Here is a 72,089-nt window from a genome sequence, read left to right on the forward strand (position 1 = left end):
CCCCCCCCCCCCCCGCTTCTTCCCAGGCTCAGCTTCGCTCCCGCATTCTCTACGTCCTCCCCCTGCATGGCACAGTGGGATGGGGAGTGAGGGTCACGGGCAGTCCATCACGCGTTGTTTCAGCCACTCCTTCCTTCCTCCTCAGGGGCAGGACTCCTCACACTCTTCCCCTGCTCCAGCATGAAGGTTCCTCTCACTGGAGACAGTCCTTCACAAACTTCTCCAACATGAGTCCTTCCCACGGGCTGCAGCTCTTCACAAACTGCCCCAGCGTGGGTCCCTTCCATGGGATCCAGACCTTCAGGAACAGACTGCTCCAGCATGGATCCCCCACGGGGTCACAAGCTCTGACAGCACACCTGCTCCAGCGTGGGCTCCTCTCTCCACGGGTCCACAGGTCCTGCCAGGAGCCTGCTCCAGTGTGGGCTCCCCATGGGGTCACCGCTTCCTTCAGGCATCCACCTGCTCTGGCATGAGGTCCCTTCCACGGGCTGCAGGTGGATATCTGCTCCACCGTGGACTTCCATGGGCTGCAGAGGGACAGCCTGCCTCGCCACTGTCTTCATCACGAGCTGCAGGGGACAACTCCTTGCTCTGGCGTCTCAAGTACCTTCTCCTCCTTCCTCTATCACTGATCTTGGTGCCCCCTCCCCCGCCCTGTGCTGCCACAACCTTGCCACACAAACCCATAACACCTGGGTACAAGAATACTACGGGAAAGTGTGTCAAAAGCCTCACTAAAATCAATGCAAATTACATCCACCGCTCTTGCCTTCGCCACAAATCCAGCCATTTTGTCACAGAAACCCATCAAGCAGATCAGGTGTGATTTACTGTCTCATACATCTGTGTTGGTTTTCCTCATAATGTGCCTGGAAATGTGCTCCAAAAGGACTTGTTCTGTGCTTTTCTCAGGGACTGCAGTGAGGCCAACTGTTCTTTAGTTCCCTAGCTCACTCTTTTGACTTTTTTTGCAGATGGGTGCAGCGTTCACCTTTGTCCAGTTGTCAGAGATCTTCCTCAGTCTCCACAACGTCTCAAAAATTATAGAGAGCAACCTAGCAAGGGTGTCAGCCTGAACTCTCATCAAACTTGGATGCAGCCTGTCAGTCCCATGGACTTGTATAGGTTGGATTCACTCAAGTAGTCCCTAACCAAGTCCTGCACTGATGGTTGTTCACCTTGAACCCTTTCAATACGGTCAGAGGTCTGGGACACCTTTTTTTGTGAAGACTGAAGCAAAATAAGGCATTGAGCACTTCAGCTCTTTAGGTGTCCACTATCGATACATCACCTGCCCTGTTCAGCAAGAGGCTCATGTATTTCTTGTTCAGCCTGTTACTACTAATGTAGAAGCCCTTCATGTCGTCCTCCCTGTCCTTGCAAACCTCGGTTCCAGATGTGCTTCAGGTTTCTTGACACCATCCCTTTGTGCCTGGGAAATGTCTCTAAATCCCTTCTCTGTTGTCTGGCCATGCTTCCACCTCCTCTATGCTTCCTTTTTGAACTGGTGCTCTACAATGAGTCCTGTGCTTTACCAAGCTGGTCTCCTGGTCTACTTATTTTCATGAATTTTGGGATGACCTGTTCCTGTGGTTGGAGAATGCTATCCTTACAGTCATGTCAGCTTTCATGAGGTCCTTTGCCCTCCAGAGCAACCCGCATGGGATCTCAGCTACCTGTTCCCTGACTAAGCTGAATTCTGCTCACCTGAAGTCCAAGCTTTGTGTTCTTCTGCTCTCCTTTCTCACTCCCATCAGGATCTTCACTATTTCCTGGTCATTACAGCTAAGGCTGCCATTATCACATTCTCAACGAGTTCTTCCTTGTTAGAGAACAGCAGATCCAGCTATGCATCACTCCTGGTTGGTGAGTCCAGTTACCTGAGTGAAGGAATTATCTCTTGACACCATTCAGAAATCGGGCTGCTTGTGTCTAGCTGAGTTTCCCTCCCAGCAGATGTTAGGTAGGCTAAAGTCCCCTGTGAGAACTAGGGTCTGTGCTTCAGAGACTTCCTCAAACTGTTTAAAGATTTCATATGCTTCCTCACCCTGGTCTGTGATGCATCCCCACCACAGTCACACCAGCTGCCTTCTCTTCTGGTCCCATTCCACAAGCTCTCAACCAAGCTGTTGTTGGTTCTGTAGAGGAACTCCATAAAGGAGGGCTATGAAGATGATTAAAGGGCTGGAACACCTCTCCTATGAGGACAGGCTGAGTGAGTTGGGGCTGTTCAGCCTGGAGAAGAGAAGGCTCTGGGGTGACCTTCCAGCAGCCTTCCAGTACCTGAAGGGGGCCTGCAGGAAGGGTGGAGGGACTTTTCACAAGGGTTTGTAGTGATAGGACAAGGGGAAAGGCTCTAAACTAGAAGAGGGCAGATTTAGATTAGATATTAGGAAGAAATTCTTCACCATGAGGGTGGTGAGGCATTGGAACAGGTTGCCCAGAGAAGCTGTGGCTGCCCCTTCCCTGGCAGTGTTCCAGGCCAGGTTGGATGGAGCTCTGAGCAACCTGGTCTAGTGGAAGATGTCCCTGCTCATGGCAGGGGGGTTGGAACCAGACAATCTTACCATTCTATGATTCTATGATTCTATGAAATCCAAACTGCTCCTTCACGTAGACAACAAGCACTCTCTTCATCTTCCCTGCCTCCTTCCTGAGCTTCTATCAGTCTATCACAACTCTCCCCACTCGGGCAAACTGTCCCACTATGTGTGTTATACCAATGGTGTTCTAGTGTGGTGGCTGCGTGCAGAGCTCTAGTCCCTCCTGCTTGTTTCCCAGATTGACTGTCTTTGTGTAATTATACTTGAGGCGTGTGTCCCTTTGCCCTGCTTTATCCTTTATGTTTTATTTCATCCCACACAGTGTAGCCTCTGCTTTTGACATTACACACTGCTACCTCACTTAACTGGGTCATCATCACCACCTTCCTCCCCGTCCTTCCTAGTTCAGCTCTCCTTACCATATAGGTCAGCCTATTGGCAAAGATGATTTTGCTCCACTTTGTCAGGTGGATCCCACCTCTTCCTAGCAGGTGTCAATCCTCCGAGTGGGTCGTAAATGCCCAATTTCTGTTGACACCAGGTGTCCAGCCAGGTGTTGACCCACTGGAGCTATCTGTTCCTCCCCAAGCTATTCCCTTCACTCATGGAGACCAGGTATTGCGACCATAATGGCTTAGGCTCTGCCCACCTATAAACATAGGTATGTTAATACACACTGTTCATTTAAATTCAATGATTCCAAACCCCTGGACAGAATTTAGCTACACAACTCCCATTCTGCTCATAGGATTCGTGTGGTTGTACTTTGACAGAGTTGAAAATACACACACATAGAGCAGAACACATGGACCCAAGTATGAGGACATCTGAGAACGCCACTGTTTGTAGTTATACTGCAAATCCTCTAGGACAGATACCTCAGCTCTCAGTGGTCTTCAAAGCCAAGTAGGACTTTTTTGTACACAGTAAAAATAAACAGTCTTCTAGAAAGAACTGCTGAAAAAGGCCCTGGAAAACTCTGGACGCAGAATCTCTCTGATCCTTGTAAGTGTTACTGGCAAACTTGTTTCTGTGGTGGTTTTCTCTTAAAAAGGTCCAGCAACATTTTCTTCTTGCCATGGAGTAGCATGTCCATTCTAATGAGTTCCTGCTTTTAAGTAGTTGCCTGTTACCTAGTGGTTTTCATATACCACTGGCACAACTAAAGAAGAACATTTACTGCACAGCTCCAGACAAAATGAGAGGATGGAAAAGTGCTGAACCACGGTCCTCTCTGCTCCCTGTGCTGTCCAAACTCTCTCTCTCCTCTCTGCCCTTCCTACCTCTGCTCCTTTATTTCCCATCTTGAGCCTTTTTTCCCCCATAACTTCCTGTAGAAAAAATACTCTGCTGCCTGTAGGAGATCACATGGCCTGTGCTGCTGGTAGCCCTGCAGTAGCCCTGGAAGGGCAATGGTAGTTTCTTTGGGCCCAACATAATGCAAGCAGGGACAACTTGCCTTGGAAACACAAAACACAGCAGACAATCCCTGAAGATCTCCCCTCTGCCAAAGCTGCACTCTCTAACCAACTGGCTAGGAAAAAAGGACATAGCACTCTTGCTGCAGTTCTGTGGCAGCACGTCCATTATAGATGTCACAGAATTATAGAACAGCCCAGGTTGGATGGGACCTCGAAAGATCATCTAGTCCAATGTTTTGTGGGAAAGGGAGCCCACTTGAGACTGTCTAGCACCCCTTCCAATCGCATCTTGAAAACCTCCATCAATGGGGAAACTACCACATCCCTGGGGAGGTTGTTCCAGTGAATGATTGTTCCTACTGTAAAAAATTTCTTCCTTATGACGAGATAAAACCTCTCCCAGTGCAACTTATGCCTGTTGCCCCTGGCCTTCTCCATGTGACTCCTCACGAAAAGAGAGCCTCATTTCTCTTCGTAGCTGCACTTAACTACTGGAACACTGTGGTGAGATCCCCCCCTGAGCTCTCTTCTCCAGGGAGAAAAGACATAACTCCTTCAGTCTCTCCTCATAGGGCAGCTTTTACAGCCCTTTGATCACCTTGGTGGCCCTCCTTTGGACACCCTCTAGTCTGTCCATGTCTTTCTTGAATTGTGGGGGCCGGAACTGGACACAGTTTCTCCAGGTGCATCCTGACAAACGCTGAGTAGAGTGAGATGATCATGTTTATCCCTGCCAGATTTCCCCACGACATTCAAACTTCTTTCCCCACTTCAGTCTCACTCCAGTTCTGCCACTGCTCCATCCGCTTAGAGCTGGAGCAGATGCTTATGCCTGTGCTGGGTGCAGAGCACTTGCAAAGGTTAAAATCCTGTCCTGCCTGGGAGGGGTGTGCACAGGGAATCTCTCCTTGTCTTCACAGATCTCACGAGTTGCCCAAATAACCTGTCATTCAATGTTATCCTGGGGGCAACTATCCTACTAAAACCCCATGAATGTGTTTTTTGCTAGGTTTATGGTACAACCAGAACCGAGGATGGCCAGAAGTTACAATTTGTGCTTACTAAGGACAAAATCGTACCAAAGCAGCACAAAAACTGCAGGGGCTTTTGTCTGTGGGAACAAATGGCAGCATTAAATCCTCCACAAAACTTCTATTCCGCAGAGCCCAGCCTAAACCAACAACTTATGCCCTGGCTGTCAAGAAAGCCAATGGAATCCTGGGGTGCATCAAGAAGAGTGTGGCCAGCAGGACGAGGGAGGTTCTCCTTCCCCTCTACACTGCCCTAGTGAGACCCCATCTGGAGTACTGTGTCCAGTTCTGGGCTCCCCAGTTCAAGAAAGATGAAGAGCTACTGGAGGGAGTCCAGCGGAGGGCTACAAGGATGATGAGGGGACTGGAACATCTCCCCTACGAGGAGAGGCTGAGGGAGCTGGGTTTGTTCAGCCTGAAGAAGAGAAGGCTGCGAGGGGACCTTAGAAATGCTTATAAATATCTGAAGGGTGGGTGTCAGGAGGATGGGGCCAAGCTCTTTTCAGTGGTGCCCAGTGACAGGACAAGGGGCAATGGGCACAAACTGAAGCACGGGAAGTTCCGTCTGAACATGAGGAAGAACTTCTTCCCTCTGAGGGTGACGGAGCACTGGAACAGGCTGCCCAGGGAGGTTGTGGAGTCTCCTTCTCTGGAGATATTCAAGACCCACCTGGACAAGGTCCTGTGCAGCCTGCTGTAGGTGACCCTGCTTCGGCAGGAGGGTTGGACTAGATGACTCACAGAGGTCCCTTCCAGCCCCTACTATTCCGTGATTCTGTGATTCTGTATCTAGAGAAAAACTTCCCTCCACCAAGATATGCAGGTCTGGGTCGGGGACTAGTTACTCTGCAGCAGGTTGTCTGCCTCACACGGTGTTACAAACCAAGTGGTAATCTCACATTGCTTTTCCTGAAATCGGAGAAAATCAGCATCTCTGTGTAGCTCTGGTCTCCAAAGAGGTATTCCTGCCTGCGGTAGGCACACGGGAATTCAAAGAAGTTCAGGTTGAGTTCACTGGATTCAGTTTTAAATGTATTTTTATTTAAACTGTAATCCTGCGAGCTAGTAACTGTCACAACTTACTGGGATGAGGTAGGCGGACATAATTCACAGTTTATAGATGGAAGGCTGAGGGACAGAGAGCTGAAGTACACTCGGATATACTCTTTCAGTTGAGCCTTAACAGCTTAAACAGTTATGACCCTCTGGCTGTTGGTTGCTGTTTTAATTCACACTGAAAGGCTGAGTGTGCCTCGCACAATAAGTCACAGCATCGCAGCCAAAGGGGCAGGGGGCAGTTAACAGCTGAGAAACAATAACTGGAAATTCAGGGGCTAAAACTCCTTAAAATCGGTCATGAGAGTACATCTGGAAAGGGGGGGAGAGGCCCAGATCAACTTACTGACCTTCATTGCTTGCAGATAAAGCAGATGGCCTAGTCCAATTCCTCAGCGCTTTCTTGTGAGATGATGGGATTGTTTCATACATCAGAGAGTGGACTGCAAAATTATTACGAACAAACTTTGCCCTTTCAAACATAGAACAGTAATTTGGGGGCAGGGAGTAACAGGGCAAAATTTCCATGACTGTTTTAGTGGGCTGTAAGAGAAAACTCTATGGCAACACTGCAGAATACAATCCGTAGGGTGGACAAAGGACGTTTCCTCTCCCAACAGAACAGGGGCAAAAATTAAGTTTATCACGTATCTATAAAATGAGGAGAGGAAAGAGAGAGAGAAACGATACTTAATGGAAAGCTAAAGAGACCTTGGGAGCCTGACTTAACCTGTCTAGCCTGGAGGCTAAATTCAATTCCTCAAAGACAGGACTGCCTCCAGTTCTTCAGGGCTCTACGATCATACTGAAGACAGTCATCCACAAATTTTGTGTGCAGGCACACAGTGTCTAGGCTCCCCTCACCGCGCGTCAGAAAAAGCCCCAGCTCCAGTGGACGATTTTTCCAGGAATACGAAAGTCACCTTTTCAGGATGCTCTCTATTAATAACAGAGAAGCTGTGTAGAGGTGCTTAGAGACCTAACTTCCAAGTGGTTAAAATGAGGTGGAATGAGTCCTTAATGACACCCTTCAAGGAAGCTTCAGTTATCCCTAGCTACCAATCTCTGCAACCATTCTGCTCAGCTTCTCCAATGTAGGACTGACTACAAGATCAGAAACTATATCAGATTTTTTTTACTTTCACGCCTACTAAATCAACTTTGAACTGTTTATGAAGAACCTCTAGCAATGCCAGCGGCACAGGGAATTCAAAAGGAAGCAGCTGGTGGTTCCATTCACAACCAGGTCCAGCTTCACTCATTCATAGCGTCGCAGAAAGCTTTGATTTTGGCTGATTTCACAAACGCGGGTGCCTGTTCTGGAACAGTTTGCTTGGTTGGCCTGAGGTCAAGGGGAAGTGGGGCGGTACCAACTTAGCACCTTTTGAAAACGACCTTTTGGAAAAGATTCAGGCCTTCAGAGTGCAGAGACAAAGGGTGAACATAACAATAAATGCACCCCCGAATCAGAAGCCAGATTTTACACCACACCTTTTCACTTTTCTATTAGCTTCCCTTTTGTAAAATTGATGAGCCTCACAGGGACGTAGTTTTACCTGTGACAACACTGCTTGCTTTGCAACTATCTCAGGGTACTAAATGCATTTTATAGGAGAGCTTTGGAAAAAATAGGGCAATTTGCAATGTGACAGACCCTAAGAGACGTAACAGTTGTGCACACAGAGGGTATTAGACAGCTAGGCTTAGACACCTGGGCTAGGTCAGTTCTTTAAAAACATAAAGCAATGTCTGTTTTCCGCAGTCTTTGCATTACTTTGCAAATTGACTTTATTGAACTATGCAGTGTAAATGCTACTTCATATTTAAATAGAAACTGCCTTAGTGCTACGTCCTCAGCACTGGTAATTCTGCTTCTACAGGTAACGGCTGGGGAGTGACGGGTTTGTGAAATGGTACAAATCTTACTGCTTTTCTTGCTTGGTTCTCATTAATACCAATACATCAACTTGATCATCAAATAAAAAACCCAACCACCTTCTCTTTGCCCCTTGTTCTCTAGATTTTACATATGGATTGGCAAGAACTCTCCTAGCAGCATCGAAACCTCATGCCAGCACTCAGCACAGCATCATGGTGATACCAGTATAACATTTTGGCAGAGGAACAGCTTTTCCCTTGTGTTTGATTAACTGCCTGCTACACAAAACACTGAGAACTGTCTACCAGTTCTGTGTAAGTCTGTGACAGAGCACCTATATACTACATACACGATGGCAAAGAACACAAAATATGTAGAAAATGACATGAATATCACGTCATTCTCTTCACGTCGACTCTCATCCCACCATCGCTCAGAGACTCACCACCATGTTCACGAAAATCAAAGTGGCCAGACTACTTAGGCCAACTACTACATGTACACAGAAACGGGCTTTCACTAGAACATCTGTACAGTAAGGTCCTCAAGGATTAGCCTAATTGCTTCACTGAATCTGTCTTAATGAACTTTCAGATTCATATCTATCTCAGGATTCATTCTTTCCTTCAACTCAGTCCAAGGATTACTGACTAGCTTCTGGAGGCTAGCAGTACTAGCAGTCTGACTGCACTGCATTTTTGTTTGCACTTCTCTATGAAATTAATTAAGTAATAACCAACAAACTATTCCAAAGGTATTTATTTCTTTCTTGCACATGAATTAAAAAAAATTCTTATAAAAAATGGAACAACACTTTACTGAAATTTATAATCTTATTCATACATTGAGCACTTTTTTTAATCTAAGATAGAAAAATAGAAATTTCATCTTGGACCCATATAATATTCTTGCAGTACTGCCTAGAAAACTATGTTAAAATAAATATTTTTACCTTGAAAAGGGACAGTGCACATTGCTTAACCAGACAAGTGTAAAAGTAACAAAAAGAGTTCAGTGCAGATTTCTAAAATAAGCATTCAGATTACATTTCCTTTCATACATATTTCTAAGTGGTTAACAGTTCAGGATTTTCATATTCTGAAACAGAGTTGATCAGAATCAGTTGAAAAGAAAGTTGAATAAGCTATTGTCTCTTTGTCTTGGAATTTAGTTTTCAGCAATGTCCTAACAAACTCTTCCTGGAGCTCTCGTTTGACTTCACGTTAGGCAGAATTTGCCAGAGCAGACGCAAAATATTTTTTTACTTCTTACCTAGAATGCTTCAAATATATTCAAGCTTTACAGAACATTTTGGCCATTTGCTGTAGGTGTCTAGGAACTGGGGTCATAGTGAAAATTTACAGAGGTACACATTCATTATGTTCAAAATCCTGTCAATTATTACTGCTAAAAATCTTTGTAGTAAAGAGTTAGATATTAACGGTAGTTTGATAAACAGGTATTTAAGTTAAAAACATCAGGCTGCATCTGACACAGATCATGTCAGGATCTCATTAACATCCATTTTCTGCATGTTTTAAGTAGACTCAGGCTGACGTTTTGGTTGAAGTTCACAGAAAATGTCTCTGACATGACTAAAAAAAATTATAAATGATTAGGTCTATTTTTTTTTCACGTAGAGGATTACATAGGTTTTGATTTAGTTCTCAACACAAAATGCACATGTGACTTCATACATGTTTCTAAGGTTTCAATCCCTTAGAAAAAAAAGAAGTAAAATAAAAATACAACTTCTTCATCTGCCCTTCTGAACACAGATCCTACCTCAAGCTTTAGCACTTCAAGAGTTAGAATGTCCACACAACCAGAGTTAGGTGACATCTCCTGGATAAAAGGTCAGGGTTGGACAAAACCATTTAAATCAATCTCAGTGAAATAATTTCCAAAAATGTAAATGTCCTAAAAATAGAGTTAACTTTTTTTCATTTTGGATGATTCTAAGTCTGAACATTGGACTTCTAGTCCAAAAAAGGCCATCTTGCTGAATTTGGCTAGATTTTGAAAAACAAAGGATGAAATTGCATACAACGTATTTTGCTATGCAGCTTCTAAAACTTGTAATTATGGCCACTAAAATCATTTACTCTGTTAAAAAACGAGTACAAAAAAAGAAAATTCATACAAAATCAGGTAATTATTTAAGACTTGCTCAAGGATGCTGTTGGTCTGACCTTGCAAAATACTTAGGCAGGTGCTTAATTTTAAGCATGTGAGTCATCGTGCCAAGAGTGATTTTATGGTGAACACTAATGCACAAATATTAGTTAGACTGGCTCTTCCACTTCAAGATAAGCATGGACATAAGTGCTTTGCTGGATATGGATCAGGATGCTCAGCACCTAACAGGACTTCAGGCGCCGATCCAGCAAAGCACTTATCCACACGAACAACGCTGCTGACTTTGAGATCACTGCTCATGTGCTTAACATTAGGCATGCTCGTAAGTGCTTTCCTGGAAGGGCCCGATAGACCAATAGTGTATAAGCTATAAAATTTGAAGCAATGTATGTTTAACACACCGCACATTTAACAATGTTAATCTGCTGAGATTTGCTTTTTCTTGGAACAGGGCATGTCTAACTTCAAGCCTTAATTTTCAGAAAGTGCGTAAAAAAAGCCTTTAAGAGCTGCTTTGAGATTATGGCAAGTTAAAATAATATTAGCGAGTCTCCTTATGCTCCTTTCATTTCTTCTTCGCACGTCTTTGTGGAGGCATCTAAAAAGGAAAGAGAAAACCCTAGTCATAAACATTAGCCTATTCAAACAAGCATTCATGCATATAGTTTTCTTCTAAAAACCACCAAGCCAGACAGAACTGAACACCTGAAAATAAGCATCACTGAACTCTTCTAAATTTCAGATCTGAATGCAAATTCTGCCAGCTATGCCACCTTTTTCACTGAAAATATTAAAAATAACCAACTGTGACTTCTACAAACAGAACTAAGTTTATTACTTAAGACTGAAAATGATGTGCAAGTCCAACCCTTACATATCCCCAGGTTAGTGCTGGTATTTCCACAAGAAGTTTTCCATGCCCACTGATGTCAATCCATTTGCAAGGTGAAGTCTAAAGAAGTGGAAATGTAAGAGCTGCTTATTCCCAAAACAACAACTATAAAAGCATGACAACTCATCAGATATTTACAGGAACATGTAGAGATGGCATGTTAAAGCCAAAAAGAAACAAAGACAGACCACATTTCTGTAACAGTGCTGGCATATTGTTTCATACTAAGCTAACCAAGGAAAAAATAGCAAAGCAGCACTTCATAATGACCTACTGCTACCGCTGGCCAGCCATAGTAACTATATTTAAAACCTCGTTGTGGTAGGAAATATTGTTTTATGTATTTGGCACCACAAGCTCTTCATAACTTCTTACAGCTACATGTTGAGGAAGTTTCAAAGTTACTAAATGTATTTCATTCTTTCCTAAAGGGAAAAGAGTTTTTGTTTTCATGTGAAAGCTCTAATGGCTTTTGGAAATGGCTTATTTTTTTTTGTCATGCACAAATTCTTGCTCAACCAAAAGCACAGTCCCTAATAAAATTACTATTATTGTAAGTTACGGCATAGCTGACAGCTGAAGTCGAGATGTGACACACTAAAGCACAACGCATGTATGCACAGAGGAAGAACTCTAGACTTAGTCCTTGAGTGCAGAGCAGATGTGAAAGTCATGTACAGAGAAAGAAAAGAAAACCGGTACCCCAGATCAGAAGTCAGTCATCTCTACCAGAATTGTCCTCCTTCTGTCCTAAATTCTGCCCAGAGAAACTGGGCGTTCTTCTTAGAAGAAAGATTCTTGAACTGTTCAGTCGATGAAAAGACACATTTCCAAAATTTATTTCACAAAACTTGGGAACTATTAAAAACCAAACCCCTAAAACTAGCAATATAAATATCCAGAAGAAGAGATTCTACCATGTATCTGTCCTACCTCATAGTTCTGGGTTCTAATGTAACTCTCTCCCACTCTTGGTTTTTCACTCTAACGTCCATCCCCTGCTTGTCTGCCTTCTCAACATCTGTGCTTGGAACTGGCTTTCCATTGAGAGTTACACAATTCCTTTCCTCTCATTTACCAAAATCCCCCCTAAAATGTTGCTTACTGCACAAAACTTCACCATTAACATGACAGTATGTGCCTGTTCTTTTTCTTTCTTTCTTTCTTTCTTTTTAAACATTATACTTTTTTAAATATTATCGTGCACTTCGAGCGATGGTTTTCAAAAGTTGTCATCACTGGTGCATCCCTTCTCCTACTGATATGAAGTTGGGGGGTTCCTTTGGCTGTCAAATAAACTGCTGGGCTAGGCTGAGTATTTTTCAAAATCTAACCCTTCCGGTTCGTGACTGCAATTGCTCATTCCGGGCTCATCACATGCCAGGTCTTTCCAATCATAGCAAGGACCCACTGGATAAACCAACACGTGCTGCTACAGGCCTGGTCTTCACTTACAGCCTAGGCAAGCAAGGTACGAAGAAAGCAAGGTGGCAATTCTAAAGGTGGCACACAGAGAAATTGTCACACACTAACACCTACTATTAATTTTTTAACTTGTCTGATAATTAATGTCAGAAAAGGAAACTTTGCAGATAGGACTGGTAAATTCCACTAAAGACAGCTGAACAACACTGCAGTGTGGTATAACAGGAATTTCTCTATGACTCCACGTAGCAATTCCTGTGGTTTTTTGTGTCCCCTACTGCTCCCCACCCCTTACATTGTTTCCAAAAGTTGACATTCATAACTGGAATTTTATTAAAGCACCAAATGGCTTTGGATAATGATTCTAGCTGAAAAATCAATAAAGTTTCTGCATCTGAATCACACACTTCTCAACCTACGTTCAAACACTAGCAATAGAGTGTGATTTTCAGAGATAAGGAAAACTTACAGTAGTGATTGCTTAGAATGCCTGAAAAGCATTTTTTCCTAAGGAACTTCATTTTGGTTCTAGATAATCCACACCAGATAAACATTTTTAGAACTGGGAGTATTAACTGTACACTATAAGGAGGCCATTCACATTTGTCAAATAAATCTCTCTTGTAATCAGATAATAGTTCCATAGATTTCCAAATACTTTCCTCTGTCTGGAATTCCAACCACACTGACTTTCCCATTTACAAACTCTGCCCAAAACTTTACAAAAAAACCACTGGTTTTAAAGGCATACAAACACTACCAACAACTGAAAAACTGCACACAACACATGGCAAGGCTCCTCACTCTTTTCTGGTTGGAAGAGAAAGCCAGAGCTCTTTAGCCTAACAGACACCATTGTAACCCATGGGTTGTAAATGGCAGCCAGGCAGTCTGAAGTGGAAAAATGGCGCAGTTACCAACATTGAAGAAACACCTAGTTTCTCTGAAACTCCGTTATCAAGGGATACAGGCAGATTCTCTACTGAGCTGAAGTAGCGAAGAATGATGTATTTTAAGAGTGTCTTTCTAAAACACACACTGTAGTTGATCCACAGTGATGGCTCAGTGCAGCAAGTGGTGGATGAAGCTATGAGTTAGCGTCGTGCAGAACTGGCTAGACCTATTTTCCTGGTTTTGGTTGGGATAGTTCGTTTTCATAGAATCATAGAAAGTTTTGGGTTGGAAGGGACCCCTAGAGGTCATCTAGTCCAAACCCCCCGCAGCGAGCAGGGACACCACTAACTAGATCAGGTTGCTCAGAGCCCTGTCCAACCTGGTCTTGAAAGTTTTCCTCCCAGTAGCTGCCGTGTTTTGGATTTAGTATGAGAAGAATGGTGGTAACACTGATGTTTTCAGTTGTTGCTAAGAAATGAAGGACTTTTTCCAGTGTCCCATGTTCGGCTGATGAGCAGGTGTGCAGGGGCTGGGAGGGAGCAGAGCCAGGCAGCCTGAGCTGGCCGATGGAAACATTCCATACCATAGATGGCATGCTCAGTCTATAAATTAGGGTTGGCCAGGTGGCAGGATCTGTTTTCGGTGAGTTTGATCCCTTTTCCACGAGTTCAGTGAGTTCGCGAGCTCTGGGAGATCTGTGGGTTCCGTGATCACTGCTCAGGGACTGGCTGCGCAATTGGTCATCAGGCAGTGGGAAAAACTGTATTGTGTATCACTTGCTTTGCACATTCTTGATGATGATGATGATTCTTATTCCTTTCTTTGTTGTCTTATTTGTCTTTATCTCAACCCACAAGTTTCACTTTTTGTCCATTCTCTGCCACTGCCAGGGGGAGCAGCGAGTGAGCGGCTGCGTGGTCCTAGGTGTCAGCTGCCGGGTTAAAGCACACCACCTGTACAAATGACCCAGTGACTCCATCTCTTTTTCAATCCTGTGAATCAGGGAAGTTGCAACATAGCAGACAGCTATCCCTCTGAATATACAGGAATACTCTCAGATGAGGAAAGAATACACCCAAGAGGGAGCAGCGCGTTTGAAGTAGCAGTCCTACCTTGCACAACACTTCATGCAACTAAACCTTATCCAAGACATTCATATTTAAGCTTTTGAATTACGCATCCAGCTCCAAACAGGCTTCTTCAAAAGCCCCAGTTTTGCCTTTAAATAAATCTTTCCCTAATCATTTTTGTAAGGACTTATTGACTTTGGAAATGAACATAAAAATACCCCTATATTGCTACGTGTTAAGAGATTTACCACATAAGCCCAAGGTGATGTTGCAATTCTTTAAGGATTAAAATTTATACACAGGAAAATACCAAAACCCCTTAAGATATGTCCTGAAGCCTAATCTAACTCTTCAAACATACAGCAAACACAACAAGCACAAATTTGTTACTCAAAGCACTTTATTGCATTACATACATGTTGACATTAATTGCAATTTGTTTCTAGCATATTCAAAATAACCAAAATCCCAATACAGACACTATCTGTGCCTCAATAAATTGCCACCAAAGGCAATGCTTACATCAGCACTTAGATTTGGGTCAACATAAAAATCTAACAATGCCATCCTACTCTGGTGTTATGCTGGGTAAAAATCTCCAGAAAGTGTCAAAAAATAACGCTCCTTATGAACAAAAAAATTCTCCTTAAAAACTCAAAGGAGGGCATGTTTCCAGCCCAGAATGGAGTGCAACGGAGAAAACTCTGTGGTGGCCATGACTGAGCTTGCTCTAGAACAAGACGCAGTACAGTATGGTACTGGGCTAAACCTTGCTTTTCAGCTCTCAGGACCATGCTAATGCAGCTAGGCTGTCTCCCTGACCCAGGCTGGAACATCTGCATGGCACTGCCTTGTCCTGCTGAGGCATAATATCTCTGTCCTACACTAGCTCACAGATTTCCTCATCACACTCCACCATGTAACTCTGACATGCCCTGCATATACTATACTAAACAAAAAACCCCAGGAGACATCTTTAGCTTAACATAAAAATAACCACTGTATAAAAGTCTTTCAAGAACAAGTCTATTTGGATGTTTTAGGTTTGGAGCTGAAGAAAGTAGAAATGGATTTCATTCCGCTCTTATCAACTTTGGCCAGAGCCTTCTGTGCTGCAGACATCTTGCTATTTGCCTGTTAATGGGACGATATATAGAAAAAGTTAAGCACCATCTCCACAGGAGGGGAGTATAAACTACAAACGCCTAAATACAGAATTCAAGCAAGAAGTTGAATTGCTTTTTTAGTATACAGCAGTAAATATAACGTTATGCAGCCTTTAAACTGTAGGAGAAAAACCTTACTAAACAAATTTGAGATTATTCAGACAGAAAAATACTTGTCATGAATTACTTAAACTCAAAGACAGATAATCAATTACAAGGACAAGGAGGTGAACCATCTTTCCCTTCTGCAGAATGAGATATCCCAACTCAAACGTTTACTTTGGGATGATCTCTAAGTGTACATTAAGAGGAATAATGCGTGCAATATAACAGATGCATACTGTACCCTCTGACTCAATCTCATGATTATGCTGTCAGCAGGCTGAATTACAGCCTTGCATTACAAATGATGAATAATTCACACTGATTTATTATCAAAGACTCTATGCACAGTGAAATAAAGGGAAAAGAGATGGAAGAACTAAGGATGAAGAAGGTAACTAACATTTGCAAAGCAGTTCGAGGCCACTGGGACAACTTCCCAGACTTTGACACCTAAAACACATTTTATGAGCCACATTTTATAGCGCTGACCTCTTTTTTTTTTCTTACATTTTAAAATGTTATGTTTTAAATAGCTCTTTTCCCTATTAAGAAAACTTTGCACTGAACTTTTCTTTACGATACTCCTCAGCCTGCAGGACTTCACAGTTACAATACTTGGGATCAGCTAGAAGGTTATGGATAGGATGGAGATATGCAACAACAGTATGATTGTGTTACTATACAAACAAAAACACTGCCAAAGTATTTAAAAAAGAGTAGTATACTGTACAGAGTCCAAGAGCTATCTTTTCCTTCCCAGATTCTCTCATCAATGTGCTTCATTATTTCAGAAGTAAATCATATTTAATGTTAAAACGAATTATCTCTCCTCAATCTCTTTCTATCTTTATGCTCAGTTCAAAAGCTATAGGTACATAATGGGGGAAGGGGGGAAATACGCATATTTAAAACTATTTATCACCTTCACGTAGGGGGCAATCCTCTTCTTTCTTCAAAACTAGCATGTGCCCCGAGTACAAAAAGTTCTGGGGGTTTTGGGGGCAGGAAGAAATAGATCTGTCACCAGCTGCTTCTCTTTGCAAAAGGATAAAGAGTAGTCAGCATTAGTCTGCAGGTCACAAGACCAGCATAGAGGGCCCTTTTGGTTCCCAGTGGACTGAAGAAAGATTAATTTTCTTTCAATGTTCAGAGGAACAAGCCCGTGCAAGCCTCAAAACTTTGGCACACACAGACAGAATCTATTTCTTTTCACATCTCTGTTGCTCTCCTAGGGATAGTACAGTGGCAGGCACCACTGGACTCGATTTGAATTGGCCTCCAAACTTGCGTTGGAGCTGGCAATCAGCAAGATCTGTGTTGATTTAACTTCATTAAGTTGACATAAGTCAGTGCACAAGCAATATTTCCAGGTAAAAATAGCGCCTGTCTTAGCATCCCTTAAGGAATGCTGCCATCTTTGTTTCTTTTTCAGATAACTGAAATTTAACAGTTGCTATCACTAAGCCATAGGATTTCTCATCCAAGTATCTCAAAGAGCTTTGCAAACATTAGCCGAGTACCTTAATACGTGTCAAAGTCTGTGAGGTTCACTGATAAAATACAGTCAAACAATAACAGCAGAGAAGAGTTCAGAACTGGACATTAAGACTATCAAAGTCAAACTACACTTGAATGAAAAGTTCAAGGAGATATAACTACAGTACAGACATCTGCCATTTTGTACTTGTTTATCTGATGTGTTTTGGAGGAGAAAAATAGGCCCTCTGCGCTGATGTTGGATATTACTCTATGCTTTAGCAAAACATGCATGAATGCAAGGCTTGCTTACCTTTTTGGTTTTCAGATTGCTGCTGTTAAACTTAGTATAGTCTTCTTCTGCTTCCACAGGGACATCAGATAATTTCCTTTTCTGAAATGTTAGAGTGAGGAAGTTGCTCTGTCAACCACTTTTATGATTTACACACATGGAAGTTTAAAGTTTTGGCTTTATAACATAACTGTAGCACCAAAATAGGAATGGCAATCAACTGAAGAATCTGCAGTAACAGTGGAAGATCTCTCTTTGTAATTGTCTTCTTTACACGTGAATATATAATCATCTCTACAGTATTCAGAAGAGATCATTCAGTGCCATGGGAAGCATTTTCTTCTTCCTAGCCTTCTCAAGAAAGACTTCTACAAAATCACTTGAATCCCATTCTTAACTTCCACGATTGTGACTTTGGTGTCAGAGTCTATTTAGAGAACCTTTACCAAGCAGCTGTTGGAAGTTAGCATCTAACAGCCAGGGAACCCAGACTCTGGTCCCCATGGTCTCACGGAACTGTGCAGCAACTCCAGTGTTATTGCTATCTGCCAACACAGTGGATCATCATCTAGTCTATTGTCTGTTTGTGCACAGCCTTTAGAAGTAATTAGTTTCTACAGCTTGGCAACAGTGAAACACTGACACAGTTCTGCTGACTCCTTCATCACCTGAATCCAACAGCATATTAAGAAGCTTGACTCTGCATGTGCTGAGCGCCTTCTAACTTCAGAAATAATGAAAGTGAACGGTTCTCGGCACTTCACATGATCAGACTGTAAGAATGAATGTTTCTTTCCATAAACTGTGAGCATGTGTTTAGTTTAAAGGTGAAAACTTCCTGGTATGTTTCCAAAAGGGAAAAAAAGTATATAGCATTTTACAACACAGTATTTTTATTATTATTACATATCTGATATTACTACCCTGTCCTTAATATCCTGTGAAATCTGAACTGTGGCCTTCCTAGTTTTTGTGCCAAAGAGAGTGATTTTGCAAGCAACTTGGATGGTACCATACATTTTAAGATCCTGTTTTATTCATTTTGTTTATGGTGCTTGTGATCTCTTTCTCGCTCCCCCCTTCCCTCTCTCTCTTTGGCACAGAAGCCAGGTCTGCAGCTTAGATTTCTCAGCTCTTAGAACCAGATCCAACACCAGCTTTTTCTTTTGATTTCAATAGGATCTGGATCAGACTCTCTATGAGGCTGTTTACTGTGCTGTGATTACATTTTCAAATGACAATCTAATGAATAATTACTATTCTCTTTTTGGAATCTGATAAACAAGTATTTAAAACTTACAACAAAATGTTCGCATTTCAGCAAAACATTTGCTGTTTAGTCGTAGCAGAGACTGCATATTCTTTGTAGATGTCTGTCATCATCTGCCAATGGCCAGGCTCCCTATGCTGACAAACTGGACAGTATGATGATTATGACACAAGATCAATGGCTTACAAATATTACAAAGAACACGTAATTTTAAATTAATTATTAAATCAGAGAGTCCAAACTGTACCCAGTCTACTCTTGTACTACAAGAGTGAGAATCTGTCATAGCTTTTCTGTTAACCACTAAAGTTGCTACATCTCTCCTCCCTTCAGAATTTTTTTTAACATAATTTCTAAACATGCAATTACTTTACCATAATAGAAAATACATGTTAGACCCTTCTTTATTCACAGTAATCCTACACTATGTCTGTCAATACACCTTGCCCTCCCGAAGAGAAATGTCAACGCAAGTGAATAAAAATGGTCTGAAGGAGACTATAGCTTCCAGTGTACAAGTCTGCCTTGCTCCCCTGAGACTGTGAAATGAAGATGTGATTTAATCTCTGAAGTTGCAAAGACTTAAACACAGAAGCATCACACACACCCTGGTCAGTGCTCTGGACATTAGTCAGATCCTCAGCAAGATTTCACTGCCCAACAACTGAACAGTTCTAAGCCTCATTTCCTCTGTAACCAAACTGCTGAAATAAAACTATTTTTAAAAATAGATTCTCAGAACCATCCCAACGGCATAAAAGCTATTCGTACATAATATGTAATGTACATCACATGTAGTTTAATATAGTTGTTGTAACACGCTTATATGGCTAATGAATATCAGTTGGCTCCTGATGTGTGTTCAATATTTCTTACAATGCATAAAGATAATTCTTAACTGAATCAAAGGGCCAAGTAACTGTGCAGCCAGAACAACTGTCCAACCACATGGAAATAACTTATATCCATGGATATACATTGGAGAACAAATGCTATTAATAACAGTAGGACCCAATTATTCCTCCATGTGCTAGCTGACATACTGCTTAACAGAACAGTCACTGAACTAGCCAGAAATGAGGTTATTTTAGACTTTGTTTCGGTAAGTAGCAAGGACATTACAGGAAAGGCCGATGCAGTAAGTAACCTAGTTTCAGTAGACACAGGGTGCCTCAGTTTAAATTAAATGGAAAGGATAATGCAAAGTGGTGTTCTTGATTCCAGAGGGGCAAACTTTGTAAACCATATGCCTTACTTCTCTAAGCCAAAACAAAGGAACGTAGTGTGTGAGGAGGACACTTGGAATGTAAAAGAAAAAGATGGAAGAAGTGATTTTGGATCTTTTACTTCAAACAAGGTGAAAAATCTTGAAGGAAAGAGCTTCTCAGATTAAATTATATGAATGCTTCCCCTCACTCACACAGATGTACACATACTCCACCCCCCCAAAAGATACTAGGACTAAGCAGAATTCTACAATGAACAGAGAAAAAAAGACTGAAAAAAAGTTTTAGGGGTCAGGTAATACTGGGATAAAGTGAGAACTGCCAAAAAGTCAAGCTGAGTTAGACCTTGGAAAGGAAATTAAAACAAATAGTGTAAGGTTGTTTAGCCACAGAGGCAAAAAGGGAATAAAAAAAAAGAAAAAGTGAAGCTGCTACACAGTAAAGCACTGGATAGATATTAAAGCTAATCTATGTGTAGCCCCAAAATGGAATAAATCATTTGCCTCAGTAAATTGTTTTCAATGAAGGTGAAAAGATTAAACACAGGGGCAGAATAGAGAACACAAATCACTCTATTCAGGACAGAAGTAAAACTCAATATGCTGATGTCGCTGGGAGACTGCCCCAGAAGTCACAAGTCCAGAGGCAAAACATGGCAACTGTTCTATCAGGTAGGGACCATATTGCTGCAGAATAGCCAAACACCCATCTGAATGTAAGGATGAGGAAAAAGTGACAGCAGGCCTCAGCAGAAAGAAGGGGGGAGAAAAAGTGAAAGAAGGAAGAATAATTAAAGATACAGAGTAAATGAACACTAAACATAGGTAATGTCTACCGACTATTTTTTTTTTCCCAAAGATAACACATTTTCTCGTGACAGAAAATGTGAAGGACTGCCAGAGGACTTGATATGGTGCCACTTAAGCAACTGAAATAACAGAAAACAAAGACGGCGTAAGAATTTTAAGGTAGGTAAGAAACTGTATAAAAGGGAAACAAAAACAAATAACGCAGAAAGTGATGTCGTTGAATTGGATGGAGATTACTTGTGGAGTTCCATGAACTATATCTATTCAAAATGTTCATTAATTGTTAATTAAAGGTAACAGCATGCTAACATTTGCTGAATGTACACCACTGAGTAGCATTACGAATACCTGCAGACCTTTTAACACTGTGAAGGAAAAGCCAGGGAACCTTTAAGACTGGAAACATTAAAAACAGATGAAATGTACAGAAGTACAAGGTATGTACACAGCAACTAACTGCATGAATTTCTTATAAATCCGAATGCTGATCAACTAAAAATTGCAGTGGAGGAAAAAGCCAACAGTGTGTCTTAACTGTTCATGGCATGACTGTGAGCCATCTGATAGATCACACAGTAACAGAAGCAAATGGAATTCTAAGATGTAACCAGATAAAGTACCTCTGGTTAAGACAAGAAGTGAAGAATGCCATCATATTGTATCGGTAAAGGTTTTATCGTGAACAATTATATATATGATTCTGGTCACCTGCTTTGAAACAATTCAGTTCATATTGGAAGAGGTATAAAGAAACGTTCCTGCAATGATGAGGGAATGGACAACCCATCTTACACAACCAAGTCTGGCTTCACAAAATGAAAACAGAAAGGATATATGTTTTCCCTTTACATACTGAGAGAACGAATGTTAGGGAGGGAAAAGAGCCATTTCAATTAAAAAAAACAATGATAACGTTAGCACAAAAGCGCAGGGGAATAAATTGGCCATGAATAAATTCAAGGTGGAATTTACAGGAAGGTTTCTAAGCATCAGAGGAATGAGGTTATAGAACAGTCTTCCAAGAGAAGTAATGGAAATAAAAAATCCTAATGAGACTTACAGCAAAGAATGGTCAGTGTATGAGAGATTATCCAACACGGTTGTCTGGGAATCCATGACCCAGGAGGTCCCTTTCAGGGTCCTCATAAATTACATATGAAAGAAAACCTATGAGGTCATATTGTCCCATCAACCTCAATAAAACTAAATAAGCAAAACAGGTATGAAAAGACTGCTGACCAAAACCATAAAACGTGTCTCTCTCTTTCCCTCCCCTTTTTTAAACAGGAAAACCAACCAAAATATTCCTTATTAAAAAATATGAAGCACCAGTAAATTTCTTGTGTTATTTCAGACTGGCTTTTCACAAGGCCAACTTATTGCACTGTACCCAGTGCTTGGCATAGTCTAATTTTAATAAAAATTCAGAGAAATTAGCTTAAAACACAACATATCTGTCAATATCTTAATATTCTCCTACCTTCAATGGTGGCTCTGGTGCTGGGCTTTTAAGTTCTGGGAGCCTGTAGAACAAAAGATTTTAAGTTATAAATTAAGACAGCTGGATTGCACAAGCTAAAGCTTCCAATTCCTTCTCCACAAAGGCTGCTTTGCTAATCAGCTGCTCACACATGGCATGCGTTTGCAAAAAAAGCAGCTCATGGACTCTGTGTTTCTAACTTTGGTAACTAAAACACAGCCAGGCACCACACAGAAACATGGGCTCTTTCAAAAGTTCTTAGATCTGGCAAACAAACAGGAGAACTCCACCTTGCTTTTGAAAACCTTGGCTATTAGTAAGATGATATTATAAAGCACATCTCTTCAATGAAATTGTTAAGCTATGGCACTTCAAGCTGCAAAATGCACATTTTTTCCATAGGTCACCATAACAGAACCCTTTAAACAGAACTGAACTGAGGGGCAGGTGTCGGGTCCCAGTGATTCTCCAAGCAAAGTCTGCTACTGGCAGGGAACACCAGGATGAGGATGCTGGCTCACCTTCCAGATTTAAATATAAACTACCACAGGCTGGATACATGAAGTCAAACCCCAGCAGCACTAAGTGAGTAGGGAAAAGGAAAGAGGACTGGGGATGAGGAATCTCCTCCTGGATCTGCTGCTCGTGCTTGACAATTCTGGACAAATTGCTTTAACTCTTTGGATTTCCTTCCCTGGATTGCTTTAAAATGGGATACATTGCTCAGGGTTTCATGATGCAACTGTGATAACAGACATATCAGATTTCTATATTACACCTCTCCTCCAGCCCATGGTCCTTAGCATCATGGGAACAACAGAACGGCATAATCTACATTCTAAAAAAATCACATTTAAAGTGTGGCAAACATAATCTCATTGTGTCATTCACTGCAACCTTGATGAACAAATCTCAGTACTCAACAGAAATGACCAAAAGGACATTAACGCATGTCATACAGAACTAGCAGCTAGCTGGAACAATACTTACCCTAAGTATTTTAACAACTCCTTACTCAGATCTTCAGGAATATATTCTGATATTAACCCATGGGCATATCGTACATAGTCTTCAGGAACAGGGCAGAGAGTGGGAAGGAGAAGAAAAAGAACATTCACACTATACAGTCACGTTGCCTTAGCCATGATGCATGCACTACCATAAATCATAAGATTAAATTCATAGTAAAGAGACTTCTAATGGATACACTGTGATGGTTCTCTGTGTTGAGTAGTTTATGTTATATGACACTTGTAGGTTTATTTAAAAAGTAAAGACTTGCTACACTCACTTTGTCAGCACATGTTATTAATATCTGCTGTATGTACTTTACAAAAGCTGTTCACTTTCTGAGAATACTAGATATCATGTATTTTTCCGAAGAAATTAAATTTTAAAAACCTGCAAAAGTAAAAAGCTGACTCAACAGAACATGCAATCATTAATTTTAAAGCATCTGGATCTTACAATTATTTGGCAAGGGCTTCAGTACTAAAGTACATTTTCTGGCTTCAACTGAAAACAATTAGATGAGACAATGAGTCTATTTCAAAGTCTTGTACTTAATTTCAGTACTTTATGGAAAATGCCAAGGCCTATCTAAACATCACTGGCAAGACGGGATAATTATCTGTGGAAATATGAACTACTAGAAGCTGTTTTCAGTACGGGGCAGTCCTGCTATAAATGTTTTTCTGAGAGAATGGGGAAAAAAAAGTGACCCTTTTATAACATGAGGTCCTAAACCAGATATTTTCCGGTCACGTTCTGCACAAGCACTTACTGACCATGGGCTGGATCTTTGAAACTTGCTGTTGTTGGGGCTGCTAGGGAGTAACTGCACCCATGCACAGGAAGTATTTGCCAGACAAACATTAAGCTAAAATCTCGCCTCTGAATTCCATCTACAACAGACCAGCTCTATCTGTTCATACGCCTACACACTTAAGAGAGTTCAAAAGCACGTGGCAAACTAGCCTCAGGGTGGTAAAGAACTACTTCTTCTGTGCCAGAGATAGTTTCTTCTTTTTATTTTTTTTACTGAAAAGCCCACTGCAAACTGGCATTGAAGCAGAAAGCATTAACAAACTGACACCAGCAGATGCATTTCAACTGCACTGACATCAAATTCTTAGTATCTCCTATCTGCACTTCTCCTTCCTCCACTCCCTACGTTCATCAAGGATTTGTCATTCCTTAAGCCCGCTTTCGGGTCAGGAGAGAAAAAGAAATAATTCCAATCCAAGACAACTTCACCTCAGCACTTAATATGTCCTATTTATCGCTTAAGAAAAATATACCCATCATTTCACTATTTGCATTATGACACCGAATCCAAGTAAACTGCTATCATTTTGTACTAAATACAAAATCCACTCTCTTTGCATTTCTGCCTTCTGACTCTTCACTGTCTTCCTTTACCAATTTTAAAATACCACTGTTTGCCTTCTAGGGAGTCTGTGTTCTCACCCTAGCCTTGTCTTGTTATTAACCTCCTGTCAAACATCAGGAATACTTGCGCACCTCTCTTCTTTGTCTTCAGAATGAAATATTCAGGTCTCACGCTAAATCTCCACTCCTTTCCCATTTGCACTCTTTACATCCTCCCAGACTTCTGCCCCACAACATCTGTGGATGCTAACTACATACACCCATCTATTTATCAGGTACTGAAATTTCATAATACCTCTATGAAAGCAATTCCCTACAGAAACAAATTGCACTGTCATGGCAGTGAAAGGATCAGACAAGAAAATTAGTCTTATTAAAAATAAATGTTGAGTAAGGTCCATTTGACTTTCTGTCATTCACTTTGCTACATACAGTGGGATTGCCTCCAAAACTTACCTACTTTTAACCCCCAGTATTCCCTATTTCAGTGCTGCTCTTTCAAATCTAAAAAAGACTTTTTAAAAGACCATTACATCCATGTCAGTATAAGTAAAGAGGAAGGTGGAAAAACACTGTAAATAAGCTATTTAATTACAAATTTTAGATATAAAGCATTAAAGCATAGTCAGGATGGTTACTGTCAGGACAATTTTCCCTTTCTTTAAAAAAATGGGGGTGGAGGTGGGGAAAAGGATGAAAAGCTACTGTAAAGTTGAAGTCTCTTACAAGTTTTGCTGCTTTACCTCTTCTTAAAAACCATATATTACAATCTCTGTTCCATAAAACTGTCCAGTTGCCTCTTAAATCTCATTTATGTTGTTTCCTTTGATATCATTACTTGGTAACTCATTTTCCACTTTGTCAGCAAGTTGCTTTGTTTCTCCTTATTTTTCAACAGCATACAGACTTCTGAATGTCTTTGTAATAAGAAACAATTTGATATTGTTCATCTTGTTCTAAACTTTTCTTAATTTTCACTGACATTCAAAGAATATATTCCGAGTCTATTTTCAGGTTTCTCTACACAACTTCATATCCCAGTAACATTCAGGACATTGCCATTCCCAGAGACAAGTTGACTAAAGGCAAACAGGACCACTCCAGACTTTTTGGTACCAGGATGGTCAATATTGAGCAATTTAATTGAAGCATATTATTGAAGTTTTTGCCCTTAATAAGCGCACACTTGTGTATTCTATACATTTGTCACATGAAGTAATGTTTGGACCAGGAGCTTTTACTCTGTCACTTTTACTTCCTAAGATCCCTTCCCTTTTTGGAGAGTTCTATGTAAAGCATTTGCATGCTAATAAGAATAATAATAAAGAAGTCGTCTGTTCTAATACAGAGACATTTCTTGGGTGGATACGTATATATAAGCATGTGTCCTATTGTCCAAGACAGTCTCAGCTCAGCAAAGCACTTCTGCATATATTTCACTGAGAAAAACATCTTCTCCTTGAACTATGCAGAAGCTAAAAGAACCACAGGTGAGACCTACTCTTAATTACAATGTCTTCTGATGAAGATCCCAAAGAACTCAGAGAAGTCAAAACACACAGTCACAACGTATATGGAATTCTCTGTACAAGGAATAAATTTACTGCACAGGCCAATTCCAATATATTTTAGATTCTAATCATGTGTTTTATCTCCACCTATGCGTTCACAAAAATGAATTCATTACAACGCTTAGTTTTCTTACCTTCTTTAGTATCTGTGATTGGTTTACCGCTGATAAATGTAGCTGCATGTACTCTTTCACCTACACATATATTGTTGCTTTTAAGTGCTTTCACTGTTTGATTGACCTATAGGAAACCACAGAATGAAATGTCTGTATCAGTGTTGTTATGCACATGTTAATACAGTGACAAAGCTCTTGTAATTTTGTTTCAAGCATATAAAACACTCAAGTTATGGACTGTGGTGAAATTTAATATGCACTTGTAATGACTAGCATATGAGCTCAGAAAACCCAAAGGAACTAGCATGTCTTTGAACATGTTGCCTTGGCAACACAGCACCAGTTTTGCAGCACCCTAAGATGAGCTGAGCTACTCAGATGCAACAGCCATGATTATACAGGTGAGAAACACACCTGCTCAGAGAACAGAGAATGCCTGAGCTCAGCTGGATTCCAAAGGCAGTCCTGATGGAAACCAAAGATTAAGGACTTTACAAGGCACTGCTATACTGGAGCTAACAGAGAAATAACTGGCAGAAGCAGGTATTTTCAACAGCATAAACAGGTACTTGTTCAAATGTAAATATTTAGGTACTCATTGCAAAATAGATATCCCCATGTCTTGTCATTGCAGAAAGTAGACCAAATTTTGTGGTTGCATTGACTAACATAAATGACAAGGCTTCCTTGTATCATGTGATGCATACAATCTTCTTCTACAAAGTGGCATCATAGTAGGGGCACATATGCGTGTGTAAAATGTGATTCACCTTCTTTATACCAAAACACAGACCACATCAAGCTTAGCTATAACACCAGTTTATTTTCTGCATGCTGTACAGACCTCTTGAACAGCATGATTGGATCAGGATAGCATCAACCGTACCAGGACCATTCTGACAGACTGTCCTGGTTTTGGTTAAAACAGAACTGATTCTCTTTTAGTGAATCTTCCTTACAGCTAAGTTCTTCTACGTAACTGCATTTTTCTGAAGCTGGCTGCATATTTTACAGGCATTGTCTGCTCCAAAACAGGTAAGACCTAAAGTTTATAGTTACACTGCGCTAATGGTAGGAAAGGAATGCAGAAAAAGGCCCCTGTTCATAATTATTAGTACAGCAGCCAAGGTCACTGATAGACCTCTTAGGTCCCGCAAGTGAGGAGTCGTAAAGGGTCACACCTGCAGGGAGGGGCGGACAGGACAGGTGACCAGACATTGACCAACGCAGTATTCCACGCCATGCACGTCATAATCAGTTTAAAGCTGGGGGATCACGAGGGTCTCCCTCTTCTTCGTCCATGGCCGGCTTCTGAAGAGGACCCTGCTTGTTGTCCAGCCTGCGATCCTGATCCAGATCCCGACCCATGCATCCCTGAGTCCAGTTCCTGTCTGCTGCCGAGTCCAGTCCGGGACTTCTTGGTGCTGCCTGGCAGCTGCCCCAGCACCCAACTCCAGGAAACTAAGTATCAGTTTTGTATATTTTGTTTTATTTCTCTTATTATTAATAATGTTAGTAATATTAGTGTTATTAGTAAAACTCTTTATATTCAATTTGTAAGTCTCTCTCCCTTTTCCTCCTTTTTGCTTCCTCTGGTGGGAGGGCAGGGGTTAACAGAGAGCGTCTGCCATTCTGTTTATTGCCGCCCTGCTCTAAAGGGTGACACAGACTTTGCCAAAACTTCGTGAGGAAATCCATTTGCAGCACAAACCCAAAGCATTTCTGTCCAGCTTTGAAGTATGGCAAAATTTCAAAGTTGCAACAGTCAAAGCTCCCCTCTAGCCCATCTGTGGACGAAGAAAAAGGCAAGCCTCTCACCTTATACAAAGCCTACAGAACACAGCAATAAGCTGAACTTCTGTCTCCCCACACTCCATGAATCCCTTTCATGCCAGCCCCATCAGAAACAGAAACGTAACAAACTTGTCATTTCTCTAACACTTCATCACATTCCCAAGTGCAACAACTTTACTGTGATGTCTGTCCTTGGACAGGACACGTACCTTAAACTAAGGCACACCATATGACTCAAATGCAGCTATGAACAAGCTAATAAGCATTTTCATTTTAAACTTAAAGCAATTTTGACAGCAAAAAAGAAACAAAATACCTTTTTCTTTAACCACTTCAGTGTCTTCTCTTGGCTGTATTTGTGGAATTTCTGACTGCCAAACTCTGAGAAAAAAAAAATAGTAAGGGAAAGAAAATCATGACTGGTTTGGACTGAATTATCACTACATTTAAATCTTTTAAGTTGCAGATACAGCTTTAAAGTTAATTTGTGGCTTGCATATGTTTGATATCAGGGCAGTAAGTTGCAAAAATATTAGAGATGTGGAAAAATAAACAGACTGAACTGATACGCACAAGTCTGAATAACTTGACAATTCTTTCATTAGGCCCTAATCCAGCACACCACATATTTTATTTCTTCATGTATAATCTTGGGCTGCCTGAATTCACTAAAACTCTTCTCAAGCCCGTGTAGGTTGCCAGACCTTCACTGCCCCATATCACTAGACTGGTCCTTATAACTACACAGTTCACAACACAAAACATTGGTTCCATGAGAGCTTTTTTTTTCCCCCCCTAAATATAGTATCTTAAATGTTTACTTATTGAATTCTACTAGTAAGGGGCCAGGACAGAGAGTTGGTTAGGCAAGACAAACCATCCTCCCTGTCAATAAACCCTTTTCCTATCAGTTCTCCGAGTTCTCCCCTCTCACTTCACAGGGTGACTAAAGCATAAGTTTTACTTCTAGCCTCCTTTTATGTAGTTTAATATAATGCCAAAAGAAAATACAGAATCCAAAATAGTGAAACACACTGCTTATGGGAGGAAGTACATGATTCATTTATGATTTATTGAGCAATGTAAATTAGTTCAATGATGCAAAAATTTCAGAAAGTGTTTCCTCTGTGATACCTAGGCTATCATGAACACTTGCTCTTCACATGTGATCAGGTATCTGGAGATAAGTGAGTTCATGATGCTGAGGCAAAGGAGAGAGAAAATTACAAAGGCTCATGGAAATTTCAGTATAAAAATTCAGTATTCGTTCACAGAAAACTACCTTTTGGAAATGGAATGAAATGCCTAATAAGATTTCATAGGAGATTTTAGAGCCCACTGTGTTTCAGTCTTTAACAGGTATTTCAATAAGTTTTAATCTCCTGTATACCATTTCCATAAATACCTACATCTGTTTTGTGTCATTTACTGATCCAGTATCATATTCCAACACTGAGTTTATGGAGTCTCCTTCTCCCTTTGCAAACAACAACATATTATTTATGATTGCTTCAGCATTTCCTTCTTTGGGGTTTATCTTGGCTGTTTCAAATTGCATACAAATAGCTAACTATTATGTGCTCTTTGTGTACGCATGGTAGGGGGTATGGAGAGATTGAGGAAAGCTGTTTGCAAGATAAAATTTAGATCTATCTCAACAGCTCTAGAAGAGTAAAATGCAAAAATTCCTCAGAGCAAAAAGGAATAAAACACTAATATACACTTTGCTTCATGAAGCTGACAAGTTACAGGTAATTAGCTGTGACATTGCTGGCTGCAGCCTTCAGGACTTCGAAGCTTCTATATGGCTCTGATAGAAAACAAGCAGAAAATGCGGGAGACGCTCTGGATACTTGAACCTGCTTCTCAAAGAGCTAATGTGATTTGGGTCCAAGTACAGTGAGTACAATTCATGGATTCCTCTCTTATCTAAGAAAGTTCGAGGAAGGGACATCTTCTGGCCACCATCCCCCAACCATGCTGAAAAGTAATTCTAGTCCGGATTCCCAGGCAGACTCCCCCACAACAGCATGATTCAGAGTGACTCAGTTAGGGAAAGGAAACGTAGAACTGTGAAGCCATTTTCATTAAAACATGTGAAAAATAATTACACTGAACCCTTCAGAGATCACTTTGTTTGAAAATATTTTGTGGGCTTGACAGTTTTGACTATTAAACTCTAGAAACTGACAATATTTGAGACCTCTGAAGAATTAAAGTGAGTTATGAAAGTCACAAACTGCTGACAAAAGGATTCAATATTGGAACGTAGATTTAACATGTGATGCACATTTGATATTGGTGAGAGTTAGCGACTCTGTTTGATAATATGACTATATATTGGAAAGCCTTTTGTTCCCTAATGTGTCTGGTGCCTATAAAACTCGTCTGAGACATCTGGAAAGATCAGGTTTGAGAAATACAGATGGAATATAAGTGGGTCTACAATTAAATAATATGTTCAGCGATCGGGTAATCGCTATGTAGACTTGGAAGTTTCCCTGATGTATTGTTGAGCAAACTGCCTAAAGCACATTTTAACATCCATTTTCTCAGTGTTTTCCATAACTCTGAAACTCATATGGCCCCTTTTTTCCTACCTTCTGGGAATACAAGTTTGGCAATATTACTAAGTTATCCTAATCAGGTAAGTTTTCTTGGCTCTTCATGTTAATCACATCAGACAAGATCACAGTGCAGTTTTTGCCTCGCACAATGAAATAAACTGTAACACTCTAGAACTGGAATTCATAACCCTTTCTTAAACCTTCTCTATCATACTTTCTATACGATGTTTGAATTTATTAGCAAACAACCTGCCTCACCCAGATTACCGAGCTGTAACACCCTTTCCCCAACTACTAAAGCAGGTAACCAGGAATTTAATCCAGCAAAATGAATTTTCAGTGCCCTTCAACACTGAGGCCGGGGAAGGCAGACTTTCTGCTAATTCATTAAGTGTAAACTGTGAGTGCTCTAGGGTAAGAATTTGTTAGACAGCTGTTAAATGCCTTAAGATTAAATTAAGAGTGAAATAATTACATTGTTAGATTCTGCCAAACATATCAGAGCTGCAGAAGACTCAACACAACATATACCCCTTGCCCTAAAGCCCTACTCCTCAATCAAGAAACTCTACAAAGTGGACAACAGGTCTTACAGCTAGAAAAGATTACCTTAGTCATAATATTGGTATTTTTTACAGGCAATAAAAGACATGAGAATATGAAACACATAGAAGGGGACTGAACAGAAAGGTGATCTGTTGCATGACAGGCAAGCAAGTGCCAATGTGTTTGTTGCGTAACAATATACCTGGTGTTCCAAAAAAAGAAAGAAATCCTGAGAACAAGTCCCACTTACTTCCAGTGCAACCCAAACCTGAACAAGAGAAGAAGCAGCAGGTGTATGCAGGTACATGCCTAGGGACATCCAAGAACATCACATACAGCTGGTGTGTGCATGTGTGTACAGCTTTAACGACAAAAGCAATTTTTACCTTACATTTCAAAACAAAAACCAGGAAGTGAACATAACTTCTTTAACAGTTAATACAATTTGGTGGCAAAACGACACAAACTTATAGGTGTACATAGTACATTAATAAAATCACCAATGCAAAAACCGAGCAGTAAAGCATCTTCACTACTGTCCAACAGAATACAGTTTATCAGAAGATGCTCTAATGGATAACAACTGCAAATACAATTTCAGAATGGATACAGAGGTTAGACCAAGATATAAGACCTTGTCTACAGCAAATACTTTTTTTTTTTCTTTAAAAATCCTTTTATTTTGCTGTTAAGAAGGTAACACAAATACTGCCCAAAGGCAGCACTGTTGTTTGGAGGAAGTGCCCCTTCAGAAAAATAATCCAGACCTTGTCCTACATTCCCATACAGACTTCTTGGTTTCACAGCCAAGAGGATCTGGCATGACTTTTCACCTTCTCACGTTGGGTGCACAGAAGTTCAGTACCCCTTTTCTCTCACCCCTAGCTCCTTAGCCAGTGCCAGACAAGTTGTAGGGCACAGCAATTGCACAAAAGCTTACTAATAGTTTTTACTGGAAGTATTTACCCCTTCATGGCAAGGCAAAAATGGTTTTGCAGTTCAGATGTATCTGTCTTAAAGCAGTGTTCTCAAAAGTCAGAACTCACCCAAAGAAAAAGCTTGCCTGCTCCCAATAAAACCAAATGTAACTAAATGTTTTCTGAAGGCTCTTTTGGAAATTCAGGAGTATCACAACAGCACATAACTTGAACTACCCAAGTCCCAGCAAGACTATAACAACAGTCTTGCTGCCCAGATTTCCTGCTCTCTTGTTAAAGTGATCATTTTCAATGGAAATAGGTCCTGCCCTACAGTTCAAACTGATTTTCTGTGGGAAGCAACTGTCCCACTTTACTGCTTACGCACCATAACATAGTGGAAATGCTTCAACTTGTGTATATAAATCTTTCAGGAAAAACTCACAGCCTCCCCTCCCAATGTTCTATACAGCAATAAAGAGGTCTGATGTTTTACTTCTTAGCAGGGTTTACATTCTTCCATCACCTTTCCTTAGCCACTTCCCAATTATCTGTATATCACCTAAATATTTCTTCTTAGATATATCAACAACAAGGGCAGAGTGCTTTGTGAAAGCACATTCCTAGTATTTCTGGCTTTTAATCTCTGTATCTCAGCTCCCTGGAGCAGCTCCACATGCATAAGTGTTAGAGAGCTTAGTTGTTTTGCACTTGGTGGTAGAGTCCGTGTTCTCAGACTCCTTTACCTCCTCCTGCAGATCTCCATCTGCGTGTAGGTAAATCTCCATTCACTTTAAGGAAGTCAACAAGCATAAGGAGAATGCTCTTTAAAGGACTGAATACAAAAACTGAGGTCTTGCACATTTTGCAGGCCTGTAAAGCTGCAAAAATTATGTAACGGTCCTTCCTCTTCCCAAGAAAGCACATATTGTCCTCATATAAAATAAAAGCCCCCATACCAAAGGGAAGTCTGGGCAAAGGTTGAGGAACCTACATACAGAAATGATTATTTTGCTATTTTTTTCCATTTAAGTTTTGTCTCTCATACACTTCTGTATCCCAGTCAAGTTTTCTGATTTAAAAAAATCAAGTCTTTCAACTTAAACCCGTAACACTAAAGTATGCAAAGCTAGAAAACTTGGGGTCTGCTTTCTCAGCACATCTTCTCTCTTCTCCAGCTCTTTCCTACTTATTGTTTGAATGCTTTCTGACGAAGGGAGAAGAAAAGCCAAATGGACAATGGCTAACTTCTTCCACACCAGACCATCTTACACTAAATAAAGAATTTAGAGAGATGTAAAACTTTCACCAAAAGGCAAAGAAAGTTCACAACACATACAACAACGTCAAGAAGCCAGCTCTAACCAGTTTATCATTTTTATGACACCTAGCAACAAGACTTCATAAGTATTTTAGAGTTACAGCAGATAATCCGAGATCCACACGTTACTATTCACAATACTGCAATGACAACTTCTAAGCCTAAGCTTCTCTTTTTAAAGTACAGCTTCGTCCAGCACTTTGGGTGTTTGGTAAAGCAAAAAATATTATTTAAATCTATCTTGTAATGAAGTGACACTTACAAATCCAGTCTTTTTTCTCCCCCCTTCCCCTTTTTTTCACCTTTTTCTTCTGTTACATGATGTATGTACTGTGTAACATCTGCACACTTCAGTAGCAACGGGCAGCTAGGGTACTCTGAGTCTAGGACAACTTGATCAAGTGGCTGGAACTTTCCTCGCTGCTGAAAATACATCAAGGGGATTATAAAAGCATTATTATAATGTTAAGACACATATACACACTACATATATACAGAAATATATATGCATGCAATGGCCATATCTTTAAAATAAAGGATTTAAAAAAGATCACATTTTAACTGGTAACACATGACATATTCAGAAACTGATTACAAAGCAAGCCATAAATATTTATCTCAAACCAGTAAATACCTGCAAAATGCTGAACTCTTCAATTACTGCACTGAAAAGACCAAATTTAAAACAACATGGGGAGAAACTAATGTGAAGTACAGCAGGATTTTTTGGAAGATGACATAAGACACAGTAGTTAGTGTGTGCCAATAGTGTTTTAGACCAAAACCTGTTGGATTAAACCCAGTGTCATAACTTCCATACAAATTTTGCTTTTCTTTCCATTAAGATAAATCTCAAAGGAGCAGGGCAGCTTCTGGAACACAGTATTAACCTTTCACCTCTGCAAAGTCAATTCCAGTTTGGCCAGAGTATGTACATAAAGTGATTTTGGCACAACTTAAATAGCCACACACATGACAGAACCATCAAACAAATTTTGCTGTTGCCAAACAATGCATAATCATTCAGCATGGTCTGGCACAACTGGCAGCCTTCCCTTTGGAATGATCCTTTAGCGCATCAGTACAAAGAGTCAGTGAGCTCTCCATCCTCAGAGAGTGCATGGTCTCAGGAGCCAAAGCTGAAGTCATTATACTGGTCAACAGGAAAAAAAAAACACTTGGGTATACTGCTTTCATTATTAATTAATCCTCTTGCTAGACAGTCAGAGGCTTAATAAAAATAACCATCTATTGTTAAATCAGAATAAAACCAAGCAAAAAAAACCAAAAACAACAACAAAAACCAGAAAGGATTTAAAGTTTTTTTTCTCCTGAAAAAGAGAAGACACTGTTACAATGGCAAAAAGAAGGTTATGAGACGCAGAAATAAAGCTGCAATAAACTGTTTCCTATAGATAATTCACCTACACAAACCTGCTTGTGTTCCAAAGCAAGACAGCCACATTTATATTGTGCAGGGGCACAGAGCCTAAGCCAAGAAAGCCTGCTGGACAGGAGATGGGTCTGCTCAGAAGACACTTTAAGCAGCCCTGCATCACACTATGAAAACCAAAGGATGCTGCAAAGGATGATCCTAAGATACCCAGCAAGTACCTTGACACTCATTAGTTCAAGCCAGAAGTGACTATGCTGCATTCAAGCTGGCCTTGCACGAGGTATCTGCAACACAATCCTCAAGAATTCCCATTACCGAAGAATACGCTAACTTAGGCAGGGCAATGTAGGAAAGCATTTGCCCTGATTTAGGACCCAGAACAGCTCTATGCATTTATCTGGTATCATGCCTGGCCTAAAAAATCAGAAAACCTAGAAAACAAGGTATGGAGAAAGTAAAGGACAGTACAGGACTCTTCCCATGCACAGAAACAGCAGCAGGAGTTGTCCTTTACTCAGCCTAGCTCAACACTTTACTACATAGACAAAGAAGATTTACTGTTTCCCTAATTTAAGTTTGGTATAAAGCTTTCAAAGGGATGCTGAATTCAAACAGAGCACAGTGCCTAGAGAATGAGCTAACCTATTCCTTGTGAAATGAATGCTGCAGGGGGGTTGGGCTAGATGACCTCTAAAGGTGCCTTCCAACCCAAAGCATTCTATGATTCTATGACTCTATGCAATGACTTCTGACGGGCAACCCTGAAGCAGGAACAGAGCACAGAAATACAGAACACATTTGCACATCCTATAACACAAATAACTTCAAAGAATTGCAGAACAACAGGTTACTATTACAAATGTGAAGTAGGACTTTATTTCTACATCATACACAAATTGTTGTCCTGAAATCTCCACTAGCAATCCAAAACAGAAAATAGTAACCTTCTAGGCATAGTAACCTTCTAGGCAATAGTAACCTTCTAGTAATCTTCTAGGCAATGCTCTTAAAGCAAAAAATCTTAGGATGCATAAAGTGAAATTATTGCCTCCATGAAACAAAAAAACAAGGATCAACATTTACATTTTATTTTATGCCTTTTTTTCCGCAGGCAGATTTTAAACAATAAATCAATAACTTTGCCTTTTAATAAACTTCAGAAATTTAACTGAAGTTTTGCCACAGCACGATAAATCAAGCCATTTATTAATTATCCAATTTTCGGATACTTGATCATCCCGCTGATGTATCATCTATGATATAGCATCTCTACAAATACTACTTCTAAAGAGGCAATGTTTCCTTTCAAGTTCAAACTGCCACAGAAATGTTCCTTCTTCCTTACCCATAGCATCCAAATTCTTCCTTTTTCCCTTCTTTCCCAAAATGACTCATCTACTGATGTCTCAGAAAGGGCACTAGTTTGTTTTACTCGGATGACCTCCCATCATTTTAGATTCAATAGTTCTGCGATGGGTTCCCACAAAAGGACAAAAGAGATTCTCTGCTTCCCTTAAAAATGAGGTGATTAGAGTTTGTTAAGATTGCAAGCTGACTCCTGGAATATAGTTTACTGACCAAAAAACTTGGTGCAAACAAAAATACTTCTAGGGTGGATATCTCTGCTTTAAATGTAAATTAAAATTTCATTATTATGGAAGCCCCTCTTTGTAAGGTTAACATAACTTCTGCAGAAAATGAAGTCAGAAATAACATTTTCTCCTGAGAATTCCAGTGAAAAAATAAAGCAGGCTTACCTCCTTGTCTGCCTTTATGAGGTAGTAAAGTATGAGAAATAAGGGGTCCATTGGTGTAACAAACAGCAGGCGTCCATCTAAGTGACAGATATGTAAAAGTAAGCTTAGTACCAAGAGGCATAATGTATTGACCTGTTTTTTTTAGTATGCTTTTCAGGAGTGCGGGCAAGAAAAGGAGAATGTTTTTTTTTCAGTAAGTATCCCAATATTTTAATAAAATGGGCAGGAAAATACCATTTGTGATTTTATACTGAAAACACAGAGAGAACTCTATTCTCAACCCTGCCAAACTAAAGCACAAGCTCCACTGCAGGTCTGATGGCTTCAAGCACGCTTAGTTTTGCCTTTTTCTGGATGGTATTAAAACCAGCACAATTGAAGCTGCCCTTTATTGGCAGATTTGGGTGTAACACATACTTGTTCTGGGGAACCAGATATATCCAGCATACTCCGCCTCAGACACCGGACAAGCCAACACTATGCTGGCAGAAGAGGTAGGCAGGGCAAGAAAGAATTTCAAGAGCTAGGTATGAGAGCTGCCTCTCATCTGTAAGGGGAGAATCTGCATGTAGTCTCCCTAACAGAATGAAATAAACTTAAGTAGACCAGAAAATATGGCTCAGTATGTTGCATTCAAAGTTACACAGAAAGGAAGAACTTCGTCTCCCATTGAAACAGATACCTCTGCCCATCTGGAGCTCATTCCAGGACAATGGCTTAGTCAGGCTTTTTGTATAATTGTAGATAATTGGAAACAATGTAACATCAAGGAAATTCACTAATGAGACCAAATAAGTGATGACAATTTGACATTAATTAACAAACCAAAAGCAAATAAATGTAGGACTATTTGTAAGTCTACTTACAAACATGAAAGCTTTGATAACAAAACTGGAAGGAGAAAAAACACTAACCACTTTCCCAAAGCTTCCATTTAAATGCTTTCCACTGTATCTCCAGGAAGAGGTATTTTTATTTGTTCTAAAGAGTTCAGACTTGCTATAGGTGTATAAAGACATCTGGCCTCCTCTGCAGATAACAAAATAATTCACTTTAACTACAAACGTACAGCTTTTTTTGTGTTGCTGTTCCCCTGATCGTTTCAGAGATGCAGCAGCCCTAATATTCAGGAACAATTTTTCCCCCTGGTATCTTTTAAAGAAAACTGAGGCGATGATTCCTTAAGGCAACTGTTTCCCAAGGGCCAATACAGAGGTCAGAAAGGGAGGGGGAGAATACAATGTGGACATAATCGGGAGCAGGGAGCAGACCCAGTCTTTTGGCTCACCCCCAGATGGAGCAAGGAAAAGCTCACAGACATACTGCTTGCATTGCTACATGCACCTGCAGAGGATGTTTAAAAGTTAACACACGCTTTGGGATATTACCGTTAAAGAAGGCATATGTCTGGTGGGGTTGCTTTTATTTATTACTATAAATGGCCTTTTTTTCTAGTTAAAAAAGAATAAAATAAATATACCTTCATCTCCTGAATGAATACTTATAGCTTGGTCTATGGATGTGTTGGCAGAGAAATGCTACTCCCATTACATCCTTGCTGATAAAGCATTGTTAAAGCTGTCGCAAACACTTACATAAGTTTCCTCCTCATTTTCAGAAAGGTGAGCTAGGATCAGATAATGACTGCGATGGTATAGACAAGCTCACTTCAGACAAAACACTGAAATGGCACCTTCAGACTGTACACCTATCCAGAGATCCCAGCACTCACACAGGGGACTACAGAGGTAATCAAAAGAAAGCAAGACCATACATTCCAACGCCTGGAGCTCAAATATGCAGCTCTGCTTAGTTGGCTAAGGCCTTCCAGCTCTTTTTCCCTCCCGCAGGATAACACATATTTCACTTACACTGAGGACTTGCTGGTCTGATTGACAAGGCAAGCTAAGTATTTTATGGCACTTCAGTTTAAATACAATTGAATGACTTCCCCCCCTCCCCTTTCTTAAAGACAAATGAACAGCTGTCTAATTGAGGCTGCCAAAGGCAGCCTTTTAAAGAGAGACCACAAAGCCCCCAGCCCTGGTTAAATCCAGATGGCAAATGAGTGTGTCAGAAGGTGGGGATGTGATGCAGCATGCCCCAAACAACTAGGAAAAACACCTGTAAATTTACTAGAAGAGAGAGCGAAGGTCTGTGTATGAACATTAGTTACAGCTTGGGGAAGGATATATTATATTACTCACCTTGTTGGACAGTCTGACCTATAAACCAGGAACGATATTCCTCATGAAACGCTTTTACTTCAAACAGCTGCTGTGCACCACTATTGAATAAGTAAAGGGTTGCTTCCCCTGTTGAAAAGAAATCTGGTTTGTGTTTGTAAGCTTTCACAAAAATCAAAAGAATACCCAATACGTCTGAAGAATGTGCCTTATATACATACAGACGCACAAACATACACACATTCTACATAAACTCACTACAAAGAAAGCTCAAAGAAAACTATTATATACAGATGTTCATTTACCAGCTCTATAAACCAAACTGAATTTGAATCAATAAATAAGACTTGTGAATAGTTCATCTTACAACACAAAGCCTTTGATCCAAATCCAAGTCACTCAAGAAATCAGCTTTTCTTCGTACTGAAGGGGGAAGGTGGAAAAAAAGAAAATTCCCTTTCCTTCCATCATGTTTGTCTCCAAGATATCAGACTCCAGGTTAGGGGAACAGAAGACTCAAACCTTCAAGTCACAATTTGCAATAATCGTTTTTTGCGTGTATCAAAATGGATTGTCGATGACTCGGTACAGGTAGACAAATAAGGTGAACAAGGAAGCTAAAAGAAGTTGCTTTGAAGTGCCCATCAGAATCTTGATAATTTGGAAAGGAAAAGCAAAGCTTTATTTCAGGCCACCCCATGGCAGTTCTGCCGTTTCAGATCAGTTCTGGGTTATAGTGAAGGGCTGATGAGCATGCTGCAAACAGGATTGGCAATTTCCATATCTAAAACAGGAAGTTGCTGGAACTACAGAAGGGGCCACTGAAATTTGGTCAGCTGACTCTGTTAGCTGGACTGGTCCTGTCTTGGTATAAATCCACCTTCAAGAGACAAGAGCAACTACAACATGGCAGTCGTGCTCAAAACACATAAAGTGCAAAGCTGCACTGACTTGCAGATTATGGGCTGGCTCAAAAAAGTCTCAGTGTAAGCCCCTGCAAGCTGATGTCAGCACTGCTGTTCTCAGCCTGCAGAGATTCCTAGGTGCAGAGGGAGGTCAGCTAAAACGGGCAGACATATCTCTTCCCCAAAATGACTGACAATGCATTTTTCCCCCTTTATTCAGAAGGCTGACCAGATGTTTAACCTCACCTAAGGATATAGTTTCAGTTCTCTGATGATTTTTCTTTTGGGAAGAGAGGAGTGAAGAGGAGACATAAAGGGGAGCAGAGGTTTCACTCATTACCATGTGTTTCTCAGCAAGGGCCTACACCACAGCTGATCAGTGACAGACGTCAAACCACTCGCAGAAGTGCTCACTGAACAACTTCAGACTCCTACCAGTGAGTATGCTAGCCAAATGCAGTAGTGAGCTACAAAATCTTTGAAAAGGTACCATTCCTATTGCCTAACTCCAGCTCCTTAATTTATCTGCTTATGTTAAAAGGACAGTCACCAATGGTTCCCAACAGTGTCATTAGACAGAAATTCTAGGGAATGGAGAGAGAACCTAGGCAGCTTTGCTCACAACTTTACCACTTCAATTAGTTACTTAAGTCTTGTGGTATGGTTATTTCCCTTCTTTCAGTTCAGCACTCTGAAAAATGCTTCTTGTGGTACTTCTGAATTGCAGGCTGAACTCTAGTTTATAGTCTTTGTACGGGATAGAAATTTTGTCCTTTTTACTTGCCTATAAAAGGACCATGCATACTTTTATTTAATAAAGCGGTTAGCGTGAATTCTATAGTGTGCTGAGTCCTTCAGTGCATATTTATACAATATCTGGCATCAACAATTCATCTGTTAGACCCAAACATCAGGAAAATACATTAATAGAGTGTTCTCAGTCCTTCCATTTTCAGAACCTATACTTATAATACGCTACATAACTGAAAGTTTATGCAGGTCTATAAATAAGCTCCTGTAAATTCTAAAAGAACACACCCAGGTAATCATTGTACTTCAGGTTTTCCCCAGAAACCTTTCCCAAGATCTCTGATTCTGCAAGGTAAACAGATCTCTTCTTGCACAGAGAAAAACAAATTAATATCTATGCTTTTAAAAACATAACAAATTAGAAAGCCAATATAATACAGCAGGTGGAAAATATTCGTGGCTATATCCCACTGTAAATCTGAGCAACCAAAAAACAGGTATCACGATGAATAAGTGATTTCACATTCTGTAGCTATTGTTTTTAACTTTTTTCCACTTTCAAGAACAAGTAGCAGTTGCTATACTGTGACATCAAAATGTACCTGAAGATTTTAGTTATAAATATCTATAAATACGAGCAATGAATTTCAAAACAAATCATACAACTTCAATCTACAGAAAACAAACGAGCTTAAGAAAAGAAAAAAAACAGCATGAAACTTGTTTTCCGAACAAAATATGTTAACCCGAACATAGGCTTACTGCAAGTTTCTGCTGCAGTATCTCATACTCCAGTTATTACATTACTCGTATAATAATAACAAATCCTTGACAAAAAGAACAACCTGACAAGAAGAAAGTAACTGTGGGATGGCGGTGTCGTATCACCTCCATTTGCTGGTCTTTTCAACATATTTTGAATTCGAAGTGCCTCAACATCCATTAATGAAGAAAGAGACACCATCACTTGGACCAGGGAAAGAAAAAAATAACATTTAAAAATGAAAAGACTCAAAAAGCTTGATAAGTATAACTGAATCACTTCTAACTCTATTTATTTTATAGTATAAGATAAATGCTATGAAGCCTAAATTTGCATTAAAAAAAAGCCAAGGCTCAACACCCAACACTGTAAGCTCCCCAAAACTAATGCACTTAAAACCAGAAATTAAATTATACCTCTTTTCTCTGCTGCCAATATTCCTGATGAATAAACCGTTCAACCAATTAAAATTGTAAAAGAAACCCTAAATGTTTGCACAGCATTAACTACTCTGGCATCACCAGCAGTATCTTTGGCATGTAAGACTTACACTATCATCATTATTTCAGCTTGCAAAATATTAATCTTTTGGTGGTGCAGGGAATCACTCAGAACATTAACAGGCTCATGTCACAATTTCAAAACTTGCCTGTGCTTGGATTGCGCAGTTTTGTAAACAAAGGTTCGCTGTCAGCTGTCTTAGGGGGGTCAGTAGCAGCCTCTGTAGGGGGAGAGGGAAAAGTTACAAACTTGTAAATTGGGAACTATTTTGTGTTCCGCCATGCTTATCCAAGACATTCAGAATTAATTGGATTGACGCTTTTTGAAAACTCACATATTTCCTGCCTAAAAGTTATATGTCTCAGCTCAAATTCATCCTACCTGATCAAGGCACCTAAATTATGATTCCACAGTTCCTGGCACTCTCTGTCTGCCACAGGAAAGATAGACCTATGGATGACTTGTTTTGAAAACCACTTCCCCCTAGAGAGCCTCAGGCAAGAAAGCTCCTAAGTTTGACATCTCAGTTAAGTGAGATGAACTGGTGTGTTGCCCTTATTAGTCACAAAGACAATGAGAATGCTTTGGTAAGTTAGACCAACCACAGTGTGGAAATTAAAAAGTTAAAAGTGCAAAAGGTAAAATATTTGTAGGAAGAAACAGAAACAGTGGTCCTCTAAAGCTTCTAGGAATTCAGCTTATGCAGGAATAGGAGGCAGGAATTGTCTGAGTGGTTATTATTACTTCTGTGAAAAATATGCACACTTGTTTATCTGTTACGTATAATCTTGAAAAATAAAGAGTGTATTTAACTGCTCCACAAAAAAGAGAAGCTGAGAGAATATGACACCTCTGGCGTAAGCATCTGACAGTTGTTGTCATTTCTGTGTCTTTAAACAAAAAAAGACAAAAAGCAGAGCCACAAAAGTACGATTTCTCTGTGAAATTAAAAAAAAAAATTAGAAAGGAAACAGCTCCCACAAGGATGCTGATTCAAGTATGAAAAAACACCTGTAAGGATCCCCAGTTAATTACATTCTAGCCAAGCTCTCTTTGTAGGGAAAGTCTAACTTATATTTATGAAAACAACTTCCCACATCTGAGTGAAGAGCAACATGACAGCATTATCTTTCTTTGCTTGCACACTGCCAGTTCTGTCCCATTTCCTTTCATATAGGCATTCTTCAACGCAGGGAAAATTACTAAAGCATTTCCCATACATAACCAGTATCCAGACCCCAGAGAATGGGCTGACAGGGATCAGCCTGATGCTTGCATTATGGTGCTGCTGAGGAAAGCACAGAGCAGCAGAGGCAGGTTGCACAGCTCCTTACAAGGGAGGCTGCTGGAAGGAACAGCAGTGCCACATCGCCCTTCCCCTTTTAGTAGCATCCAGGAGGCTTGTGGAGAGGGAGATAGCACAGTTCTTTTCTGTGGAAAACAGGGAAGTAGGAACCTCAAGTACAATCAAAAATAGCTGTCCTCGACTCTGGCTGAGAGCCTATCCGCAACACACCTGGAAAGAACTGGTAGATTTCTCACAGGCTGATCACTGGCACCTCAGTGGCAAAAAAAGCCCCAAATAACCCTCTCATCTTTCACATCCACTCCTGGTTATTCAGCTGTGTCACAAACAGAAACTGCTGAGATAAATACATAAGCAGGGCTTAAAAAACAAGTGCATTTTGTGATAGTGTTGGAGGATAAAAGTTCTCAGACTGGTTCGCAGAATTTAGTCATCTTCTTCCCCTGAATTTTTAGCCAAGTGTGGCCTGAAAAAGTGCTTTAAAAAGTTTTAAAATAAGTTGAGGGTTTTTAATGGAAAAAGTCCGTATTTGCTAACCAGACTTGCTTCGTATGCTGATACATAAACACACATGGTTGTCAAGCTACATTTGCCCTGGCAAAGGCAAACTTCAAATTTCTAGAGCTGTGTATATTTCAATTCTTGACCACAGTTTAACATTAGTGTACTTTTTGTTACTTTTTAAAACACTGCAGTGATTAATGACAGTGAAAGAAACACACTGCATGTGTTTACTTTGATGTGTTTCACATGAACAGGTTAAAATATACACACTAACTGTGAGTTTCAAAATTTAAAACAAAAAGCAAAACAAAAAAAACCCCAGAGGAGCTTTTAGCGCTCACTTGCTCTGCTTTCTTCACACATAGATTTATGAACACTGAGAATGAGCCCACCTGAGCCCCACGTTGCATCTTGTATAACATGAACAATTAAGCAGACAACCCTTCCTAAAGTAGCTGTTCATAATGAAGTTCACACCTTTATTTAGTAGTATTTATTTTACCTTCTAGTAACACACCGAATTTACCCATCCCCGCTAAGCCTGGAAGATACCTGCACATAGGCAGCACTCAGTGCACCAAACCTAACGGATACAGTGTCCCACCTCTTCCTCATGAACCTTCTGCCTTCCCAACCCAGACCACCACCCTCCATCACTAAGGCCTGCCTCGTGCCACCCCAAGCTCAGCACCCTCTCCTCTGCCCCCCTTTATACGCAGCCTGGCCCTGCAGCTGCCTCGGCTCAGCCAGTGGCCCCTCCCCATGCAAAGAGAAGCACAGCTCTGCCCATTCAGTTCTTTGGTCCCCCCCAAGCGCCGTGGGGTTCATCACTGCACAGGGTTGCAGCCTTCAGTGTCAGTATCTCGTGCTGATGGGATCAGAGTATATGTCACATGCTCCACACAGCTGCCACAGAAGATGGCTTACCAGAAGGGACACGCACATGTGCACACACAAAAGAAGAAGGGAAGGAGTGCACAAAGGCAAAAGTGGTTTCTTTGAGTTTCTTTTACCTTCAGTTTCCTCAAAATGTAGGCAATACCCCACTCCATTTCCAGGGGTAGCAAAAGTATATTTTTGTTGCAGATTGGCTCTACTAGATGTCAAGTTGGCAGATAAAAAGAGGCAATCGGGAGAATGCCTGCCTGGAAAACTGGATGTAATATTATTGTGGCCTGAAGGGTGAAGAGGCACTATTTATCTGAATTTAAACACTTCATGACTAGGAAAATGCTGAGCAAGCGATTTTTGCAGTTAGGTGTCCAAATCCAGCTTCTGTGTGTTCTGGCTCTTAGCCAGGAAAGGTAACTGGATTTCTTTAATGTCATTACATTTATCAGTCCTTGTATTTGGGCAAGGATCTCTTACAGCTAAACAAACAAAGACTTCTTAAAAAGAAGTACTGTAGCAATTTTCTAGGAAAACTAAGAGTTAAATTAGGTTACTTTTTTTTTCTTTTAGTTTTAAGATTCACATCCAGGTAAGAAATAACCTCACAGAAAATAAGCAGACAAAAAGGACATTACAGGAAGATCTTTTTTGTTAAATCCTGAAAGAAAATACCAGATGAGTGCCACTGTGCTCAGTACCAGAGTTTCCATAGCTCAGCCCTGTGAAACTTGTTCATCTACAAGAATAACAAGTGAGAGAGGTAAGACCTTTCTGACTATTATACTCTCTACCAACTGTCTTGCAGCTGTAAGCTGCAGATAACACACAGTCAGTACAGTTCAGCTTACTAACAGATGTGCCAGTACAGCATGCTACTCTCCTAGAATAACATTAACTAGAAGGATACAGAAAACCGATACAAGGGTACAGAGTGGCTCAATTAATCCTATCCCAAGGAAGTATCTCAGTTAGCAAGCCACTCTCTAAATTGCCTGAGAAGACAGATGACAGGCACTTTCAGGAGGTGGCTGAACCCACCTAAAGCCTAAACCCACCTGTATCATCCCCTGTAAGTAATGCCTCTGTGTCCATCAAACTTACACACACCTTCAGCAACACAGAGTAAATCCGGATGCGGTACCGCTACAGCTGTACCAGAGGAGGGAGTTCTGAGGTAAGCACAATGCAGGACAATAAAATGCCAACGCTGTGCTGATGTCTACTTTGCTTAAGTTATAGTCTACTGTTCTTTCACTACTAACCAAATCACACAGTGTATCTAAAAATGTGTGTGATATATCCATCAGTTGTAGTGGAGTCTACAGATGGAACCTCAGAATCCTGCAGCTGAGTGACAGAGACTATAAAAGCTTAAATGAGGCTTTCCACTACAGAAAAGGAGAAAAGCCTATCATATTTCATGGAGGTCAGACATACAACAAGGTAAATTCTAAAAAATATATAAACAGAACAAAGTGAAAATGAACCAGCTGTCAAACGATTTCTAGCAATAATTTCTTCCACAATGGACAGATAGGAGGCACTAAAGAATCTGGCCATTAAAAAAAAAAGTGTTAGCTAGTACAGCAACATGAATAAATTGGAAAAGAACATAAAACTCCCACTAAGATCTATGAAACTGTTATGGATGATGCAAGGTCGATTCAATTTTTTTTTTTATTAAAAAAATGCTTATAGAATACTATATATAACAGACTAATATCAAGTTATATGGAACTCCCATGCAAAAAGCTGCCAGCCAAGCAAGCAAAAAGGCTGTAAATATCTGTCAATTGCGTAAGAGGAAAAAACCCTCTGAGAGTACAAATTTCCCTACCACCATCACCCTGCAGGATTATTTAAAAGTCTGGAAATATAAAGTTAAGATTTCATTTAAAAACAGATATTAAACCATACGTCATCTACACAAGTCTTTTCCATTCCCTTCTTAACTTCTAACTATGCAACGAAAGGTGTGTCAGATGGAGACATTATGATGGAGCCCATTAAATGGACATTTTATGGAAGACTTTAAACTATGTAGCCTAAGGGTACAGATACATTAGCTCTAATAATCATTTTAGTTATGTTCTTTGAATCAGTCAGCCCTGAAGTAAACGGTTTTAATTCAGTGCCTGTGTGCTCTGCCCTGCAGCATGCCCTCAAAAAGGCCCACTGAATATTAATTAAGTCCAGTACTTTGTATCACCCAAACTTCTGACAATTTTTATATGTTACAAGGTAATTAAGTATTAGCATAATAAATGAATTCAGGAATGCACAGACTGAGGAAACAGTTTCATGAATGGCTTCAAATGACCAAAGATCATAGGCCACTGAAAAGCGCAGTCCTGAAGTTTCTACCTCTGCTCCCTCCCTGCTGCACATGTCTGCTGCTTTCTTTCCATCAAAACTAGCAATCTTGTGGCCACACAGCAAGTCGTTTCAGTTCACTGATCCAGCTGAGAAATAACCAGTCACAAAAACGAAGTATTAATTTTCACCCAGATTAGTAAACTATTCTCACTCACCATATGGTTACACGATCACCAGAACAAAGGGACAGAACCCCATGGCAAGAACAGATGGCATAGAATATAACCTACACTACATGTGACCCTGGGGTCTTTGACCAGTGTACACTAATCAGAAAACTAGATTGTATGTGACTTTACAGAGGTGGGAAAGCAAGAGATGGGCCACAAGACTACACTGTTGCTTCCTTGGCTCACAATATTCTCAGGGGAGTACTAAACGGCACACAACTTGATTTACCTCTGGCAAACAGCCTCTTCTGCAGGTGCTAACATACAAGGTATGGCTTTCCACTTGCACACACTTGATTTTTGGAAATTTCTTCTTAGTTGTTACTCATCTATGTTAACTTCATGTTTCCTCACCACCTTACCCTTTCCTTGACCATACGTAGCGCTAGCTTCAGTGAGGGGACTTTTGCCATGCCTGTTGTAAAAGACAGAATGATTATCATTTTGTTAATAACAGCATTTATTGTTTGGTGCCCTAAGGAAATAACGTGTAATGCGACACAATGTACACTCCTTAAAGTCTTTCTGTCTCCCACCTCACCTGAAAATACTATGATAAAACACAGTGGTATCTAAAAATGGCACTGTTTTCTATCTTGAGCAACACTTCACATGGAAATGCTGCTAGATGGTTTGAGTGGTCTTTTGCTCCAGTACATAGCTATGCAATACCGCTAAATACTAAGACTTCTGCCTGAGAGCATCTTTTGGCTTCCCCTTACGCTGGCACAGTTCACTTCTTAGGCCAAAAAAAACATGTTCGTGGACTCACTGGCAGCAACAGACAGTACTAATTCATCCTTTACCGAAATCGAGATGCTAGGCAGATCATGCAGGGGTTTCAGCTGAATGAATGAGAGATCAATCTTGAGAAGTTCAAGAACAGGTTATCACTTGAAAGGATAAAAACTTCAGAGTTCCCTTCTTAATATTTATAGGGTCAACACTGGTGCAGCTGTATTACTGGCTGAATCAGCCCTATTCCCATGTGCACAGAGGTCTAAGTTGGCATAAGTTGGTCTCTTCCAAGCCAGATGGCAGAAAGCAGAAGTAGGAGATGGTGTTACACATTAAAACATCTCTTTTCAGTTATTTTATTTGCTGTGCTTCCTTCTGGCTCCTTAGCTTGCCAGTTATATCTGCTTTATACACAGCTGAGCTCAGTATGCCTTTTAAGAGATGACATATAATAAATGGTGCAAATTACCTGCAGGCAAAAGGCTTTGTCCAGGACATACAAATGCCAATTTAGGGGGAGGTTAAGTAAAATATGCCCACAGAGTACTAAATTACAAAATAAGCATATTTGCATTCAACTTATTAAAAAGGTATATAAATATGTACATATATTTTATATAATATTTCAAATGTTTTAAGTCCGCTGTTAAAAAACATGCATATTTGTTTTTTGTAAACACTATTTCCAAGTTCTTTATCTAAATTATTCAGCAGGTATAATGTTCAAGTATCCTGCTCAATTTTTACATACATTACAACTTGCAAATCAAGCTCCCTAACAGCCCAGCAGTGTGGTCTATTTTGTAGCAGATAAATTGAACTGTTCTTTAAATGCTAAATAAAAGTATGCATCAAAGCGTTAAGTGAAAGGTGCGAGAATGGAAAAAAAGTAATATAAAACCTGCCTACTTCAGATTTTAAAGCAAACTACTTTTGTGTATTAAGTATTCCACAGCTGCTTTTGCTATGACATCTCCTCTCAATATGAACCAAAATTTTCAAGTCAAATGTTTCCTCTGTTGTTGCACAGAGACCAAAGTTCCTTAGTCTCATCTGAAAGAACGAAGGATTAATTTATGTGTGCTGATGCCCTACGGTTTGGCATCACAGTCCATTTATTTCTGCCTCCATCTGACTTTTTGGCATATATGAGATCTGTTCAAACAACTTGCCAAGTCTAATGTGAAACTGCTCCTTTTCTTTTTAAATAAGTAATTCCTAAAAATAATAGGATTGTTAAATTTCACTCGCCCCTTGCAGTCCTTTCAGTGCTATTGATATGGCAGTTCTCATAAAACAATAAAAAAGCTAATCAATTTACTGCTTAAAAAAACAGTAGACTGAAAAAATGTAGTCAACTAAACTTGTCTAGTTCAGAAAAACAAGGGTTGAAAGTAATTTTCAGCTTGCAACTAACCCCTATTTCTTTTCCTAATACAGACACACACAGAACAAATTAAATACAGCAGTCTTAACTTTAGGTGGAGTGGAACACCAGACTTCGTAAACTGCCTTTAATTCCTGACCTCTTTGCTAAAACCAGTGAAGGACATAAATAGCTCCAGTTCTGACATAACACCTATCCCTGAGAAAGTGTACTGAAAAAAAGTCTGCCCTTCACACCCATCCTGTTAAGCAGCTAGTGTGATTTTGGTTGCTATTGGTAAGACCAGTTTGAAGCCATTAAGTAAGAACATTTATTGTTATACATAGCCCAGATCAGATCTATGTCACACATAGTGACTTCATCTCAGTACCTGAGGGTTTTCTAGAGCCCTGCCCTTAGAACCCTACAGTTAGATGAGGGTCTCACTATTATTTCTCAGTCTAGAAAATAATTTCTAGTTCTTATGATTTTCAGAGAAAATATTAAAAATGGTAGTTCCATGGGCCCAACTCACAAAGTAGAAATTTCCTACATGCACATTAAAAAAAAATAAATCATTGGTTCAGGTAGTAGGATTTAAAAAAATTTACATGAATACTCAGTAAAGGGACAGAATCTCCTCTACTAAAGCACATCATTAGCAACTTTCTAGCTGTGAGATGCTCAGGTTTTAATCCCCAGGAACTACTTCTTTTCCCTTGTACCTGTTCAGTAGCTAGACCAATACAACCAGAAGCCTGTACAGCTCTACACTCTCAAGTGTAAAAGAGGGGCTCGAATACATGGGTACTACGATATCCCAGATTATCCAACTACTACAAGAAATACAGAATAGCATAATATGGAAACTCGGCCACCCATCAGTGAAGTCCATGTGGGTCCTTCAGGGCTTATTAGCACTTTGGTGTCTCTGTACCGTGATTCCTCCAGAACACCAGATTCGGGAGGTCTTCTTAACCATCGACGTCAACTACGCCGCAGAAAGCAAGTTCAGATCCAGACTTCCAGCCAACCTAATAAAATCCCCTGGAACGTGGAACACAGCACAGAAACACCCAAGTGGGTCTACACAGAGCCAGCTTGGGTCCACCAGGACTTATTAGTTCAGACACTGTCTGAAAGCAGCTGCACTGCAAAGCTGGTTCTGGAAATAGCAGAGATGTGTTAACATGGCACAGCACTTGAACTAATAAACTGTTAGTGCCGAGCTGAGCCTGCTCTAGGCCAAATCCAGTGCCTGTATATCCACAGCACAGTTAATCTGCAACTGGATAAACTGCCCAAAGACTTGACTCTATTTCAAGCCCTGCATGCACAGCTCTGCTCCTATTCACATGCCCAAGTTTTCTGTCCTCATCACCTCCCTCCATACGACCAATCCCTCCATCTACCCTCTTCCTGTTTATTCATCATCTCCTCTCTTGACTATCCACATCCATTTCTCAGCCTTCCTCTAAATGTCCACATAAGGCTACACAATGTACACCAGTGGCTTCCAGCCTTTCAGGAGTGATTAACATGGTTACCACACTCTCCTCATCCTATCTTCTCCTCCAGACCAGCACTTCCCAACCCCTCTCCCTCTGACTTCTGGCTTACCCCTTTGTCCTGCCCTTGGTGTTTCAATCCCTAACATAGCAACCACTATGCTTATCAAAACAAACAAAAAGATGATTGTATTGGCATATCAAATCATCCTGCCTCCATGGAAAAAAATTCGTATCAGCAGAAACATCATTATAAGAGCTCTCACCAGGACAAAGGCAGGCTACCACTTCCAAAGGTAAAACTTGCTACCTCACCTAGAAGTCCCTTACCAGCCAGCCTGGATATGACTGTCTGAGGCTCTCCTTTCCCCTTCCTACTCTGACTTCCCTTGTATGACTCTCCCGCGCCAAACAGCCTGCGTGTCCTGGTATGGCAAAGGGCTGGTGAGAGCAAAGACTGTCATCGGGCTGCTAATGAGACCAGTGAACGAGGAAAGAATGCCATAGGAAAGAATAAGCGTAAACAAAGACTAATTGAAATGAAGCACAGGGTGACTGGCCTGATGCCTGAACATCAACTCTGCCTCTCAGCTCAGGCAACTCTGCTCCCCCTTCCCACCTTCACCTACCTCTATAATCCATGCAAAGTATCTGCTGAGCTGCATGGTTTGTAGCTCTGTCCTATCATGTGTAGGCCTGAGATGCACACTTAACAATCAAAGTCTTACAGTACCGGAAACATAATGATAGAGTTAACCACTTGCAACCGAAAGTGACAGAGTCTGGCCCTCTAGAACACTTCAAAAGGGCTGGGAAAACACACATGATTAGTAAAACAACCACTCCAGCTGCATTACTCCTCTAGCCATAATCATGACTTCAACAAAGAATATGGGCAGTTCTACCTGACAGAGTAGACTCCTTGTTTCTGGGCTGTTTCCAGAACCCTGACTTCAATATAAAAATTAAGAAATGGAAATTAGTAACAATTTCATAACCTTCAACACTAAAGCGGACAAGCATACTCTGCTTACCTTCTATGGCAATTAGAAAATGAAATCTGCCTGCTTTTTAGCTGCTGTGCTCCAGATATCAACTCGATGTTGTCCATTGCTAAAGTCAAAATAAGAAAGAATCTCGCCTTTCTCTTACACGTGTTTTGTACACAGTTAAGTGCTTCTACATGTCACATAAGCAGCAAAACCACGGTGAAAAACTGGTGCAAAATCAGACAGATTCTCAGAACAACATAATAGCTAAGGAATCAGAGCAACACAAGCATCATCACTCAGAACCCCAGCCATATCTTTTCCTTGTTCTAGGAAACTACTCTGAAACTCTAACAGTTTGAATGATTGAAAAACACTGATACATAAAAAAGCAAGTTTCAGTTCTCCTTGTTTTATTTCTATACTTCTGACAGACCTCATTCTTTTTTAGACTAAGATATCTAGCCTCTTTGCAGAACTAGTCACCGTCTTCATCCACACAGGAACTTTTAAGATGTCACAATCAAAGCAAGATGAATGACACATATCCAAGTGGAGATGCTACTAGGTTGTGTAAGATGGTATACATTATCAACATTACAACCTGTTCTAGGAGGCAGAGTACCCAGGTGAGAAGTTCAAACTAACTTTAGCACTCAAACTGGCACCTCAGAAAGTGCCTTTATTACAATAAAAGTTCTGGACCTTCTTGCATAGCATTCAAACACACCCTGCTCCTTCCTTCCACTATGCACAGGGTAATGGCCACAGATACAAGAAGATAAATAGGCTATTTACACCTAGAAGGTATTAGTAGACTTCTTAACAAATAAACTCACATCCAGAACCAGATCCTGCAATTATTTACACCAGTCATTTTTATGCATGTATGTAGCACAATGCCATGTGGGTATTACAAAGATATGGACTGCCATACAAATAGAATCTTACATGGTCAAAGAAAATGTATTTTTTGTTACAAATCCATCTTCATTCCTAAAAGTTATCACATCTTCCTACTACAAATTCTACTAAATGGCCAATGAAGAACTTCACTCAACAAAAATGTTAGTTAAGAAATGCAAAACTTTGAAAAGTGACAGATGTTAACTTTTAAAAATCTCTTTTTGGAATAAAATGTTAAAACCAAACTAAAATCATTAAATCTATCTAATTTCATCAGTCCTATTCATATGATTGGCAAGTCTCATCAGCCACGGAGTTCCGAAATTATCAGCCACAGACTTTTTTCAAAATCACTGTGTACTTTGAGGTTATATTAAGGCTTAATAAACCTTCTTAAAGGTCTGGAGTACTATATAAATTTTGTCAGAGCTGTGCTGGTATAATTGGTAATACAAACTGTCTGGCTTCATGAAAGTTACAAGCTCTGGCTCCAATCCTGCAACCACTTACTGAAGAATTTCACTTACTGCACAGAACTGACTACTCTTGCATAAGTTAAGCATATTTGTAAATATTTGCACAGTATGGACATCTGTTGGCATAGCCAGTCATCTGATACAAGACTCAGCTTTAAATCCTAGTCTGCAGAGAATCAATATTAAAAAAAGGAATTCCTCACTTATAAATTCCTTTCTTAGGCATCAAGCATGTCAGATACCAAAGGGTGGAGCTGAAAAGTTAAAATCAGAGAAAGAGAGGAATCATTGTGATTATAACAATTGGTTCTGCTTCTCATGCATCTAGAGAAGCCTGGTTTCTTACAGACATATGTCTCAAGACTGAGCTCCTGACTTGTTTTCAACCTTTGCTGAACTAAGCTCTTGCTATACCTTTCCTTCAGTGATGCTATTTTAGTATTTCTCACATCACCACAGGCATTTTCACAAAGCTCATAAAATTGTTCCAAAGAGCTCCTCCTTTTTATCAGGCTTGGTTGAAATTAACACTCCGAAGTTTTGGGTGGGGCAAGAAATGGGCACAGTACAAAGCTGACCCACAGATATTGTGGAAGCTGCATATCCTTCGGAAATCAAACTAAAAAAAAAAAACTTATGAAGTGCTTCCTTCCTCTTACTGTCTTGGGAGTTTGAGCACATCCTGTTTCACTCCTTAACACAAAAACCTTTTGTGATCTGTGAGTTTCAAATTTTAAAACCTGATACTAGCCAGAAATAAAGGGGGATGCTTATCTTCAGTGCTAAGTGAGAGAAACTAAATCTACACAGTGTTTAAGGCCTTGTGTATACAGCATGTGCAGAGCTGCCATGTGGGGGTCTGCTTCTTTAGCTCACAGAGAGGAAGAGCCGAGATCTCACTCTGGCTTAGGACTTCTCGTTTCCAAGGAGTTTGTTTTAAAGCTGAGGCTCAGGGCACTAAACCATTTCCTTCAAAAAAACGCAGGAACGGACTGAAGGGAGGGAGGAGAGGTGTGCTGCCAGCAGCAGCGACACGACAGCGAGGGACACGACAGCGAGGCTCCATCACGGATCTTGGTGACGAGACCTGTCTTCTGCAGCTCCTCTCCCCAAGGCTCACAACGCTGTTGGCAAACCAGGGGCCAGCTGACCTCTGGAAAACCCTAACGACACGCAAAAATAAACGGCACAGATGCAGTGAGGGAAAAACGGTCCCTGCAGAGAAGGGGGGTACTCTGCTGCAGGACCTCGTGTAAAGGCTGTGTCTCAAAACGACCTTACCACACCAGGGCTGGGGCTGACCGCACACAGCAGCCCAGAGACCTGCCCCAGCCCTCGGAGAAACGTACCCGTCTCCTGCCCGAGGGGAGGCCCAGCCCCGCCGCGGCGCGGTGCGGGCAAGCCCCGCCAGGGCCAGGCAGCAGGTCGGGCTGGAGAACGAGAGATCGGCGCTGCGGCAGTAGCGCGTCCCACCTCGGAGCCCCGCTGGGTTACCTGGTGCAATGAGCACCCACTGGCCAGGGTGCGCGTCCCCGGGACGCTGCTTCGCGCCGTGCATGCTCCGTACGCGCCGGCCGCCGCCCGCGCTCCCGCCGCCGCTCCCGCCGCCGCCGCAACATGGCGGACGGGGCGGGGCCGCACGGCAACGCGGGGGAGAGGCGGGAAGAGGCGCTGCGCGCTGCCGCCGGCCCGGCGCCCACAGCCCCGCGCGTGGCGGCAGGACGGCGCCACCCCGAGGGCAGGAGAGGGGGGCGGGCGGCAGCAGGGTGCTTGTGGGGCTGGGGCTGCGGTACCGCTTCTCCCCTGCCCCCCCCCCCCCCCCCCCCCCCCATTACGTGAAGGGAATGGTACAAGCCATTGCGGGCGGGACGGAGAGCGGCAAAGCCTCTCTTTTCCCCACACCTCACCAGCGAGCGGCAGGCTGCTGGGCTGGTGGTGGGGGGTTACCGCCGCGGAGCCCCTCTCCGCCCCGCGGAGCCCCTCTCCGCCCGGGAGCAGACAGGCAGTAGGGCTGCTTTCCTACGCACGTCTTCCTCCTCACGCCTGAGGGCTGGCAGGCAACGGCTTCCTTTTAACCCGGTCCCATCGCAGGCCGGGAGGTGACCGTTTTGCAGGGGCCGTGGCTGAGCGGTGCCTGCCACTGCCCCATCGCCGCCAGACCCTGGCAGGAGGCAGCACCCCTGCCCGAAGCTTCTGTCTTGAGGAGGGCGCGGCTTCCTTGAGGTGGGATGAGTTTGGGCCTCAAGGCAGATGGGTAGGGCCGCGGAGATTTGTGAGGAAAGGCCGAAAGCTGGGGCTGTTCAGAGAAGGGGAGGCTTGGCGGGGGGCGAATCTTAATCCATGGTCATAAATACCTCATGGTGGGAGTAAAGAGGATGCAGCCAGGCTCTTCTCAGTGGTGCTGACTGATGGGCCTCGAGGCAAAAGGCACAAACGCAGGAAATTCCACTTGAACGTGAGAAAAAATGTGCGAGTGGCTGAACGCTGGAGCAGGTCGTTCTGAACAACTGCGCAACCTCTATCTGTGGAGGCGCTGGAAACCCAACGGGACGTTGCCCTGAGCAGGGAGCTGGACTAGGCCCTCTCCAGAGGTGCCTGCCAGCCTCCACCGTTCTGCAGAACTTCAGTCCCTCAAGGCTGAGCGTGGGCAGAGCCAGGGTCCTTTTGTAACAGTCATCCTCCCCGGTGTATGATATGATCCTGTTAAATAGGTCCTTTACCTACAGATCGCACTAGGGAGCCATAGTCACAAAATAAGATCCACACTTCTGCATGTTTTCATATATACGTCCATAAACTTAGCTTTACCAACACAAGAATGGGCTGATGGCTGCTGTCCTAGAGATTTAGGAGACAAATATTACATGTTATCAAAAGTATTAAAATATACATAGCATTTGTAAATCTCAGAGACACGAAACAAATATTAAAAATATACTAACATCTATGCCCCAAAACAGAGAAGAACTAACCAAGGCCAGCATGTGCAAAACAGCTGAGTTGATGTAAGGCTGAAAAAAATAATTTCCTGAAGTTTGAGCATATACATTCATAACTCTGAGATTACATTAATCTAAATTTGTTTTAATTTTCCTGATTTTTTCCCCCTTCTTGGAGTAGGGCAAGATCTAAGTGCCAAAGACCACACCACACCATGTGTTTTGAAGAAGTCCCCACTGAAATCACTAGCTTTCAAAGTGATTGCGATTTGCCATAGTATATGCCCGGATTGCAAATTTCGCTGATGGGTCTTGTAAAACCCTCCTCGGTACTTGTGTTAGCAGAGAGAGAAAGAGGCTCCCATCTGTTCCACTGTAATCCATACAAGAGCACTGGGAGAGAAGAACAGAGCTGATTGTTGTGTTTGAAACCTTCCTAGAAGGAAAACCTTACATATGGAGAATAGGTTCTCTGTAAACAACAATATCGATTTGGCCTCCAGTCCTGAAAATGACAACTAGTCGCAGGCTGTGGTACACCACTGAGCTTAAAAAAACGCTTTGGAAAAGCCGTGAATCCAGCCCTGCAAGCCTCCAGATGCAGTGTGTGTCAGGGTCAAGTTTAGAGGCATAACCTGCAGTTGTTCCGGACATCCTATTTCCTCCCTGACTGAGGTGTGTGATGGAAATGTTATAGCAAACATTGCTGTACAGGTATAAAACTGACTGACTACGCTCACATTTTTCAAATCACCAATCCACCCTTATTTAGGCACCTGGTAAGCAAGCTAATTTTAAGAGGTGCTGCGTACTCCTGACATAGATTGAACTGGGAGGGGTGGCTGATAAACCGGAAGGCTGTGCTGCCATTCAGCGAGACCTGGACAGGCTGGAGAGTTGGGTGCAGAGGAACCTGATGAAGTTCAACAAGGGCAAGTGCAGGGTCCTGCCCCTGGGGAGGAACAACCCCATGCACCAGTACAGGCTCGGCGCTGACCTGCTGGAGAGCAGCTCTGCAGAGAGGGACCTGGGTGTGCTGGTGGACGACAGGTTGACCATCAGCCAGCAGTGTGCCCTGGCTGCCAAGAAGGCCAATGGTATCCTGGGGTGCATTAAGAGGAGTGTGGCAAGCAGGACGAGGGAGGTTCTCCTCCCCCTCTACTCTGCCCTAGTGAGGCCCCATCTGGAGTACTGTGTCCAGTTCTGGGCTCCCCACTTCAAGAAAGATGAGGAGCTGCTGGAGAGAGTCCAGCGGAGGGCTACGAGGATGATGAGGGGACTGGAGCATCTCTCCTTTGAGGAAAGGCTGAGGGAGCTGGGCTTGTTCACAGAATCACAGAATCACAGAATAGTAGGGGTTGGAAGGGACCTCTGTGGGTCATCTAGTCCAACCCTCAACCTGAAGAAGAGAAGGCTGCGAAGGGACCTTAGAAATGCTTATAATATCTGAAGGGTGGGTGTCAGGAGGATGGGGCCAGACTCTTTTCAGTGGTGCCCAGTGACAGGACAAGGGGCAATGGGCACAAATTGAAGCACAGGAAGTTCCGTCTGAACATGAGGAACAACTTCTTCCCTCTGAGGGTGACAGAGCACTGGCACGGGCTGCCCAGGGAGGTTGTGGAGTCTCCTTCTCTGGAGATATTCAAGACCCGCCTGGACGCGGTCCTATGCAGCCTGCTGTGGGTGACCCTGCTTTGGCAGGGGGGTTGGACTAGATGATCCCCAGAGGTCCCTTCCAACCCCTACCATTCTGTGATTCTGTGAATGGACATTTCAGCTGTTCATTTCTTTCAATTTATGAGCATCTCCCACAATCTCTAGACACATATTGGCTCTGGGATCTTTAACGTCCTTTTCCAGGAACTTTCAGATAGAAATGTTTTTCTCAGATACTTCAAAATGCCCCAAACGGAAATTCTTAAATGAGCCTGAATAAAGCTCTAGAATGACATCAGTTTTGGAATAAAAATAATGCAGTAATTTTTAATATTTAAATATTTAAAACTTTCTGTTGTTACTCCTGCACATTTGAGATATACTATCTGTCTTTATAAACAGAGGATATACTATGTCATTATAAACAAAAGATGTACTAATTAGGGATTTCTGTCAGAGTTGATGATACTAAAACCTTATTTGCTTAAGAACTAAATACTTTCCTTCCAGACTTGCCAACACTTTTAAGCGTTAGTGATATCTCTCAGAAAGAAAATGCTGAAGTTTTAAACTACTAGACCGATCCGAACTGCTGTGATGATATCATTGTAAATACTCACATCTTAATTTTACACACATGGGTATTCTCTTTGGGGTCTGTATGACTCATCACATCAGGAGAGCTAAATGCATGCAATATGGGACTGCGTCCTATCTGAGGACAATCGTTTTACACATTTCTGAGCCATTTGATATGCATTTAGACTTCACCTGCGCGCTGTCCATTCGTTCATTTCTGCTAGGGCTGCTTCTCATAATCCAAATGTCTGTGGAAATGCAAGCATCCCTTTTTTGCCAAACAAAAATGACTTACTTTATGCTGCCAGAGAAACCCTACCTTTGTCCACCTTCAGCTGTGGAACTTACCCCTTCCTCCTCGCCTACACAAGCTTGAAGTGAAGCAACTTTTAAATCTTGCTCGGAGCAAGAAACTAAACAATGTTTAGAAAGAAGTCTGATCCATTGTTAAGTCAAGGTTGTCATTTAAAAGAAACAAAATGTTTCCACTTATGATTATGTTTGATTTTACACTGTTTCAACAAACAAATCATCTTTATGGGCCAAGTTCATCTATTCCATGCTTCAGCGGTTCAAACATTTACATGCATAACTTTGAATCCATTGATCTGCACATTTAAGGGTCAGCTGCAAGTGTTACATTTCATCCCAGTAAAAGGCCTATTGATACATGTAGCTTTAGCTGATGTGCCAGGTTAATTGTGATTCGTTTTAAGTTACCTAGTTTGTAATACTGTTCTCTGTTCATCACAGGTCAAATTATTGTTTTGTTTGGTTTTATTCAAAACAAAATATAGGTGGCATTGAAATAAATTGGAAGTGTTTTATTCAGTCTTTTTTTTCCTTATTTTTCTTCCTATGAGACACAAATCATGCCCTTTTATCCTCATGCGTAATGGTGGATACACACACAACAAATAAATATGAAAACTGAACAGTCTAATAAAACTGTATAAGGAAGCATGAATCATGCTTCATTATACATTAAAATAAGCTCATTTAAATGTCAAATGGTATATTCTTAGCATACTTTAACAGAACATAAACTGGTGGTGAAGTATCTGTGCTCTGACACACCAAAGCAAATCATGGTGCTTCCTCCTTGTGTAACCGAAAACACTCTCTGACTTGACTGAAATGCGACGTCCACCTCAGTTCAGGTAATGGGATCATCTGGTCACACATGCCTTGGCAGGAAAAATTGCCATTTTGGTCACATGAAACGCAGACATGCTGGCACATAGGAAGGAACGGGTCCAGGTGTGCAGTCTTCTTGTCCTCCAGAACAGGTTTGCTTGCCTCACAAAATGGTCTCCCAGTCTCAGGTTTTTTTTATTTCAAAAATACTTAAGAGCTGGTTAGTCACTGTGTTTAAATCCTAGTCACCTTAGAAGGTTCTGCTGTGACTCAACATATGGAGGCCTAGCATAGGGATGGCATTGATCAGAAAGGACGCATACAGGCATTGCAAAGCTACCAAACAAGTCTCAAAACCACGTTTGAATTTCTAAATGAAATTCCAAGTCAATATTTCAAACTGAAAAATAATTATTTGAAATAGTTCTTCATTACAGTATTGATCTAAGAAAGTACTCCTCTTATTGAAAATAGTCCATTTTAAGGAAAATTACAGTATTCATTTAAAAGCATTAAAGCAATGATGAAAAAGATTCTAACCAGGTCTGAGCAGAAATTGCTTTGTCATTTGCACTAACCAAGGTTGTGTCACACCTGTAGGTAACAGTTACCAGTTTTTGCCTTAACAGAAATAACCTGCTGGGTTCCAAAGTTCGCCTGTATGCCAGGTCAAACAGGAGTAAGAAAGAGAAAAGGAAATAAATCAGGATTAGATGGCGAAATATAGGCACACCCACAGAAACCGTGGGATTCATATTGCCTAATTTTGTACTGTAAATATCTAGCCTCAAGCTGATTCTTTAGCGTCTTTTTATAGTTAATGGAGAGGAACAGAGGAGCATTTGTCTGACCTGCTTTGTAGGTTTATCTCAGAGTTAGCCCCTCTATCTAGAGGTAGATATCCGAGCCGGAGATACCTCAGATGAGCAGGTAAGAACCTGTCTCCACCTTTTTTCTGTGCTGGGACAGGCCCCAGTTTACATACAGTTGTTATCATTATCTCTTACTTTTTGCCCCCATCTTTTGTGCATCCATCACACCATACAGATGGATGAGGACTTTATTGTGAGGTTAGCACAAGCAGATATTTATTTACCCAAGTATGCTGGACCTCTCAATTTGCTTTCAGAACACCTAAGAAATATTATTTTTCCTCTGTTTAATCAACCAAAAAATTCATTTATTGGAGGTGTGTTGCTATAGCAAGCAGAACTTGGTCTGTTTATAGAAACTGCTCAGAATGATGTATACTGTTTGGAGAAAAAAGTTGAATGAGTATACAGATTGTGAGCTGGCTTAAAGTGAACAGTAGCAACACTTGTTTAATGTGCATGATACATTCATCCACAGCGGTAAGTTACTGCAAAATATCATCCAGATTATGACTCAGACACTGGGGGGAAAAAAAAAAAAGACAATGATACTATCACGTTTTTAAAAAAACCCACTAAACATATGGAGACTTTTCTGAACATTTTCAGATTAAAACTAGTTGCATCAGAAGTGCTTTAGTGGCCATATTAACCCTGCCTTCCTGTTCTGTGGATTTCAAGGGATTTCTCAGCCCTATCAGAAGAATCTCAGAAAACACACTTTCACTTGAAAAGTAGAGCATGAAAAAAACCTATGTAAACAAAATGTCCAGATTGGTAAGAAAGGAGACAATACTTGAGTCCGAATGTTACAGTGAACCTCAGAAGTGCCATGTGATGGTATTACTATTATTATTATTAAGTCAACAGTACTTTGGCAGTCTTGATGCTGCCCTTTCCTTCCACAGTATCAATGGTTAGAAATGTAGTATCCATAAGGTAAAAAAACAAGAAACAGTAACTTTCTACCACAGTTCATAACACACAGATACATATACATACATGTCTCTGCACACAGACACAACCATTTAAAATAGATGTATAGATATTTTCCATATAAAATATATGCAGGTACATGTCTATAGGTGTGTGCTTGTGTGCACCAAAGTGTTTCAGAAGTCTATGTGCTGGTCTATTGGACCCGAGGCTTCATCCCTTTGATATTGAGGAACAGAAGCATAGATTTCTCAGAGAAATCAGTACAATTTATCCTAGAATGCTATCTGTCCAGTGCAGAAAATGCCTCTTCTTCTCTTCATCCGTCTTTAAACAGTTATAATTCCCTTTGATCTTCTGTGTTCCCATTTTTCCCTTTTGAGGAATTCTCTCTGAACAACCACCATGTGTTTAATGGTTTAACTTCTGCCAATTTTTTTCCTTCTTGCTTTATACTAACAGCAATCCTGTTATGAAAGCAATGCATTCAGCATACTAATATCTAGCAATAACTAAGACAGCATTCCACATTCAGAAATCATTACAGAGGTCCATCACGGTTAATTATGAAACTTAAATAGTTAACTTCTGCTTGCAGTCATATAAGTGTAAACCAACAGACTTACCCTCTTGCAGAAAAACCTCTAGGTGGGATCTCGAAGAACAGAACTGTTTATAGTGCTGTCTTCAGAGAGATCCTTCCAAACAGGCTCAGTTTCTTTTCTAGCAAATCCTGTGTGCCAATCTGCCAAGCACAATTGTTGCCAAAGGTGGTCATTCATGTGCTTCATACCCAGACTTCATTCCCCAGCAGACCCACTGAATTTCTGTCACTGGGGCTGGCATAACAGTCCTCCTCTAGATCAGGTAGGTCTCGGTCCTCTACCACAGATAGAATGGGATAGGGAACTAACAGCAGCAGAAAAATAATTGTGAAAGCTCTGAGTGGTGTTTATAGCCCAGTCTCCTAAGGAAGCAGGGCTTCGGGGAGCATGTTGTGTGGATATGTGCACGTCTGAGTCCTCCGGCAGTAAGTGGTGACTGACTTAAGCCACCTCTGATGCATGTTCATATCTCATAAAAACACACATCTAGGTTGAGGAGAGAAACACCCTTCAGCTGACGTTCATCTCCTCCTAAAACAGATGCCCATCTCTGGACAGCCCAACAACTCTTTGAAATCCGTGGCATTTACTGTCCGCGGGCTTGATCTGGTTGCAGAGTGGGAACTCCTGACCACCCACTTCTGGTCCAGCAGGGCACTGGTCTCCCTTAGGTCTTTTGTCATATCCTCTAGCTCCATATGCATGTGTCAGATACCTTAAGGTATCTTAGATGGCATTAGTAATCTTTCTGGGGTAGAAGAGGATTGTGAGATGAAGAAATAGAAGCTATAAATGCTCTAGCTGTGAGTATTTTGATGTTCAGGCCTCACAAGGCAGTGGAGTATCAACATCACAGCCAAGATTTCTCTCTTCTAAGAATTCTTTCATGTCAAACTAGGTGTGAATATTCCTGAAGGCTTCCCAGCTATGAATCACAGCATTCATAAAATGGCTAGCATCTGCATGGATTATCTGATGTCTAATAAGAACTTGAGCTCATGCCACAATTCAAAGGAAAGTTCAATCAGCTCTGGGACACAAACTCATTAGAAACCAGGCTTCAGTGGTGAGTTTGCAACTATTGCTTTGTTGTTGTTATTCTAAAAGCCAAATATATTAGGAAGGGTGATCTGCCTACTCTCTACTTGTATCCCATCTGTGGTTACGCACAAAAACACCTCCACAGGGCCCGAAATGTGGGCTGTGTAGTGGTTGTGAGAGAGCTGAACATTATTTGCAGATGGAAGCAGGGTGATCCGTAAGCAGAGGGCACTCGTATGAGCAGATTTAGAAAGAGCAATGAGATCTGTCGCAGTTTGAGATGCCCAAGTTTTAAATGTGAGAAGCCTAACGCAAAGCAGAACACAAACACTGCCCTCACAGACAAAGAAATGTACTTAAAACAAGCTATTGGTTCCTTTTCTGGTTCCATGAAATTCTGAGACAAGGATTCAATATTTCCACAGTTAGAGTGGCTCAGTCCCCCGGGACATAGACTGCTTTGCCTGCTTCTTCTGTAATTCCCGGTTGTGGCTTCTTTACTGTAACCGTGACTGACATCAGGAGAAATAAAATAAACAGGCTTAGAGCGTGGCCTCAAACACTGCCCAGAAAATATCTGTATTTTCTATGTGGTAGCAACTCCCAGCATGGGCCTGCACCGACTAGTGAACACCTAGACACTGCCCCAGCACAATGCAAGGGACAACATGACTCTTCCCAACAAGTAGTATGAACAGGGCCACCCTGTTCTGGGGAAAGTACAGAATCAGTGTCATGCTTCTTCCCTTGGGGCCATGGAAGGCACCCTGGCCTGATTTATTTACTAGTATAAACACAGCCGTGCTTCAGTATGGCTCACAATGCAGCCAGTGAGAATTTTTGCCAAACAGGTCTACTGCAAGTAGGCACAAGAGGTCAATATTCAAATAAATCTTATAAGGTTCATCTCTTTCTAGGAGTTGTGGATGAAGATTGAGTAGAAATGGCCAGTTCATGCACCATGAGCCTGACATTTCTGGAAGTCTAGGGCTTATTGCACATGCAGAAAACATACTGTACATCTGCATCTCTAATGTGTGCAAATAGAATGTATAACAACTGCGAGGGCGCCTGGGTACTGGTGCATGCACAGTGGCCATTTGCCCAGAACAGACAGCCTGGGCAAAGCTATTGCATGGCTCCAAATGGACAGCCATCCATGCAGAAATCTTTGACAAATGACCATGTTTTTTCTTTTTCTGACAACCCAAAATTCTGAGGTGGAAAAAGGTGTCTTTTCTGTGGAAATATGCAGATATACATAACTTACATATTTAAGATTTTAAATTGCTTCTGAGTTAATGGTTTCAGCTCCCATACTGAGAATGTAAACCATTCCATTTCACAACAATTTTTCATTTATCTTTTGAAAGTAAGTCTTCTGAATTCATGCGCAAAATGAATCTTACTGGTAATTAGGTGTTTGGTGAATTCTTAGCTTGCTACACGTTAATGTTGTTGAAACTAGCTATATTCTAAGGTTGCTTTTAAATCAGACCGAAAATTAGAATTCTCAGTTGAGTTATATCTTGGCTTATGATGTGTTGTGTCTTCACTTATGCAAGTAAGTCTATTATTTTGTGAGCACTGCAAAGAGATTATATTGTTAATATACATAAAAATTGATTTCAGCTAAGTATGTTCTCAAAGGCAATTTTAGAAGGCAAAAGGTCCTTGTTATTTGAAACATCATTAACAGTATTTTGTGACCTTCAGAGCAGATCATTAGGAAAATGACTTGTTAAGGTATATGTACCATCCATTGCTTTATTGAAACAAAGAGCCTGTGTAAGATGTTATATCAAAAACTCTGTACAGATCAAGAAGTGTTGTCTTTGACAGAACTCTTATCAAGAACATCATACCAGAAATGAAGAATTGGCAATAAAGCCTTCCCTGTACTGGATTTGGTAATGAACCAAACTGATTACAAAGAAAGACTGTAAATTGATTTAAAATGTGAAAGGGTGGTATTAAACTTAAAGACTGCTGTACTTGTTCCATATCTTTATAAGTGATTGGCTGAAGACTGACTTGCCTACAGTCTGAAACAGACTTTTTATCATCTGTCTGCTGGACAGAACAATACAGGCATGTTTCATTTATTTAGAAAATGGCCAGGGGCCAAAGAAAGATTAAAAATGTAAGCAAGAGTCAGTGCAATGGTTGTTCCTGTAAGAGTTAGGCATTTGGACTGCAATATCAGCAAATCCTCCCACAAAAGATATATTCCTACAACACAGGATTTGCGTTTGATGTCCTCAGAAAGCAATTGGTACGGTAAGGACAGGCCTACCTCGTATTCCAGCAGTTGAATTTGGAATGCATTTGGCATTTACAAGAGTAAACAAAAGCAATTGATATACTTGAATAAGTTGTCTTGCAGCAGCAGAACTAATGAATGCAAACATTTTCTAAAAGGAATAAATTATTTCTCATGGATTTTTCTCTTTGTTCTTCAGCCTCCCCTAGCATAACGCCAGCTCCCTTGCCCAGTCCTCTTCACCACTTCAACCAGCTGACATTTATCATATGCTCAGCTTATCTAGAGCTGTGGGTGTGCAGGCTGGCCCCTTGGCCACAGCCAGCCAGACCACGCAACAGCTGAGCTCAGTGTGTCTCCATCTCAGTGTGGGCAAATTGTCTGAGGACCTCTGTCCTCCAGAAGATCTTCACTGCTCTGTAGATGCCTAAGATAGGATCAAGCCTGCTTAACGCAGGGCCCTGACTTCAGCTTAAATTCAAGAAAGCTATGGAGCCAGCCTTCTTGCAGTGTTTCTCTGTCTGCCACAAGAAACAGAAGATGGTTGCTGCCTTTCTGAGACAAGGCATCTTAAATTTCACAGACAAGGTCTGCCTTCAAAGACATCCAAAGGCATTTAGCTGTCTCCACTGACTGTAGAGGGAAACTTCACCCTAGGAGGGCTTTTTCTGTGGTTCCCTGAAATGTTTGTTCAAGTTAAGAACCTAAGATAAGATTCCAGTCTGAGCCTTACTCTTTCTAATTTGATTGAAATTGGCCATGGCGGTCAGGAGAGCAGGACTGACAGACTGTCCCATTGGAGGAATTATGGGAAACCAGGCTAAAAGTAATAGCAGTTAGGCACATGTTTGTTTAATATAGTGATTTATCTGCTTTAATATTGCTATAGATAATGCAGAAAAATATTGCAAAGAATACAATAAATTTTCATTTAGTTCTATTAAAAATTTTTATGAATAGGTGAATACCAGTCCAAAACTTGTGTCTACCTGGAACAATTTAATTCAGGAAACATAGAAGAGTTCAGTCCAAGTTTTCATGTTGAGTAAGGGAACTGATTCTGCTATGTATATCCTGAGTTGAACACAAGACTAAAACTATTTGAACATAAGCTTATGTGGAAAACCTGTAAATAACCAGTTGAACTCAGGTTTATTAATGTTCTTGAGACTTATGAATGTACCCAGATTGGTGGCTGATGTGATTCCTTAACCTTTCTCCAAGATATGTTTTTAATTTTTCCTTGATACTCAGGTTCAGAAGAGATCTATTGTTTTATGATTTAACTTCACTCAGCTGTTTTGGAACATGTATAGCTCATTACACAAAGAGAGCAGGAGAGCAGCTAGTTCAAAAGGACAGTAACAGAGCTTGAAATAAGTCAGTTTGAATAAAATAAGAAACAGGCTGAGCCTGTATCCAAAAATCTGACTGATTTCAAGCTGAAATCTTTTGCACATTTGGATAAACAAAGAATAAACTATGAAGTTAAGTTTTGTGCCATCTCACTCTGGTGCGGTGAAGCCGGAATGGGGAGATACTCTGATAGCACTTCCAGTGCTGTGCTAGCTCCACCACAAATGCGACTGGGAAGTGGATGAAGTCTCACGGGAAGCCTCTTTCGAGCTCAGTTGCACAGACAGAAGTGAGACGCTTGGGAATGAGTGTAACTAGTTTTCCTCAGTGAATATCTGAAGACCTTACTATAAGACCCTGAAATTCGCAGTATGGAATTTTTGTCTGCCCAATCATGCCCATATTTTACTTTTTTTTTAAATTGAGTGCCAGTTTGGTCAGGATATGCATTCATAAAAAGTGCTAATGAATCTCTGGTTACCTGGGCTGGCTTTGTCTCAGAGACAGCATGCGCAGCAGTGCTGAATCCTCTCCTACGAGCAGTGACATCGGCACAAGGAAGAGGAGTTCTCCCTGCTACCAATAACCATCCTCCCTTCAGAGGGCAAGGGGGTGAGTTCCTTCAGCTTCTTCCATTCACATGCAGTGAGTCCGTGCTTCTCTTCTCCAATGTGCAAATACACTCAGAGTCTGCCATTGTCTGGCTCTAGGCCCATCTGCAGTCACATTTCTCTTTGCAGAAACGAAATAAATCTTTCCAAGCCAGTTTTGCTTAAGCAGCAAAATGCTTGGGGAACCATCCTGGACTCAGAGAGAGGTATTTCCACTGAGGTATTAAAGATGCTAAAGTACTAAAATCATTACCTGAAGGTTTCTGAAAAAGAAAAAAAAACCAACTAAGTTACGTGGAAAACTTCCCTGCTTTTATTTTGCAATATACAGTTTGTGAATTATATAGAACACATCTAGAACAGTATCAATCCTTAGGAGGATATCTTAGTTTTGCCTCACAGGATTTCCACATTCAATGCACTTAGAATGGTCAACAAAAGCTAACACCTGTTTTTGTCAAACTAAGACTTTTATGCTCTACTTTTAAGTAATCTAGTATGGATATCCTAGGGGACAAAAAGCAAAAGAAGGGAAAAAGCAATTGGAAATAAAAACACAAGAAACAAGGGGGACTTTGGCAAAGGAGGATAAAAAGCTATAGAAAGAAAAAGAGAAGTGAAATATGTCTAGTGAGAGAGAAAGAAAAATTAACTGCAGGGAACACTAGAAATTTCCTACCCCTGGGACCATATCAGTGGCTCAGAAGGAAGCGGCTGTACCCATCAGAGACCCAGATTTGTCAGAAACCCTGGGAGTCTCTCTCCAGAAACTGAGCCCAACCTCCAAATGCCAAGGAAAACAGGGGTAGAGATGAAGAGAACTTTTTGCTTGAAATAAAAAGCTTTGACTAAAATTAAAGCTTGCAAAAGACTGTCCCCCTTTCTCCTCTACTGTATGAAAAACAGCAAACTTCATCAATGGCTCTTGGGCTCCATTGTCAAAGACTTGGTTATAATGCAGGTTGACCAGCCACGGTGGATGTGGCCAAAGGGTGATACAAATGGAGTGACTTTTTTTTGATGTGCTTTGGTTTTTAGTTTTTATTAGAAAAAAGCTCTTTAGCTTAGGTCTCCACCTAGGCTATTTTTTTTTTTAACCTAAATATAAAACAGTTTGGCTCCATCCTAACTGGCCAGCCAAACCGTGTTCTAAGGTCAGGCCATAAACAAATTTAACAACTGTTGTTAATTAAATAGTTATTGTAGTACAGATGGGGTCAAACAAAGGGTATGTGTGGGAGAGGAGGGGAAGAGAGGGCCTAAGTGGCAAAAGGTGGGGGGAAACTTGGCTCCTGATTTAGAAGGCGTGAACAAGCAAGAACTCTGTGGAAAAAACCTCTGGGACATAACAATAATAGTTAACATTTCAAATGTTTCTGCAAATATTAAGCAATTAATAGCAAAGGACAGCTCATGTTCCTTCATTCACGCTTTCCTGTGCTCTGAAACCATCTTGGTAAGTAAGACTTGGCTTTCCTCAAGCAGAAATCCTGTATCTACCTCTATCAGTGGTATCACCTTAACAGCAGCACTTCATCAACATACTAATGCCTCCCCATGCCAGGATGTTGTCCAAGTTCCAGCTGGTTAAAAGAGTTGTTACAGAATGGGAATTCCAGTTGGAGATTTATAGAAGAGCAATAGGGGGAAAAGAAAAAAAAAAAAAGAGGATTACATTTAATTTCAATACTCAGAAATGTGCTTTCCTTGTCATGAAAGTGGAACCTTGCCTGCGTGTCTGCAGCCTGCCCTGCATTCTGGTTTTGTGTGTGCCTAGCTAAAACCAGTGCCTGTGATATGATCTGATTTCAACTCTACAGAGGAAGGCAGGAGGAGCAAAATTTATGTTTCGAGTCTGTAAGGCATTTTAAAGTTAATCGGGTCCTTTGGGTCTGATATAATTTGCGTAAGATTGCTGTTGATGATTAGAATAGCTATTTAAGATTTTTGTTAATAGTCTGTTACATGGACCCAGTGGAAAGATTCCAATAGCAGTCTGTTAGTTTTTCCCTGTCACATTCAGGTTACGGACCCTTCACAGATGTTGTAAATAGACATCAATACTAAAAGGGAATATTACACAAATTAAAATCATAAGTGTGCTCAAACTGCCAACATAGACATTTTGTTAAAAACATCTGTCACATAAAAGCAAACACGTAAGACCATTATATTTATAACAATTGTTTTCATTTTTAATATGTACTACATATTTTTCTTTTCTTGTGTTATTATTGACTTGAATATTTTTTCTTAGACTTTAATACTTATTTTTTCCAACATTACTTATGTTCTTGAACATTTAAATAATAATGTGGACTTTTAATGAAAAGAAATAAATCTCTGTGGTTGGAAATCTAATAGATACTTGCACAATGAATGAGTCAACTGAGAATCCAACACCGTGTTCTCCAAAAAATATATAGTTGTCAGATATTGTAAAGACAAGAATTAAGCTGGATGTTTGTTCAACTACATCCAGTTATTTCTGTTCTGAAATTAATTTCTCAGGTGAAAAGGGTAAATGACATAGAAATGTCCTGTTCTGGGCCTTTTTGTTGCATTGCTGCTGATGCAGCTGTTCTGGCTGTGCCAGTATTGAAAGCTGCTAGGGATGGGGCATGCACTACCTCTGGGCAACCCATTCCAGTGTTTCACCGTGACACTGTGCAATAGAGCCCCCAAAGCTGGACATCCCTGGGGTGCTTTCTTCTTGGCACGTCTATACCTCACTGGTATTAGCCATCCCTTCCTTCTCCCCTTCCCCTGCTGCTCGCAGGTTCTGGGCCATAGCCTCTGTGATACCTCTCAGCCCGAGGCGCTCTGGGCTGCTCTCACCAGTGTTGACCTTTAGCCTGTTTCTACTACAAAGTAAATGAGGGTTAGGAATCATCAGTGTCCCCATTTATCCTGCTTGCAGCTCTTCTCTCTCTCGTAGGTTTGCTGTGGGGAGAGCTATTTGGAGCTAAGGCAGGAAAGGAGCTAACTGTGGAGACCTGAGGACAACTGAGACCTTGCGCTCAAGCTCACACCCTTGTCTCGTTCCATTAGTGGCAGCCCATCTTCCTGCTTCCTAACAGCTCAAACATATCACAAGATTATAGAAATTCAATGAATTGTCTTGGTTAAAATCAATACTTGCTGTTTTCTTTATTATGTGTGTTCTGAAAACTGCTTAAATATATGATCAGCTTTAAGTTCACGCTTAGCTTTTCCTTAAGGCAGTGAAATATTTCTTGATATAAGACCTCCATATAATTAGACACAGTTGAAGAACAGTTGCAGTCTCTTGAGGCACTGTTTTTTGCATGGCACAGAGGGTGTGCCAGACCCTTTACAAATGTAAATAGAGACACATCCCATGGCCTGGGGAATTGTTGCACCAACTCAGACTCACACAGAAAAGCCATGAAAAACATAAATACTGGCTTCTGGTTCAGCTCAAGGACTGAGCAGACCTCCTGAAGAGATTAGGAAGATGTTTTGTTGTGTAGGACTGAATAAGCCAGGCCCATAGCACCATAGCAAAGTTGTTTGGAAGGGATGTCTGGACATCGCCTGGTCATCCAGTCCAACGTCCCTCTCAAAGCAGGACTGCCACCAGTTCTAGAGCAGCCTTTAATCTGAAGGAACATCATGAAATTTTTTTCATTGCTATGCATCATAGAGTGTCATTACGCTTTAAAAAAATCTATGTACAGCTTCTCCAGAATTATCCTGCATGTCAGGATCGGGCCCAGGTGACTCAATAAAAGCACTATATGTTAAAAAGTGTGGTTATTAAGATCAGAGTAAAGCCAAAACTAGAAGTCCCTGGGATTCATTGTGTTGCCGAAACACAGTCACAACTGATGATAGATAGTAAAGGGTATCCCTGTAGCATCGCACTACTGCTGCAGCAGGGTTCTGGTTTGCTGTAAGTCTGATCGTAACTGTCGTATCTGCCAGCCCTGTGTAGATGCCTCCTTATAGCATTAGAGAAACTCAGCTAGACACCTATATTTAGGCACCTGAATGAACTCCATTGGCTGTACTAAATAGATTTCAGCTGGCCACAACAGGAGCTTACACAACAAGTTCACAGATAAACACCTGCATATAGACACCTGTAGGAGCCAAATCTTACCTTGAGTGGCAAGTCAGGAGGCTTCTGGAAGAAAAGGAGTTTTGAACACTGTTTTAAAGAACAACATTTTCATCAGCCATCTTTACTGTGGAGATACATATCCCATATCCTTAATGTTTCAAAGGAAATGGTTAGGAGGCCATGCTATGTGAGCCTGGACTCTCAGAATATGCAGTAAGCCAGACTTACTCAGCCTAAAGGATGAGAATTTAAGCTTCTCTTGTATATTCTTCAGGGGTTTTGTGCTGTCTAGCTAAGACGTAACTGTATAATCATTGTATTTTTTTGAGTATTTCATAATATTTGTTCAATTGTATTCTGTTGTTATTTTTCATTTAACAGAAGTACCTGAGAGAAACAATAAGAAAAGATAGTGAACATTCATAAAAAGGACAAGCTATTGCAATTTGCCCCACAAAAATCACATAATGTATTTTTAGGCTTTTTCGGCAGAAAAATTGGAAGACAATGGGTCACAAATAAAATGTTTCTCTCAGCATTACTGTTTTTATGAACTGCAAGCCAGAACCACCAGGCATTCCAGCAGTGCGTAGATAAGAACCACCAGCATCAAGGCACTAAAGTGACAGATTCCTGTAAAGCACGTAGCCCCTAGGTACGTGACCTCCATGGGATCCTGCTCTGGAACATACACAATTCCTGTAATATGTCAGTTCCTCTGTTTCCTGCTCATCTTTATTCTTCTGTGTGTCTTACTCTGAGATGCCTTATTTGCTATGCTCTGCATTAGTTTGAGCAATCACTTCTCAGTCTACGTGTGTGCCTTGTTGCTTTATTTCCATTATTTTGCTGTGTGAACATAGTTACTGCTGTTTGCGGCATGAGTTCTGGTAGCGTTGTTCATCCCTGCTCTTTATGAGCTTAAAAGTGCATGCATTGAGGCATTTCTCTACCTGTCTTTCTAATTTAAAGCCAAATGAAGCTATTCTCTAGAATGTACTCTGTACATCAGGAGAGATTTTCAGAGAACTGGTTTAGGGTGCATGTACATTCATAATATTTATTTATTTACAGCTAAAGCTAATGAGATTTGTTTTCTGGGGTAAATGTATTGGAAGA

The 72,089-nt window shown here is 41.0% G+C and overlaps 1 protein-coding gene across 6 annotated transcripts; it reads right to left on the reverse strand.

The window, feature by feature from the left end:
• Nucleotides 1-8,785: 8,785 nt before the first annotated feature.
• Nucleotides 8,786-54,500, reverse strand: RNASEH2B (ribonuclease H2 subunit B). Of its 6 annotated transcripts, none has more exons than XM_075421344.1 (12): nucleotides 54,383-54,500; nucleotides 41,807-41,878; nucleotides 38,761-38,868; nucleotides 36,554-36,630; nucleotides 33,703-33,820; nucleotides 31,365-31,430; nucleotides 28,366-28,430; nucleotides 26,274-26,379; nucleotides 23,168-23,246; nucleotides 22,178-22,220; nucleotides 17,414-17,494; nucleotides 14,736-15,487 (listed from the first exon to the last, which is right to left on the reverse strand). In XM_075421344.1, the coding sequence occupies exons 1-12, from the start codon at nucleotides 54,444-54,446 to the stop codon at nucleotides 15,380-15,382; spliced, it is 987 nt and encodes a 328-aa protein (XP_075277459.1). In that variant the 5' UTR covers nucleotides 54,447-54,500; the 3' UTR covers nucleotides 14,736-15,379. The 6 variants fall into 6 exon arrangements, with proteins under 6 accessions (XP_075277495.1, XP_075277459.1, XP_075277453.1 ...); XM_075421338.1 differs by having other exon boundaries at nucleotides 33,703-33,823; XM_075421380.1 differs by lacking the exons at nucleotides 14,736-15,487; nucleotides 17,414-17,494 and adding an exon at nucleotides 8,786-10,670 and having other exon boundaries at nucleotides 33,703-33,823.
• Between the last annotated feature and the right edge of the window lie 17,589 nt (nucleotides 54,501-72,089).

Source organism: Opisthocomus hoazin, chromosome 1 (assembly GCF_030867145.1).
Source record: "Opisthocomus hoazin isolate bOpiHoa1 chromosome 1, bOpiHoa1.hap1, whole genome shotgun sequence".
NCBI classification, from domain to species: Eukaryota; Metazoa; Chordata; class Aves; order Opisthocomiformes; family Opisthocomidae; genus Opisthocomus; species Opisthocomus hoazin.

Excerpts from the sequence above, each read along its gene's own strand:
- RNASEH2B (XM_075421338.1), bottom strand. The coding sequence starts at position 54,446 with ATGCACGGCGCGAAGCAGCGTCCCGGGGACGCGCACCCTGGCCAGTGG. Across the intron at positions 31,431-33,702 it reads TCATGTAACAGAAGAAAAAG|GTTTGGGTTGCACTGGAAGT; the intron begins GTGAAAAAAAGG and ends TCTCTTGTTCAG. Across the intron at positions 22,221-23,167 it reads GAGTTGTTAAAATACTTAGG|GCTCCCAGAACTTAAAAGCC; the intron begins GTAAGTATTGTT and ends TTTGTTCTACAG.